This window comes from Hevea brasiliensis, chromosome 5 (assembly GCF_030052815.1).
Source record: "Hevea brasiliensis isolate MT/VB/25A 57/8 chromosome 5, ASM3005281v1, whole genome shotgun sequence".
Lineage (NCBI taxonomy): Eukaryota > Viridiplantae > Streptophyta > Magnoliopsida > Malpighiales > Euphorbiaceae > Hevea > Hevea brasiliensis.
In genome coordinates this window covers 19,209,743-19,281,831 of record NC_079497.1, presented here as the reverse complement: position 1 = coordinate 19,281,831, position 72,089 = coordinate 19,209,743, and the positions used below count along the sequence as shown (strand labels likewise).

The window sequence follows — 72,089 nt, the reverse complement described above, 5'->3', positions numbered from 1 at the left end:
CTAAAAATAGGCTCAGCCTTAGCGGTGAGATTGGAAATAAACCTTGATATGTAGTTCAATTTTCCCAAGAAACTGCGCTCCTCCCTTTCTGTTTTTGGGGATGGCATCTCTTGAATGGCTCGGACTTTGTCCGGATCAACTTCTATTCCCTTCTCGCTCACTATGAATCCCAACAATTTCCCAGATCTAGCTCTGAATATGCATTTGGCAGGGTTCAGTTTCAGCTAATATTTCTTGAGTCTCTCGAATACTTTCCTCATCACCTGCACATGGCTCTCCTCTCCCCGGGATTTGATGATCATATCATCCATGTACACCTCCACCTCCTTATGCATCATATCGTGGAATAATGTGACCATGGCGCGTTGGTAGGTGGCTCCAACATTCTTTAACCCGAAAGGCATGACCCGATAGCAAAATACCCCCCATTGGGTGATAAAAGCAGTTTTCTCCTTATCTCCCTCATCCATTGGGATTTGATTGTATCCCGATGCCCCATCGATACATGAACACCTGCCCAATCCCGCAGCATTGTCTACTAACACATCGATGTGAGGGAGGGGGAAATCATCTTTTAAGCTTGCCTTATTAAGATCCCTGTAGTCAACGTACACCCTAACTCTCCCGTCCTTCTTCATTACCGGGACAACGTTAGCTATCCATTGAGGATATTTGACTACTTCCAGGAACCCAGCATCATACCATTTCTTGACCTCATCCCTAACTTTGAGTAGCGTGTCCGGATTCATTCTTCTTAGCTTTTGCTTCACCGGGATTGTCCCCGGAATTAGGGGAATTCTGTGCGTTACTATCTGGGGGTCCAAACCAACCATATCGTCATAGCTCTAGGAAAACACGTCCAGGAATTCTTTGAGCAAACTGATCATATCTCCCAATTCCTCACTCTCCACAACCTTAAGTTCCCTTTTCACTTCTTCCGTGCTTAAGTTTATGGTGCGCGTTTCGTCTCCACAAGGCACTAAGGAAGGTTCATCCCTTTCATCCCTTTCTTCTGTGAGCTCTACCTCAGAATCACTTGAAGTAATGGCAGTTACGGGGATTTCAAAATTAACCAGAGGAAATTCTGAGTCTATTGAATTATTAGGTGCTAATTGATGAATGGTCCTGAATGAACGAAAATAGAATATATTATAAGGATGGAATTCAAGTGGAAAGAAAAAAAGAGAATTGGAAATAAATGCGCTATTAATTCATTAAGATTTATGAGATAAGAAAAGGGTCCATTTACAATGTTACACTTGCCACCATGGACAAAATGATCAAGTGTAGATAACCAAAGGTACTTTACTCGAAATTAAGTACAGGGATGTCCTCTGCCGTCCAATTGTCCAACTCTTGCCCCTCAGCTATTGGCGAGACCAGAGCCTCATACAAGGAATCCAAGTGGATGACATCAATAGATGGTTCATCAGGTGATTCTTCAACCTCTGCCGGATTTTCGATGACCGGTTTAGTGAAGATCTCTATGATCCTCGGGACTACTTTCATTCTCCCGATTTTCTGGTCAAATCTCTGATCCCGAAGTCTATTCCTCATCCAGAATCGTCCATCCATGAGGGCATCTTCCTCATATCCCAAACCGCAATGGCCCACCTTCTGGATAGCCAGTATAGGTTCAACTATTCCTTGTAATGTAGCGCCTAGGGCTTTGCCTTCTTCATATCCATTCCTTGACATTATCTTGGCTACCATAGCCATAGCCCCTTCATTTCTGGTTTCTTGTAATTCGAGGGCCTGGAAAGAGCTTTCCAACGACTCCTCAGCAGCTTCCACATAAGGAAGTGATTGTGGCTTAGTGACCAATATGGCTTCTTCCCCTCTCACCGTGATGATTTTGCCGTCCATGATGTACTTTATCTTCTGATGCAAAGTTGAAGGAATGGCATTTGCTGAATGGATCCACGGCCTCCCCAGCAACATAGTGTAGGCCGGTTTAATGTTTATCACCTGGAATGTGACATTGAAGGTGCATGCGCCAATTTGGAGTGGCAAGTCGATGTCTCCCAACACTTCTCTTCTTATACCGTCAAAGACTCTTACCACCATAGCACTCTGACGTATATTTGATTGGTCAACTGGCAGTCTAGCCAAGGTAGCACTAGGCAGTACGTTGAGTGCTGATCCATTATCAATAAGGACCTTGGCCACTATACAACCTTTGCATTTCACTGTCACATGGAGGGCTTTAGTGTGTGCCAAGCCTGCAGGATCTATCTCTTCTTCAGAAAAGGTAACAAAACTGGATGCCTGGATTTGTCCCACTATCTTCTCGAACTGCCCCGGTGTGATGTCGGGGTTCACAAAGGCCTGATCCAGGATTTTCTGCAAGGCTTGACGGTGCACTTCAGAGCTCAAAATCAGCGATAACAGTGAAATTTGGGTAGGTGTCTTCCTCAACTGTTCCACCACATCATACTCACTCTGCTTCATTATTTGGAGCAACAGCTCCTCCTCTTCTTTAGGCCCGGCGAGCTCTACTTCCGCCGTTTTCTCAATCTCCTCTTCTATACTCTTCTGTAATTCTCCCATTTTTACTTTCCCCTTCTTCTTTTCTTTCTCTTCATTCCCGTAACATCTCCCACTTCGAGTTATAAACTCGACTTCTTGCTCAGGTGGGGAGGATTTTGTGACAGCGACGGGCTGAGTATTAGGTTGGGGAGTAGTATTGCTGGTAGGTCCAGCGTAAGTCATTCTGAAGGCTCATGGGGAGTGAAGCACGGTTTTGGAGGTGCCGAAGGTGAAGCAAGATTAGGAGCCGACGTACTGCTTGATGCTCCTTGGGTGAAAACTTAGAAGTTATAATTCCAAGGTATGGCATGAGTATTGGTGACAGGAAGCTGGGCGGGGCTCGGATAATCGTTACTGGTGGTGAGGGCGTTGGGGCATTGGGGGCAGAGAAGGTTAATCTAGGATTGGGGGTAGAGGTATTCTGGCCAAACCTGGCGGTATTTACTTCGCCCTCCACTTTTGATCTCCTTTGGCACCTTAAAATTTTGAGGGACAGCAAGTTCTGGACCTCTTGCCTAATCCTCACGCCTTCTCACTCATGATCATTGCCGCCTCCATGGTAAGGACATCCTGCACTTTTCTCGATCCTCGATACCTGAGGGCAAAGGTAACCTTCCCTTATCGCCATGGCAAAAATTTCCTCAAAGTGGGGAATCAGCTCGTCTACCTCTGGTGTCGACCTCTCCTCGTCTGATTCTATCATGTTTACACCATTGCCTGTATTATGATTAGGCAGCGGGTTTGAGGTAACATTGGGGAGGGGACCGTTTCCCTCAATCTTCAACCACCCGTTCCGGATTAAAGCGTGCACTCTCCCTCTGAGTGCCTCGCAGTTGTCAGTTGAATGCCCTTGTGCCCCTCCATGATATTCACAACGGGCAGTGGCATCATACCACCTGGGGTATGGTGGCTGAATTGGGTCTAGGGGAATTGGTACTATCTGGTTTATACCGACGAAGTATCGATATATTTCAGGGGTGGATCAGGATTTCTTGGTGGTCTGGGGTTATTTTGAGGTGGTCTGGGTTGGGTAGGTGGAGGAGGAGGTCTAGGCTGGTAATTTGTAGGTGGTGGGTATTGTGGCGTGTGTGTGGATAATTTGGGAAAGGAGGTGGAATGTTTGCAACTGTTTGGCCATGAGGGGGAGGATATGGCCGGTAGCTATTTTGAGGAAGTGGGGAATAATTATTTTGCTGGGTGACGGAATGCACATCACCCTCCTTCCTTTTGCCAAAATCGCGCTTTTCGTAGAGATTCTCAACAATTCTCGCACTGCCCCATCCTTAAATTAGCTTCTATCCTCTCACCGGCTTGGATGATGTCAGAGAAGCTGTTGGAAGTGTCTCCAATCATCAAATTAAAGTAGGGAGCCTTCAATGTTTCGATGAACAGGGAGCATAGTTCGTTATCAGTTACTAGAGGATATACTTCTGCAGCCTTCTCCCTCCATCTTTGGGCATATTCCTTGAATCTTTCCCTGTCTCTTTGCACCAGGTTTTGAAGGTCTCTCCTTGTGGGGGCCACATCACAGTTAAATTTGTACTGCTTCAAAAATGCATCCGCTAAATCCTTTCAGGAGTGCAGTTTGCTCCTATCCAACTGAATACACCATCTCAGGGCTGCTCCCAAGAGGCTCTCGTGAAAGAAGTGGACGAGAAGTCTGTCATCTTCTGTCAAGGCAGACATTTTGATGATGTAGGTTGCCAGGTGAATGCGGGGGTCTGAATTCCCGGTGTACTTGTCGAAATTCGGGACTTTGAATTTGGGTGGCACCACCACGTCTGGCACCAATCTAAGTGACGCCAGATCGACTGAACCATACATGTTCAGTCCCTCTATTGCTCTCAGTTTTTCCTCTAGAGCAGACAGCTTTTCATTTTCCCTGGTCTTATTTTCTCCTCCTACTGCAAAAGATACTCCCCTAGCTGAGAAATGAGAGGTGGAGTGAACCGGAGGGATCAATATTGAAGGGTATGGGTCAGCATTTGAGATAGTCGGGTAATGGGAGAAAGGTGGGTCATTATTTATAGTAGCCGGATTGACAGTGATTGTCGGATCTGGGATAGGTGACTGAAAGGTGAAAGAAGTTGAAGCTTGATGGGGATCATTTGTTGTAGGTGGTGGAGGAGGTAGTGGTAGGTTGGGTTCTAAAGCTGATTTATTTTAGGACATCTCCCTCATTAGCCTCATGAGTTCTGAGACCTGGTCTTTCAGCTCGGATACTTGCCCTTGTAAGTTCTGTACTTGTTCCTGATCTTCCATTATCTTATTTGTTCGGGATCTTGTTAAGTACACTCGCTTGGGTTGAACCGTGTGCTTGGTTAGACTTGCCTTGTTTGAAGCAATGTTGATTTCCTATGGGGAAATAAATAAAAGCTTTTAGTGAATTTTGAATTTCGTAAAAAAAACTAAAGGTCCTGGTTCGGACAAAGGATACAGTGGCATTTGGGAGCCAAAACGAAATCTGCAGAAGGATGGTTGCATCAATTTTATCATGGCATCATTCGATAGTCTGACTGTGAATGACTGGATTGAATGCGCGTTTATGATACCCGTTCATATGGCATATCCAATTTTTCGCATAACCCTAGCGAGGGGGTTCCTACGGGAGTTATACTATTCATTCACAATTTTGCTAAACAATGGCCCAAAAAGTTTTCCATTAACTGAATATTTATACACAGCATTCTTTACATCGGCCTAGGCTCAGGGAGGCTTTTTATAATGAGATGACATTTTCTGAGATACTCGTATAACCTTTCTTCTTGTTTGGCAGGGTCGAATGTTTTCAGAGCATACTCGGATTCAGGAAGGAGTTCTTGTTTTCCCTGTGGTATCGTTCTCTCCAGATGGTCAACATTCTCTTTCAGCTCTTGATAGAGAGCAGCTTGTCTTTCTTTCTCCTTCCTTTCCTTAGCACATTCTTTCAGAATATCGTTGATGAGTAATGCCTGTTCCTTCAATTCGAGCTTCTTCTTTTTGTTCTCTTGTTTATACTCTTCTACGAGTATCTCTTGGTATTTCATTTTTTCCTGAAGCTTACTATTCTGCACTTCTACTTCTTTTACCAGAGCTTTTTTCCTTTTCCCATCGCGCTTCTTGCTCTTCGAACCCCATCTTTTCAGTTCTTGCCTCTTCCCTGAGTCTTCTCACTTTTCTTTTAAGGTTCTGCTGTTGGTCCTCTAACTGCTTTATTTGTTCTTGCAGTTGCAAGTTTTTGGTGTTTGCCTTCTGTAGTGAGTCAGCCAAATGATTATTAGCTTCTTCTGATAGGATGTTTCGGCGAGGGTCGCTGTCTTCGAATTCTGCAGTTAAGTGTTCTTGGTCCCTGTCAGCCCTCCATTTAAGATAATCGCCCGTGGCACTCGGGCCTTTAGGTGACCTTTCCATCAGAGTGATGTTTTCCCAAGATTTGCGAGCTATTTTCAACCCCTCCTCTTCCTTGAGCTCATGGTAGAAATGACCTTGGTGGTATTCTTCCGTATTGATTCTGAACTGTGTTGAGCCGAATTGTCTTACTACTAAGGCCGGAGTGTAACTTGTGTATCCAGTCACTCTAATTAGGGATACTGATTGATTGTTCCCCGTGCTGATCAGAATGGATTGACTTGACGTCCACAATTTCTTCCAAAAATAGTTATGGCTATCGAAGCTCAAAACCCGTTCTTGCCACTGCGGCTCATCCTTCGGGCTGATTACCAATCGGGTCATTTTCTCGATGAGAGGCTGGTCAAGATACCAAGTTAATCCCTTCGTCTCCACAGGACACATATGAATAATGATCCAGAGGTGCAACAACTGAGAACAATACTTAATGGACCCCTTGCCTTACTATCTACAGTAAGTGAGGGTTAAGAAAGTCTCGGCAAGTATTGCCGGTACTGGATTGACTTTCTGTTTCTCTACTGCCCAGAACATTTCCACAACACCACAGGTTATGATTCCGGAAGGTCCAGGGAACAAGATCAAGCCGTAAATTGCTAAAGTGAGCATTAATGAAGCTTGATCCCACTGTTGATCTTGGATGCATTGATCCAACCCTTTCTTGAGGTAAGTCCAATACCATCCATGCGTGTTTCCTTTGACGGTTTCTCTCGCCTTTGCTTCTTCTGGTGGGATCCCCAGCATATGTGCGAGCCGTTTCCAGGTCTGCCTATGTTCGAGGTGTAGGTAAATCCGATTCTGCGCTGCATAAGGGATTTCTAACAATGCTTGATATTCTTCCATAGTGGGAGCAGTATTGATGTCGTTGAAAGAGAACACTCCAAACTTAGGGTTCCAAACTGGCAACATGGCCTTTAGTGCCGGGACCTGGACCCTAACTCGCATCAAGGTTGCAATCCTCCCGTATTTCTTCTCAAATTGTGCTTTGACCTGATCGGGAAACAACTTCCAACCATTGGCCAGACCCTCGAAACTGTTCATCCTGACTTCAATCTTGCTTAGGTCCAATGGGGGTAATGAGCTAGTATCCCTTTGTGGGGGCACTGAGCTATGAGACGATTCGGGCCATGGTTTAGCATTTTGTTCTGATTTAAGAACTTCTTCTGCCGATTGACTCGAGGATGCCATGTTAAAAATGATGCTTATCCTTTTACAGACCTTATTTCGGTGATGCCTGCAGGAAAAACTTGTTAGCAGGATAAATTCAGGTAATCTTGAATTATACTATTGGCAGAGTGACACCTGCACATTTATCAAAGTAGGAAAATGTGTAGGTTTTCTTAACAGTATGATTCAAGATTACCCTTAAAAATAAGAAAAAAAATAAAATAAATAGAATAGGGTAAGAGTAAGTATGCCCCTTTTGTCTTAAAGTAAAGGAAAGTCCTAATACCGGCTGGGTGCTACCTAATCGGACAGTTCTATCTTACAAGGTAGCTTGCTACGGCTTCCAGCTATCGTAATAGTTTAGCTCAAGGTCTCATTTTTTAAAAGCTACAGGTTCCCAAATTGCCCCCACTGTAAACATTAGAGCCCCATTCTATCCCCCACGATACTGTCGGGAAAATTCCACGGGTATCACAGTGAATAGAACGAGTTTCAATTTGAGCAGAAGCCTTCACGGATACTAACGGGGTAAAACCCACGGGTACCGCTACATGATTCCCTCCTACTTTCCTAAAAGGGTAAGAAAGCCCAGGTATAGGGCTGAAGTGTGTGACGACATCGTGTGAGTGTTTAGTGTGTGAAGGGACACCTTTACCTCTTCCCAATTCAGGGGGATTTTCATTTTTCCCTTTTTCTTTTAAATGAAGAGTGCTGTGGAAAGTAAAATAAGCAAGACAAGCAAAATGGTTAGCAAGAATAAAAATAATTAACGTACAGAATTTTGCGGAGTGAGCCCACCTAACTATGATTTGATCGCAAAATTAAATCTACTTTTGGACCTCTAGACCGGGGTTAAGTTTTCAATGTCCCCAGTGGAGTCGCCAAGCTGTCACAAGGTGTTTAGCGATCGCCTGGACGAACACTCACCGAAGTGGGAAAAGTGAGGAGTCGCCACTTTAATTTTGAGGGAAATTAAAGAAAACCATTTGTGAAAGTAAATTAAAATGAAACCACTTCAAAAACAGAGATTCTAGGTTCGGGGTCCGTAAACGGGCGGGGAAGGTGTTAGGCACCCCACCTCGTCCCTCAACGAGGGTAAGGAGATTTAACTTCATGTTCTTTATAGTTAGGAGGGTTTGACTGGAAATGTTAATCCTTTTGACAAAAGGAATATTTGATTTTTCACTAATCCGGATTACCCAGATACATAAGTATATGAGACAACCTTAGTGAGTTGCTATTGCGTATTTGTTTTATTTTGGGGGGATCGTCTTACGTATTTGTTAAAATTTAATTTGGAAATCGGATAAGAACTCTCCTCCGATCTCTTTAAATTATTTATTAAGATTTTTAAATGATAACCGGATAAGAACCCTCCTCCGATCTCTTTTAAATATTTGTTAAAATTTTTAAGTGAGAACTGGATAAGAACTCTCCTCCGATCTCCTTTTAAATATTTATTAAAATTTTTAAGTGAGAACCGGATAAGAACTCTCCTCCGATCTCCTTTTAAATATTTATTAAAATTTTTAAGTGAGAACCGGATAAGAACTCTCCTCCGATCTCCTTTAAATATTTATTAAAATTTTAAGTGAGAATCGGATAAGAACTCTCCTCCAATCTCTTTTAAATATTTGTTAAAATTTTTAAGCGAGAACCGGATAAGAACTCTCCTCCGATCTCCTTTAAATATTTATTAAAATTTTTAAGTGAGAACCGGATAAGAACTCTCCTCCGATCTCCTTTAAATATTTATTAAAATTTTAAGTTGAGAAACGGATAAGGACTTTTTCGATCTCTTGAAACTTGAATACAGCTACCCGTCACGAAATCCTAGAACTGAGGGTTCTGGCATTTAAAGATGTCGGGGCTCGGAGTAAGGCTTCTTTTAACTCATTAGTACCTTGTAACTAGTCAGGGGATACCAAACCGAATTTTCTGACCTTCCTATGTGGTCGCCTTACCAGTACCTTTTGATACCCGATCTATTCCATTTATCTATCTTAAGGTTCAGTTTTACTCTGCCTTGTGACGTCTTACTCAATTGTCTTTTGCATTATTCTAGTGATTCGGCCTTACTATTTTCCTGACTTATTGTTCAGACCTTTCATTATTTTAAAGAGACCCTTAAGATACAGTTACCTACATTTTATCCGACCACTTATATGCTACTCGGGACTAGAAGACTTACGTTCAGGAATAACAAAGATTAACAAAAAGAATGGACTGGTCGACACGGAAGTAAACTCGAGAATGACCTTCTTCGTGTTCTTTAGCGTAATATAAACTTGGAGAAAATTATATATATATATATATAAAGAATAAAGGAAATACGTAAAATAAAAACGAGCACTTAATAAAAAAGCAATATGAGCACTCACCTGTGGGGAGTCGGATCTATGGAACTAAATATGGGATCACAGAATGTAATGGGGGCCGCGGGCTGGTAACCTGAAGACTAAGGTTCGCCTTGAAATGAAGAATACCTTGTTAAAATACAGTCCGATCAAAATTATAACCAAGTATGAATGAAGTTGAGCTTGGACAAAGGAAGTGGGAATAAAGATAACGAAGACAGAAAGTGAGAGTGTCACAGGATAATGAACGAACTGAAAATGGAGAGTTTCAGTATTCAGAAATCCTTTGCAAGAAAATACTTCAGAAAACTGGTTTCAAAAGTTTTTCTTATGAAAGCTTCAAAAATAGCAGAGTAACGAGTTGAATTAAGTTTCAGAGTCCTTCCGCTATCTTCACTATTTATCCTCTCCTTTGAACAGTTTTTCATGCAGGTATTTATAGGAACCGGGTGCTCCCCATGGAGGGTCAGGATCTGTTTTGAGGGAGATGGAGGGTTAAGATTTTGAAGGACATGATCTAAGGGCTCGGGAATTAAAGAGAATCAGAACGGACGACTGAGATCCCTTCCGGAGTATTTGTCCTTTTCTCTCTTCTAATCTGACGGCCCAAAATTTCTTGTTAAGAGCGATCTGAGGGCTAGGAGTGAAAGGCGCTGATCTTGTCGTTTTCTTCTTCGATTTGAGGGCTCCGAGCTCGTCCTTACAAGTAAGATCAACGGTGGAGATTAGGATGTACAGCGCTGTCCTGATGTACTCTGGCACATGTCAGTAATGCGGGCGATTCTGGGGCATGTGGTGGAGATTTCGTTTGCGATGCTTTAACTACCTCGGCCCTGATTATGACGATAATCAGCAGGAGCTGTCTTATTCTTTTTGCTATCCGACCTCCTTTCTTTTTCGATCTTCCTAACACGCTCTTTTCCGATCTTTCAGGCTGGTCTCCCTTCTACCGATCTTTACCACACCGGTCTTCCTTTTATCGGGTTCGGTCCAGTCAAAGCATTTATTTCCCTCAATTCTCAAGGTGTTCGCTTCGTTTTCTGCTTGCAATAAATGCTCAAATTTTCCTATATATACCTTCAACCGGGAAGCCCTACCTCATTTTTCCTGTTCTAGCTGCTCCGGCAATAATCTCGGACAAGATGACCGCTTTTAATCTTTTTCCGGTTGCCCTCTTTGTTCATTGCCTGAAAATTTACGATCTTGGTGATCGAAAAATCATGATGACCTTATCTGATGATAGTGAGAGAACTGGACTAATTAACCGATCTGGATCGAGGACCTCGATCGTGCCGATCTCAAATCGTTCGCCCGATATAATCGGCGAACTGATTTCGGGCGAGAAGACTGCTAATATTCCCCTCAACACCGGTGACTGCTCTTTGGCGTTCATCTGGCTCCTCTCCACACTGGGTGTTCCGACAGCGGCTCGGTTTCGAGCGGTAACTTTGATGACGACCTCTCTCATTCTCATGAGAGTCATAGTCCCCCCAGCTGGTCTCCTGGTCAAACACATCTTTTGACTCAGCCACGAGACTAGGCTTTGACTTAGGCCTTTTAGATAGGATGTTCCATCGATCTCTAAAGATCGCCCTTATGATGTAATCAGACCTTTAATGTAATCCGATCTCTAGAGATCGCCCAAATGATGTAATTAGACCTTTAATGTAATCCGATCTCCAGAGATCGCCCAAATGATGTAATTTGACCTTTTGGAAATAAAATTTATTTTGTCAATTATCACTTTATTATTATTGATTATTCTCCGATCTCTGGTGTGTTTATCCGATCTGGTTTCCAACTGAACAGCCCTCATCCGATCCGCACTTCCAAACATTTGCCTTAATTAGCCGATCTCTAACTAGCCTGTCTCTCCTTATGGAATTTTGGAATATTCGTGAGATGTGTCAGAATAGCTAGCGAGTCCCGCTAACCGATGCACTACCTAGAACATCGTGAGCATTAAATGCTCGAACGAGTATAAATAGGGGTGGGGGTTAGCCAGTTGCTCCCTTATGTCATTTTCAGTCTCTCGCGAACAACTTTAAAATTCTCTCGTTTCCTCAAGTTCTTTCGACACCGATCAGACTCCGGTAAGGGTTTTGATCCTTCTTTTAGTTTAAATTTCTTGTTTCCTTTGAAAATGAGCGGCGCCGAGGGTCAGAGAGCGGCAAGCCCCCCTTCCGTTCAGATCTCGTGGTCATCTGATGAAGTGGTGGTGGTCGGACCAAGCGTGCGACCTGAACCTTCTAGGGTCCCTGTTCCAGCTCGAGGGCAAGCAGCACCATCAAGGCCTGTACCTTCTTCAGGGAGGGAAAATCTTCCCATGGATGAGCTACCATCAGTTCTTCAAGAAACCGACCTACAATCGTTCAGCCAAGAATACAACATTCATCCTGATTCATTCGAACTCATCCGGTGTCACGGAGATATCCGAGCCGATCACTTCTTCGAAGGGAACGACATGATTATAGTATACGAAGAGCAATTGAAAGCTGGTCTACGGTTCCCTTTGGACGACTTCTTCAAGGAAGTTTTAAAATATCACCAAGTGTGCATCGCTCAAGTTCACTCAAACTCGTGGCAGATCTTAGTAGCCTTCCGAGGCCTATGCCGAGCTAAGGGACTCCGACCCACAGCTAAGGTATTCACCGAACTACATAGATTAACTCGTCGAAAGGACGACGAGTATTGGTTCTTCCAGGCGAAACCTCATTGTGGACTTTTTACCGACCTGCCTTCCTCCCTGAAGAATTGGAAGAACCGCTTCTTTATCCTGAGGAGTAAAATTCCGGACGGCTTTGAGGGCTTCCCTCGTAGCTGGCTGCACTAGGGCCCTGTGCTTCTGAAGCGCATCACCTTAAATAGAGAAGAGGGCCTGATGGTGATGGAGCTGAAAGATCAGGCGGGCAAAGAGAAGTTTTCTTGTCTGGATGCAGTGACTGCCAAACTGCATCATTGGACAATGGAGTTGATCACGGGCGAAGATCGCGGGCTTCAGCTCTCTGACCTCGACATCGGTATTTTCTATATCTCAGACCTTTGGACCTTAGCGATCTCACTGAACTCTTCTTTGTGCAGGTATGGCAAGCGGCGAAGCCTCCAAGGAGAGCCGAAAGCGAAAGAGAGAGGTCTCCCGGAAAGTGCGGGAGATGAAGCGATCCGAGCTGCTCCAGACGCCCAGCCATGAGCCCGAGGAAATACAAGGGGGCTCATCTCAACCTTCGGGGCCACCGATCCCCGAGGTAGAAGTGATCCGATCTCCTCCTCGCCAAGAAGAGCCGCCTCCAGCTCCTTCAGTTGCTTCAGGTGCGGAAGGGGGCCCTTCTCAACCTACCACACGGACCCTCTCCCGTGGTGCTCAAGTGCTGATCCATTCCTTGGAGAAGAACTGAACTGTTCGGGAGAATCTGGGTTTGGCTAAAGTCCTGGGTGCTTCTATTTGCCTTCGGGAGGATCGGGACAGGCTGTCTCCGGACAACCTTGATGATATCCTTACCCGATCCATGAGCCTGAACGTGGAGTGCTTGGTGAATCAGCACATCGTCCGGGAGAAGGCTCAACGCCTGGGTAAGGAGGTCGAGAAGATGGGTCATGAAGTAGCTTCCCTTCGATCCCAACTCTCATCCGCTCAGAACTACATATCTGAAATTGAGGGGCGGATGAAGTTCTACGAGGACAAGCTGGCCGAGCAAGCTCGTGTTCTAGCCAAGCGAGATCATGTTCTTGAAGAGATTCAGGTGCTCCAGGCTGGTGAAGTTGCTCAGCTCACTGAGGAGCTCAAAGAGAAAAGGAAGAGGCGGTGACAAGGGAAGCCGGCGCTTATGTGAATGCTCACAGGGATCTCCTAGCCGAGCTCAAAAATCGGTACCCCGAAGAGGACTTCTCTTAGATGGTAGATCTGGCTCCCCAGGACGAGGGTGAGGATAGCGAGGAGGAGGCTGAGGGCGAGAGAGAAAATGAGCAAAATGTAGATCAGGCTGGGGGTGATCCTCCAGCCGAATGACTTGTACAAACTTTAATATGAAATGAAACTCGCTTTTTGTTTAGTGAATGGGTGTGATCAGAAAATCTCTAAATTACTTAAGCACTTGATTGTCTGAGCATATTAAAACAACCTAAGTTGATTATTAATCTAAGTGTATAAGGTCAGAAAACACCATAAGCATGAGATCGGCAGGGAACCAACGCTAAACAGGACTTAATTTAAAATTGGAAATTTGGCTTGAGTACTTAAGATCAGGATCGCCATTAAACCGGATTGAAACCTTAACTTGATTATTCCTAAACTTTTAAAATGAAGATCTAGTCTTTGGTTCGATTAATGCGATGAGAGAGATCGGGAATGTAATTGACTATTCAGGATATTTGACAATTGGTTTGAGAGATCGGCAAGGCTTTAAGTGACATGGGGACTTAGTATTGGTTTGATTCCTTTTGAGGAGAGGTCGGAAATGTGATTGTTCGGTAAAGAGAGATCGGAAATGTAATTGGCTGGCAAAAGGAGACTTAGTGCTGAGGATCAATTTCGAAATTTATTGATTCTAGGGATCGGCCAAAATATGGTGTCGACAGTGGTGAATCAACAACAAATCAAATCTATGTACAAGACTCTCCAAAAAAACATATAAGAACCCTAAACCATTAGTTTTAAGTCCAAACAAAGCATAAAATAGAATTTTGGAGCCTTGAAAACAAATAAGAAAAGTTGCTATCAGAAGTAAATTTGGTTGCTGAAGTAAGAGACTTCGACTACCGAAGTCCTGACTTCATATGCATTAGCCCTGACTTCATATGCCTTCGATAGGGAGCATCTACTTCAGCTGTTGAAGTCCATAACAAAATTTGCCTTTTTGAATAGTAGCTACTTTGGCAATCAAAGTCTAGAATGCCAAAAAGAACTTTTGAGAAATAGAACCAACTCTGGCTGCCAAAATAATGGCTTTCAACAGCCAAACCTCGGAATTTCCAAAATTTCCAATTCAAATTCTCCCAAACATAAAGACCTAAACTAATACCAAGTCATGATCAAGACCCTAAAAACTTAATCTAAACCCATAATCACGCAATAAATTCAACAACTAACACTTACAAACATAAAAACTCAACATGCATTCACCAAAACCTTAAAGTTTATATAAAAAAAAGAACTCAAATTTCATCCAAACTTCTAACAACCAACTCAAACCCTATAACTCCAAAACTTAATCCATACACAAACCATACCTTACAACCTCTAAAGACTATAAGAAAAACACAAAAGGAAGAAACTTAAGTGCATATTACATGCACCATTAACGTTTCTCTTTCCAACCTTTAAAATGACATAAGTGAAAGGGATAATCGCCCCTATGCTTGCATGCAAAACAACTAACTCAACATATCTCCATCCAAAAACATATAAGAAAGCTATTTTAAAGATTATAAAGAAAAGTGGAGATACCTTTCTCCTTTGAGGTTGAAAAGAAAATGACAGAGGATGGAAACCAAAACAACCCTTGATGGTTGACTTTTCCTATGGATCTTCTAGCATCCAAGACTTGTAAAAATGCTAAGATTAGAAACATCTTGCTTCAATATGGAGAAAAACTTAACTTTTGCATGTAACAGTAAAAGGAGAAATGGAGAGATTTTTCTAAAATTTTAAAACCTTATTTTTTTTGTCTTTTCTTGGGAAAAAGCTTATTTATACCCTTTACTGTCGAAGGGACCTTCGGCTGTCGAAAGTCTTGCTTTGGGCTATCAAAGTCTAAACTACCCGAAAAGGATTTCAGCTGCAAAGGAACCTCTGGCTGCCAAAAACCAAACTTTCAGCTACTGAAGTCCATATTGCCTAAGAAAAACTTCACACTTTATTTTACAACCTAACACTTTACACCTAAGGCACATACCCTTGCATCCATCATCTGTGAAATCTTAAGTTTCACTAGAATTTCTGTTCAATAATAAAAAATCTAACACCAGAAAAGGGTGATGGAATTTGATCATTTGTCATCACTACTGTCATCTTTTCTCACTTTCTTGCCTTTGTTCATTTCCTAATCTTTTATGAACTTTTGGCTAAACCTTTTGATGCATCCCTTCCTTTTATAGTGATGGCATTTAAAATTTGCATATTTGTTTGACTTTCTTATGCTCTTCCTTCTAAGATTCAGACCCTCAACTGACTTCTTCCTCTAGAATTTGCAATTAAGATATCTGACAATAATGAAGAGGCTAAATTCTGTGATCTCTGTCTCATCTCTTTATTCCGAATTCCACTATTGATAGATTCTATATTTATTACACTATTTAGTACAAAATTTGTAAGTGACACCTTCAGAGTCTACCAAGAATTTGGTAAAAAAGCAAGCACCATAAGAGTGAGCACTTTATTGTCAAAATTTATGCCCATCCCTGATAATTGATCCATGATCCCTCGTATCTATTGAAGTGATCTGCTATACAGGAACCTTTCCAGTATTTTACTTACATCAACTTTGTTAAGTAAAATAATTTTTTGTTGCCAGTCTTTGAAGCATACGACTCCTTAAGTTTGTTCCACAATGTTCGAGCATGAGTCTCATTGAAAATGTGGTTCCACACATTATCTTCAATGAGCTGTTGGATGAAACTACGCACTTACTAATGCTCAAATGCCCATTCTTCATCTGTTTTGTCTTTGGGTTTATTTGTATTTGATATATAATATTTTTATAGAGTAAATTTTATAAATTCATATAAATATTTAGTCTCTTAATGATTTTTTTTATTTACATTTTATAGTTAATTAAGTTGATAGTGAGTTTATTTTATCTAATTGAAGTTCATCTATTTTATGTAAGAATTGATGAAAATTATATAGAAATTTAGTTTGGGCTAAAGATCTCACCCCCAGCCATGAGTTTCACATGGTAAGCTGTGAGATTGAAAAGTTTACATGGCTTCTTGTGAGATGGTAATAGGGCACCTGGGCAACCATGAGATTGCCTCCTACATGCATGAGATAGTCTTTTGAGGGCATTTTTCACCTAATAGATTTTTGACACCTTATGTAATGTGGGGAATAATCCAAAAGAGAGGGTTTTTGGAAATTTGAGCTAGAAAGAAGAGTAAGGGACGATTTTCTTGGAGGAAAAGGTGGATCCAAACACTCTAGTTTTTAATTTTGAGTTGGAGAAAGGCTTGGGAGGAAGAATTAGAGGAGATTGGAGCAAGGATTTCTCATCAAGTTTTTAAGCTTCTAGAGTTCTTTCTTCTCTTTTCTTTCCCTTAAATTTTGTTTAGAGATTAAATTGTTAGTGCTATGTTTAAATACAATTTTGTTAATGTTGTTTTTAGTTTTGACATTATGAGTGGTTAGATTTTTTTTTTTAGCTAAGGATATGATGTAGCTTGACCTAATTTAATATTTAGATTTTGATCTAATTTTTTCTACTTTACTAATAGTTATTATTTTTAAGTTTAATGCTTTTGAGTATCTTGGCCAAATGTTTAAATGATTTTAGAGTTATAATCTATGGTTATAAAGCATGATTATGAGTTTGATTTGATAACAACTATCATAGATTTCAATTAAGATTGAAAACTAAGATTGAGTCTATTAGGTTTTGTTGAAATAGTCTTTTTCTTAATGTTCTAACTAATTAAGAAATTTTCTATTAAGAAATAGGGGTTAATTCTTTAATTAGAAGGTTTGATGATGCCCGTAAGGGATTATTAAATGCTTTTTATTATTAACCCTTGCAAGAGTAGTTAAAATTGATTATTAGAAAAAATTGATTAAGATTAATTATTGGGTCAAGTGAAAACAATATCCCTATCCATTTTTATTTGAATTTAAACCCAAAGTTTTCATTACTTTTATTAGTTAATTTTCAATTTTAGTTAATTTTATCTTTAGTTCAATTTTAATTTCTTAAATTTAATCCAATTTGATAGTCTAGATATTAGTAAAATTAATATAAATTTTGATAATTAAAGATAATTCTCATGAGAATGATACTTTACTCACTATTTATTACTTATACAAATACGTGCACTTGCAAACAAATATCAAGCTTTTGGCATCGTTGTGACACCCCTTACCCGTGTACAGTATACCCGAGTAAGTAATGCCACACGGTGTACTGGCACACTCTAATATTCCTCAATTCATTTATATCATGCTTTTGAAGTTAATTTATGAAATATGATTTATTTTAACCATTTATCAAAAGCATTATTCATTTGAGGTTCCGAAGATTTTAAAGAAAATCCGGCGGAGTACCGGCTAAAAATGGAGAAAACAGTTCTTCGGAACCTGTTAAAAACACTTCTAATATTTGTATTTCATCATCTCAAACTCCAATATCCAAAATCTCAACAATATTTCTCAATTTCAATTTTCAATAATCTTTTCATTTCACAAACATCCATTTCTCATATACAAGCGATAAATACATGCTCAAATTTTGCATTCATAGTCATAACTTTTATTATTTACATGGACATCAAAATATATTACATGAGTTCAAATACATATGAAAAAGTAAAAATCTGCTACAAAATATCAAAATGACAAAATGACACCTAGTGCCCTACCAATGCACTGCAGGTAGTGAGGTGACACGGACACTGAGCAGAACTGCCGGATAGACTCACCCAGTCTGTGGTCTACTGGGCTCACGATCGGTATCTCCAGTACCTACGCGTGGCAAAAGCAACGCGCTAAGCAATAATGCTTAGTGGTGCAATAATAAAATAACAAGAAATAACAGATATAAATATGTATTGCATGTACATGTTTTGTTTGTCATGTATTTGTATATCCATTCATTTATTTCTTCTACATTGCTCATTTTCATTCATTTGGTTGCCCAAGTAACCTACACTAGACGATCGGATGGATAACGTAACCGCACCGGGTATCTAGTACCTCGCCGTCACACTATCGGTCGCATATGCATCACTCGGTGTGCAAATGTAAGCCTACCGAGTCAGAATAATCTCGTGCACAAGGCCAAGTCTCAATGCAAAGTCAGAATGGCTAAAAGCCATGAAATCACAGAATGGCATTTTTGCCATGTGCAGTACTGCTAACTGAACCCTATTGGCATGCCAAACTATCCAAACCAATCTTGTTAGGTATACTAGGGCATTTGAAACTTTTAAATTCTTCAATTTGTAAATTTCAATTTTTTTTGTGTCACTATTCATCATTGGTCAACAAAAATGTTGACTTTTAGAATAAAAATGTGTACATTGACTTTGGCACTCCCAACATACCACATTTGGTGTTTAAAACTTGTTGGCATTAAGTATTAATACCATTCCAAAGTGTAACTCAACACAAGCAGAATTTTCAGTTTTGGTGAGTCAACTTCACTGTTCCATTGGACACTGTTACTGTAGGAATTTGAAGAAATGTAAAACATGAAAGTTGTTCCTTATTTTGTCTAGTTGAATTTCCTTTTTTGAATCACTCCATTTGGAGTTTTTTAGCTCTAGATATAATCCAAAGACCCAAGCTGGCCGAATGTGCATTCTGCAGAAAATTACCATATCTACAGTGCATGAACAGTAACTAGAGTCACTTGGTTGGATGGGTTCTGGCCATAATTTGGGGTAGGTTCCTTCATGAAAGTTGTTTGTCTATGTCTTAACTTGTTGCTGTAAAAATTTCAGGTCAATTGACCAAATATACAGTGAGTTATGGCCAAATGAACAGTTGTTCATTTGGCCAATTCTGCAGAATCAGTTTCAGGGTTCCGGATTGGGACCAAGTTTTGGTCCTCTTGCTTTGGTCCTTTGGGCATGGTTTCTTCAGCAAAAATGTGCCATTATAAGCCTAGTTTCATGTCCAATTGGCCAAACTTCAATTGGACTAACACAGCCCAAGTTATGGCAGTGCAAAGGGACTGAATTTTCAGTCCCTATGCTGCTGTCCTAGGGCAGTTTATACCTTGACTTTGCCATACCATTTTTCAGTCCAAATTGTATTCAACATACCTCAAATGGTCACTTATGACCATTAGATTGTTCTTTAACAGTTTAGTAAGTCAAGTCAATTTTTCATGCCTCAAAACCCTAATATCCAATGCAATTTACCCATAAACCTCAACTAGCACCCTAGTTCAACATCTATATAGGTATATAGCTTAAACATAACCTCCAATTCATGCTAAGTCCATTAAAAACATCCAGAACCATTCCTCTATTAGGGCTGCCGAAATTCAAGTGTTCATACCCATAGGTTTTTTGTTCATTTAAACTACAAATCTTACTAAGTTCAAGTCCAAAATCATGGAAATAAAGAGTTTAATGGGTATAAGTGCACTAACCTTGTTTGGGCAGAATTTCCAAAGCCCTAAACTCCAATTTCTTTCTCCTTCTTGGCTGCCAAGAGCTTCTCCAAGTGATATGGTCAAGGTTTAATGAAAGGGGTTAGGGTTTAGTGGTGGAAACAAAGGAGAAATGGAGCTTTTGATGGCACATCAATGGAGGGAGAAGAAGAAGAATTTTCGGCTGGTGAAAGGGGAGAGGGATGGCTGCTGCATTTTGTGTTATTTTGGTCTTTATTTGCCTTTTTATTTGTTAGTCAATGGATGGTTAAATTTTGATTGGTCAAACTTTTCTTAATGACATCACCATGATATGTCATAATTAAGCTTTTTCTCCATTTTCTTTCCTTTCCTCCACTACCCATTTTCAATTTGATTTCTAGTAATGTTTATTCATATTTTATGTCATATTAATTATTTACTCAACTGGACAAGTCGGCCAAAAATCACCTCGGAAGGCGAAATGACCAAAATGCCCTCCGTTTGTCTTAACGGGTCAAAATCGTCTGTACCAATTGAAAAATTTTTCTAGGTATTTTCTTGGCATTCTAATGCCATGGGAACCTCAATTACCCTTCTCTGGAGTCCCAAAAATTATTTTATAATTTTTCCCCCGGGTCTAGGGCTCCTCGTTGCGAGAACCGCAACTTCCCTCCGATTACCCATCGCTTGGGCACCGGCTCGTTTTGCTTGGTTGTATTTTATTTCTAAAATTTTTACTAAGTGTTTCTTATTAATATTTGAGTTAATTATGGTTCCTGACTTTAGTTTAAATATTTTTCCGGACGTTTTAGCTGTCCGGACCGACACCGGTCACCGGAACAGTAGGATGTACGGAGTGGTTATCGGGAGGGTGTTACAATCGTTGCTGGGGATTGGCAATTTTAATATCAAAATAGTTGATTTTATTGGTAATCTAGGCATTTTTACTTTGTTGTTTTTAATTTTTATGTTTGCACTTTGGTTGTTTGTAGGTAGTTTATGAGAAGATTGATTGATTCATGTTCATTGCAAATTTGACCCTGAAATTGAGAGAACTTATAGAGCGAATAAAAGAAAAGTTAGAGAAAGGAAAAAGGCTAAAAAAAAAGCTAATATTGAAATGGGTTACATGAATCCAAGAGTGGCGATTAAGGAAGTGGTGGATGATGAGCAATATTACATTAGGCAGGGTTTAAGGCAACAAAGGAGGGTTTTGTAGGATTACATTAGGCCAATGGTGTTTGGTTCTACATTGAGCATTACAAGACCTCTGGTGCAAGCTAACAATTTTGATTTGAAGCCTGCTCTTACTCAGATGGTTCAGACTGCATGTCAATTTAGAGGGACTGTAAATAAGGATCCTAATGTTCATTTGGAGAGTTTTCTCATAATTTGTGACACATTGAAGTTTAATGGAGCATTAGAAGATGCCATTAGGTTGAGACTTTTCTCATCTCTCTAAGGGATAGAGCAAGAGCATGGTTGAATTCTTTGCCTGTTGGGTCTATTACTACATGGGAGGATTTGGTAGAAAAGTTGGTAATGTTCTTTCCTTTAGCCAAGACTATGAAGCTAAGAAATGATATCCAGATGTTTACTTAGATGGATATGGAGACACTTTATAAAGCTTGGGATAGATTCAAGGATTTGGTGAGAAGGTGTCCACACCATAGACTACCTAAGTGGTTATTGATTTAGAGTTTCTCCAATGGGTTAAATGGTCATAATAGAAGCAATGTAGACTCTGCAGTAGGAGGATCATTTTTGGGGAAGTCAATTAATGAAAGTTATGAGCTATTGGAATAGTTGGAAAATAATTACTATTAATGGCTTAATGAGAGGAACACAACAAGGAGAGCTACTACAGTTCATGAGGTTGACTCCATTACTGCAGTAAATGCTAAAATGGATTCTATTTCTAGAAGATTGGATTAGATGTCAGTAAATGTAGCTACTACTAGCACCAAGGCACCAGTTTGTGAGAATTGTGCTAGACCACATTCAACAAGGGACTGTTACATTAATGAGTCATTTTTTCAACCAGTGCAAGAGCAAGCTCAATATATAAGCAATCCTGAAAGGCAACAAAACAATCCATTTTCTAACACTTGCACCCTTATTTGGAAGAATCACCCCAAATTTTTAATGGGGAGGACAGCAGTAACAACAATAGCCTAGATATCAGAATAACACCACCTGGTTTTTCACAACCAGAAAAAAAAAAAAAACAAAGTTTGGAAATATGGCTAAGATAATTGAGAATTTTATGAATGAGACTAAGTTGAATTTTCAAAATCAGAGTCTGAAATTACAAAATCAGTAAGTTGCTATTAAGAACTTAAAGGTGCAAATAGGTAGCTTGCTATCTAGAAGGAATCAAGATAATTTTCCTAGCAACACAGAGACCAATCCTAAAAAGCAAGCTAAGGCTATTACTTTGAGGAGTGGGAAGCAACTAGAGAATCCTAAAAAGAAAGAAAAAGCAAAGGAAGTTGAAAAATAAGATGTTGAGCAAAAGGAAGAAGTACAATTGAAGGAAAAAGAGTCAGAGCCAGTAAAACCTTATAAGCCTCCTACACCATTCCCATAGAGACTTAAGCAACACTAAAAGGACAAAAAATTTATGAAATTCTTGGAGGTATAAACATACCTTTTGCAGAAGCATTGGTATAAATGCCAAGTAATGCTAAGTTTTTGAAGGATCTCTTGTCCAAGAAGAAAAGGCTAGAGGATCATAAAATAGTGATGCTAATAGAAGAATGTAGTGCAATTATCTAAAACAAGTTACCATCCAAGTTGAAGGATCCAGGGAGCTTCACTATCCCTTGCAATATTGGCAATGTGGAATTTACTAGAGCTTTATGTGATTTAGGTGCCAGTATTAATTTAATGCCTCTTTCTATTTTTAGGAAACTGAGGCTAAGAGATACAAAGCTAACTAGTGTTTCATTGCAACTGGCAGATAGATCAGTAACTTATCCTAAGGGCATTATTGAAGATGTTTTGGTCAAGGTGGATAAGTTTATCTTTCCAATGGACTTTGTGGTGTTAGATATGGAAGAGGATAGAAAAGTGCCATTGATTTTGGGGCACCCATTCCTTGCAATTGGTAAGGCACTCATGGATGTCCATAAAGGTAAACTTATGCTTAGAATGGGGCAAGAAGAGGTAACATTCAATGTTTGTCATTCTATTAAACATCCCATCGATAATGATGAATGTTATAAGATGAATATTATTGATGAATGTGTGTATGAGATGATTAATGTTGTGAAAATTGATGATAAGATTGCTTATATTGAGGAAGATTTGTGTTTGGATGCTATTCAAGATGTTGAGTGTGATTGTGTGCATGATATTAGATGTGAAGTTGTGAATAATGTTGAGATAGGATAAGAAAAAGTGGAAGAAAATTTTGTTCTCAATCTGGAATTGAAATTACTCCCAAGTCATCTTAGATATACATTATTAGGAGAAATTTCAACTTTTCCTGTGATTATTTATTCAAATTTGAATATTGAGCAAGAAAACAAACTTTTTGCATGTTTTAAAACAACATAGGACTGCTTTGGGATGGTCTATATCTAATATTAAGGGTATAAGTCCTAGTTTTTGTACGCATAAGATTTTAACAGAAGAAAATTATAAGCCTTCAATTGAAAATCAAAGTAGGTGAAATCCCAATGCAAACGAGGTAGTGAGAGCTGAGCTTATGAAATTGTTGGATGTTGGAATTATATATCATATATTTGATAGCAGTTAGGTGAGTCTAGTTTAGGTGGTTCCTAAGAAAGAGGGAATGACAATGGTGAAAAATGAGAAAAATGAATTAATTCCTACTAAAATTGTTGCGGGATGGCATGTTCGTATTGATTATAGGAAATTGAATAAAGCCACCCATGAGGATCTTTGTCTATTGCCATTCATAGATTCAATGCTTAAGAGATTTTCTGGTTATCATTTCTATTATTTTCTTGATGGATATTCTGGTTATTTTCAAATTTCTATTGCACTAGAGGATTAAGAAAAAAAATCACATTCACATGCCCCTATGGGACTTTTGCATATAGAAGGATGCCATTCGAGTTATGTAATGCACCCGCAACATTTCAGAGATGTACGATAACAATTTTTTCTGACATGTTTGAGAAATTTATTGAAATTTTTATGGATGATTTTTTCTATTTTTGGACCTTCTTTTGAACTTTGTTTGGCTAACCTTTCCTAAGTTTTGCAGAGATATAAAGAAACTAATCTAGTATTGAATTGGAAGAAATGTCATTTTATGATCCAAGAGGGGGTGATTTTAGGCCATAAAATTTCAGTAAGATGTATTTAAGTAGATAAAGCCAAGGTGGAATTAATTGAAATATTACCTCTACTAACATTGGTGAAAGGAGTAAGAAGTTTTCTTAGGCATGTGGGCTTCTATAGGAGATTTATAAAGGATTTTCTAAAATCACAAAGCCTCTTTGCAATTTGTTACCTAAGGATGCACCGTTTGAATTTACTGATGAAAGTTTAACTGCTTTTGACAGGCTAAAGAAAGAGTTAATTTTAGCTCCTATCATTACTGCACCGGATTGGAGTTTGCCATTTGAGCTAATGTGTGATTTAAGTGATTTTACAATTAGAGCAATACTGGGGCAAAGAAAGGAGAATAGACTTTATGTGGTGTATTATGCAAGTAGAACTCTCAATGATTCTCAGCTGAATTATGCCACAACAGAAAAAGAGATGCCAGTTATTGTTTTTGCTTTTGATAAATTTAGATCATATTTAATTGGGGCAAAAACTATAGTTTATACTGATCATTCTGCAATTAAGTACTTATTTCAGGAAAAAGAATGCTAAACCAAGACTAATTAGATGGGTACTTCTTTTGTAAGACTTTAACTTAGAAATTAGAGATAAGAAAGGAGCAAAAAATCTTGCAGCAGATCATTTGTCTCGATTTGAGGTGGGAGAGCAAGAAGAGAAATCTGAGGTACCCATAAATGAATCATTTTCTGATGAGCAATTAATGGTAATAATCTCATCTATCACTCTTTGGTATGCTGATTTTGTGAACTATTTAGCATGTGGGATACTTCCTCTTGATGTGAGTTATCAATAGAGAAAAATTTTTTTTGCATGATGTCAAATTTTATTTTTGGGAGGATCTTTACTTGTTTAAATATTGTTCAGATCAATTGATTAAGTGTGTTCCAAATAATGAAATAAATAGTGTGATTAATCATTGCCATTCATTAGAGTGTTGGGGTCATTTTGACTTACCAAAATAGTTGCTAAGATATTACAATCTAGTTTTTATTGGCAAAATATGTTTAAAGATGTTTATGCTTTTTTTGCTTCTTGTGACCGATGTCAAAGAACAGGTAATATTTCTAATAAGCATGAAATGCCTTTGACAAATATCTTAGAAGTTGAATTGTTTAATGTCTGGGGTTTAGATTTTATGGGTCACTTTCATGCTTCTTATTCTAATCGTTATATGTTGGTGGCAGTTGAGTATGCATTTAAATGGGTTAAAGCCATTGCTTTTCCAACGAATGACTCCAAAAGTGTATTGAGATTTTTAAAGAAATACATTTTTACGTACTTTTACAGATGGTGGTAAGCACTTTTGCAATAAATATTTGGACTCTTTGCTAACTAAATATTGTGTTACTCATCATATAGGTACACCATATCATCCTCAAACAAGTGGTCAAGTGGAGGTTTCTAACAAAGAGCTCAAAAGAATTTTGGAGACCATAGTGAAAGCTTCAAGGAAAGATTGGTGTACGAAATTAGATGATGCACTGTGGGCCTACAGGACTGCATATAAGACACCGATTGGAACATCTCCATATCGTCTGGTGTACGGTAAAGCTTGCCACTAAGCTGTAGAATTGGAGCATAGGGCCTATTGGACAATAAGGTTCTTGAATATGGATGCAAAAGTTGCTGGAGAAAAAATGTTACTTTAGTTAAATGAATTGGAAGAATTTCACCTCCATGCTTATGAGAATGCGAAAAATTATAAGGAGCAGACCAAGAGATGGCATGACAAGCATATTCTGAGAAGAGAATTTCATGTCGATTAGAAGGTTCTATTATACAATTCTCACCTACGGTTGTTTCCAGGAAAGCTTAAATCAAGATGGTCAGGACCTTTTGAGGTGGTTCAAGTATTTCCATATGGTGCAATGGAGGTAAAAAAAAATGGTGATAAAACCTTTATAGTGAATGGTTAGAGCTTGAAAGTGTACATGGAGATAGATTTTGAGCAAATGAAAATGGCTTGGTTGCTAGATTGAAGTGAAGAGAAAAATAGTCAAGCTAAAGACCTAAAATAAGCGCTCTTGGGAGGCAATCTAAGCAAAAAATTTTGATATCTTTTCCTTTTGTCATTTTTTTTTAAAGTTTTGTTCATATTTGGTTGCATTTAGTTTTAGTTTAATTTTAGTTGAATTGTTTTCCCAAATTTTGATTGGCATTGTCTTCTTTTGGTTTTAGTTATAGAAGAAGAAAAAGAAAAGAAGAATGCTTAGGGTTAACAAAAAAAAGAATGGAAGGTTAAGTTTGGTGGAAAAAAGGGAAAAGGTACGCATTGAAGGGGAGTGACCTTAATCTTTTATTGCCTTAATAAATTTCATTGTGTCCATAATTATGTCATTGAGAAGTAAATTCTTGATTTTAGTGTTATTGCAATTTGATGCATACTTGTGCTTAATGGATAGTTGTGAAGTTGAATTGTGTTATTTTGTTAGGCAAATGTGAAGATGCAATTTTGGTGTATGGTTTTATTTTAGTGTCATATTGCATTAGAGCCACATTTTGCATTGAAATGAAGTGAAGTAATTTTTTTAGCAGTAAACTTCATGGCTAGGTGGGAGTTAGTCATGGGAAGCAATGGAACTCATTGTCTAAGACTCATTGTCTAAAAAGGTTTGAAATTAATTTGTAAAGAAAAAAATTTTTTCATGAGAAATAGTAGAGGTTATGGCTTCATGTGAGTTTGCAAGAGATTTCATGGTTAGGCATGAGCTTTTCTATTCAAATGTGATTGAAATTGTTATATTTTTCTTCATGGGGTTGTAGAGGCCATGGCTGGATGTGAGAATGCTCCTAGGCACATGCTTGGCCATGAACCATTTCATTCCAAGCCATGAGATTCACATTTTTCATTTAATGCATGGCGTGTGTTTATGGGTAGTAGATCACATGGCTAGGTGTGAGAATCACCCTAGGGTGCATGGCCAGCCAGTTACCTCTCCATGCTTGGCCATGAGCAATTTTTCACTCCAAGCCATGCTTGTCCTCTTCCTTTTGCAATAGTTCTTTTATTTTCTTGTGTTTTCATTCGTCCATTTCACTTCACCTCAAGCCATGTGATTTTATTTTGTCTTATTATGCATACTTTTGGTCAATAACATCTTCTTTTCTGCTCAAGAACAACACACACTTTTCTTTCTTACTTCATACACATTTTCACTTTACTCCATTGTAGGTCCACTCTTGCACTTCCATATCTATGGCATAGGCTTCTTTGTTTAGCCATTGAGGACAATGTCTTTGACAAGTTTGAGGATAAATATTTTATTTTATTTTTATTATTTTGTTTTATTTTTGCACATAATTTTTTTTTGTTTTGTTTTATAAAATATGATTGTAATTTTGATTAAGAAATTTAGAAAAAAATAATTTTTGCCATTGTAGTTTTTAATTATTTTAATCTAAGTTCAAGAGTTAAATCTGTAGTTTAGTTATTTTAGATTTGTGATGTACTTAAATGAGATTCTATGCAATCAATGATTATATTTGTTTTGCCAACCTTGCATGTTTATTTTATTTTGTCTATGGAAATGAAGTGTGGATAATGTGTTTAGGAGATGAATTAAGCCAAAAAAAAATTTTTTTAATGTGAGAATTAATAAATTATTCTGAGTGGATCATGCTTTGATTTTAATTGATATTCCTTCTTTTGATGTATATAGTTATACATTAAAAAAAGAGAGAGCAGCAAAATAAAGTTGCACATCTACTCCATTAGTTCGAGTTATAAGTAACCAAGAACATTAATGAGCCTCATGTTTGTTTTTGAGTCAAATAGTAGCTTGGATTATGAGTATGCAAAGCACCTTAAATTTGTGATTGCTGAGTAACTGGGTGCCTTCATGACCAATATTGGTATTTGCATAAAAAGGCAAATGACGATATAAGGAAGAGTGCCAAAATGTTATTCATAAAAAATAGTGTAAATAAATAAAGAAATAAGGAGGGAATTGAAAATTAAGGTTTTGCATGTTTTGATTCATGATGATTGGTTGATTTTCATTTCTATTTTATTTTGTTTGTGCTTTTTAAATCTCCTAGGAATACTATCTCATTAATGGAAATATACTTATGAAATTACATGTCTAGTTGGAATGTAGAGTTTAATTGCTTTATTGAAATTTAAAGGAAGCAAAATGATTATTAATTATATAGAGTTTTATTTCAGTATGAACAGGTTGAAATGATTAAAATGTGGAATTTAATTTTTGAATTTTTTATTGAGATGATTAAATTATAGCATTTGGGTGGAATTATTCTTTTCTGATTAGATTTATTAAATTTGCAACCATATTTTGAAATATTTGGGGTTTATAAAATCTCTTATTTATGCTTTATATGTTTTTTTTTACTTGGGAACAAGCAAAATTTCAAGTTTTGAGGGTATTTCATATATAGTATTTTTATAGAGTAAATTTTATAAATTGATGTAAATATTTAGTCTCTTAATGATTTTTTTTTATTTATATTCTATAGTTAATTATGTTAGAAGTGAATTTATTTTATCTTATTGAAATTCATCTATTTTGTGCAAGAATTGGTAAAAATTGGAGAGAAGTTTAATTTGGGCTGAAGATCTCACCCTCAACCATGAGTTTCACATGGTTTGTTATGGGATTGAAGAGTTTACATGGCTTCTTGTGGGATGGTAATAGGGCGCATGGTCAGCCAAGAGATTACCTCCTACATGCATAGTTGGCCATGAGATGGTCTTTTGATGGTATTTTTCATCTAATAGATTTTTGACACCTCATAAAGTGTGGGGGAATAATCCAAAAGAGAGAGTTGTTGGAAATTTGAGCTAGAGAGAAGAGGAAGGGACCTTTTTCTTGGAGGAGAGGGGGATCCAAACACTCTAGTTTTTAATTTTGAGCTAGAGAAAGGCTTGGGAGGAAGAATTGAATGAGATTGGAGCAAGGATTTCTCATCAAGTTTTCAAACTTCTAGAGTTTTTTCTTCTCTTTTCTTTCCCTTAAATTTTGTTTGGAAATTAAATTGTTATTGCTATGTTTAAATACAATTTTGTTAATGTTGTTTTTAGTTTTGACATTATAAGTGGCTAGATTTTTTTTTTTTTTAGCTAGGAATTTGATGTAGCCTGACTTGATTTAATATCTAGATTTTGATCTAATTTTCTTTACTTTGTTAATAGTTGTTATTTTTTAGTTTAATGCTTTTGAGCATTTTGGCTAAATACTTGAATGATTTTAGATTTATAATCTATGGCTAGAAAACATGATTATGAGTTTGATTTAATAATAACTATCATAGATTTCAATTAAGAGTGAAAACTAAGATTGAGTCTATAAGATTTTGTTGAAATAGTCTTTTTCTTAATACTCTAATTAATTGAGTAATTCTCTATTAGGAAATAGGTGTTAATTCATTAATTAGAAAGTTTGATGATGCCCATAAGGGATTATTAAATGTTTTTTATTATTAACCCTTACAAGAGTAGTTAAAATTGATTATTATAAAAAAATTCATTAAAATTAATTATTGGGTCAAGTGAAATCAATATCTCTAGCCATTTTTATTTGAATTTAAACCCAAAGTTTTCATTACTTTTATTAGTTAATTTTTAATTTTAGTTAATTTCATATTTAGTTCAATTTTAATTTTTTAAATTTAATCTAATTTAATAGTCTAGATATTAGTAAAATTAACATAAATTTTGATAATTAAAGATAATTATCGTGAGAATAATACTTTACTCACTCTTTATGACTTAAACGAATTCGTGCACTTGCGGACAAGTATCAGTATTAAACATCAAAAAATGCAATTTCATCACAAACAAGAGATCCTTCATCTTGTTTCTCCAGATGTGGTAATTTGTACCATTTAAATTAATAATCTTGATTGTCTTTGCCTCCATCTTTGCAATACTCTAGGCAAAAACTGGCAGCTCTGATACCAATTGTTGGGATTAAAACTCTAATATCACTTGTTGGGTCAAAGTTTTGATACCATTTGCAGTGGAAATTAAATATCGCAATAATAATTAATAAAAATAACACACAAATTTAACGTGGTTCACCCTAAATTTTAGGCTATGTCCACGGGCCAAACTCCGAATAAATCTTCCACTATTACAAATAGTAAATACAAATAGAGTTTTAGAAATAAGAATAACCCAAAAATAGTGATACTCAAAGTGTTTCCCAAAAACCCACAATAATTTCCACATTATTTTTTTCATTTCCCTTTTTGGGAAACTTTCCTAAAGCCTCATACAAACTCTCTCTCAATTTCCTCAAAGCTACAAGTTTTGGATTACCCTTCAGGAATTTGAGCTGCTGAAGGTGGTTGAGTTATTACTCATTTAGAAGCAAAGGAATAAAAATTTAAATTAAATTTTCTATTCCAAACTACGTACCACCAATTTTCTAAACATCTAAAAATACATGTAATCTTGAATTGCGTATTACCAATTTGCATGCTATTGAACTTTGTGGTAGTTATAAACTTTCTTTTTTTTTTTTTTTTAAGAATTTGGCAGCCACAATTTCATAGTGGGTGCCCTCCACGAGGAAGGACCACTTCCCAACATTAACTTCATAATTAAATAAAAATAGTATAAAACAATAGACTTTTACATAAAAATATAAGCTATTAAAACCTTTCAAATTAATAAAATTATATACATTAATAATTAGGGATAACTGCCAATAATAAAAAAAAAAAAAAAAAAAAAAAACTTGAACTTTCAAAATTTTTGCAATTTTACTCTAAAATTTGACAATTGCCAATTAAATCCTAAACTTGAAAGGAGTTACAATTGTACCCTACCATTTGTTGCACTGTTAATAGGGCAACAATGTGCCACATAAGACGCCAACTCAATTCCATGTCAACTAGGGATAATTGCAAAAAAAAAATGAACTTTTCAAATTTTTGCAATTTTACCCCAAACTTTAAAAATTATCAATTAAACCCTAAACTTTGAAATGAGTTATAATTGCACTCTATTGTTTGTTGCACCGTTACAAAGGGGCAACGGCGTGCCATATAAGATGCCAGCTCAGCACCACGTCAATCACTACTAATTGATTTCCTAACCCCTAAATTACCCACTAAATCCTAGTGGACATTTGAAGTCACCTATATAGATCTTTCTATATATGGCTACCATATTACTATCTTGAAATGGTAAGAACCCAGCAAGAAGAACAAAGAGAATAACACCACAAGACCAGAGATCTACTTTAGGACCATTGTACACTTTCTTCCTAATAATCTCCGATGCAACATAGGTTGATGTGCCGTAGGTAGTGTGTAACAAATCATTTTTCTTCAAGTGCTCAAAGGAGGCACTAAGCCCAAAATCTATAACCTTAAAGTTGCCATCTTCATCAAGAAGAAGATTTTCTGGCTTCAAATCGCAATGATAAATACCGCAATTGTACAAAAATCGATAGCAAATATCAACTGCTAGAAATGACAGCAATTTCCCTCTTGATTTGCTCCATCATACAGACCTTAATCACCTTGTCTTTGCTGACCATCTTCATCGCCACGCTCTCTTTCTCATCTATAAATTGCAAGCGTGGTAGACCTTAGCTAAAGACCGAGCACGTATCCCCCATGGAACAAAGTCAAGTGACCATCTCTGTGCCTTTCTGCCATGGATATACGAAAGAGAGAGAGAGAGAGAGAGAGAGAGAGAGAGAGATTTGCTATAGAGACAAGATTTTATTCTAAAAGGATATGAGATAAGGAGGTGAAAGTAGTGAAACAAGAAATTCTGAGAAAAAGATTAAAAATGGGCGAGCTTGTGCAATCTTGTGGATTAGTAGTGGTTGACATGGAGCTAAGTTGGCATCCTAAGTGGCTTACCGTTAGCCCCTTTAACGATGTAATAAATAGTAGAGTGCAATTGCAACTCCTTTCAAAGTTTAGGGTTTAATTGGTAATTTTCAAAGTTTAGAGTAGAATTATAAAAATTCGGAAAGTTTAGGTTTTTTTGGCAATTATCCTTGGTTGACATGGCATTGAGCTAGCGTCTTACATGGCACACCATTACCCCATTAACGACACAAGAAACAAGAATGTATAATTACAACTATTTTCAAAGTTTAGGTTTAATCGATAGTTTTTAAAATTTAGGATCAAATTACAAAAATTTGGAAAATTCAGGTTTTTTTTTTATTTACAATTATTCTAATAATTAATATATAAATAAAAGAGTTAAAAATAATTAAATTAATGATTAAATTAAATTTTAGAGGGATTAATTATTATGTTGATAATTTCAATTTGCTTTATTCCATTGATAATCGAATTTCTTTGAAGATAATACATTATAATATTATATGAAATAACTTAAAATTGACACTTATTTTATATTTATGAAAGAAGACTATAATTAAATAAAAGCTAGGTTGCTATAATTTATTTTATCATCATTGATCGTTCAACATTCAACATTACTAGTTTGTCAGTTTGAAGCCATTGTTGACAATAGGTTATGTTGTCTCTCATCTCACTATTTGTGGTATTTAGGAGTGTATAATTGATCAATTTGATTTTAAATTAAACTGAACCATAAAAATAAATTATCTAAATTTTATAAAATAAAAATTAAATCAAATCGAAATATTAAAAAAATTAAATTAAATCAAATTGATTCAGTTTGTCATTTTGTCACCCTCACCCTCCCTATACCACAAGTTTGGCCTTCAAACTGCAATCTGCTTTGTGCTCTAACATTTAGAATATGGACTGCCCCTGCAGTTTGACGCTTGAACCATAAAAAACATACGGTCTGACCTTACACCGCAAAAACGTGCAGTTTGATGCCCAAACCACAATTTGGCCTTGCGGTGTAGCTTCTATACCGCAGTTTGCCCAAGCCTGACGAAACTTTGACTTCTTATTGAGGCTAAGATCAAACTTTGGCCATTATTGCACAAAGATCAGTTCAATTCATTTAGTTTATTTATTTTTTTACTAAATCAACCATATTGAATTAAAGAATGAAAATTGTTAAAAATAATAATCGAAACAAAACTAAGAAAACGAATTGAAAAATTGAAACAGATCAATTTAATTTAATTTTTCAGTTAAAAATGAAAACTACTCAATCCTAATTATATCTTACACTTAAAAAGGGTCAAGAAGCTTTAAGGCTTCATTTAACATTGAATTTCAGGATATAAAAAGGTACTTTTTAGAAAAAAAAAATATTTTAAATGTTATTAAAAAAATAATTTGAAAAAAGTTGTTTTATCATTTTTAATGTTTTTACCATGATTTTGAAACCTTAACCAATTCGATTGATCAAACTGTGAAAACTGTGAACAGATTCATTAAACAGTTTGATTCACTCTTAAAACCCACATATCACCAAAAAGGCAAAAACTTAGCATATCGATCAATTATTTGTCGACCAATTCAACTCGTTGCGAGTTTAATGGGTCGAGCAGGTTTTCATTATTATTTTTACATTCAGCCAATTTAATCAAATGACACTATTTTGTTAAACTTTCTTTCAAAAGACCAAAAAATATAGCTTAAGTTCTCTTTTTTTTATTTTTTTTGTCGTTTTGTTAAACCTTTATGTCCAAAAGATCAAAGGATGCAGCTTAAGTTCTTAGCCCTTTTCTTCTTTAATTTTGAGACTGTTATTACATTGTACTAACTTATTTTGAAATTAATTTATATCGTCAATTATATTAAATTTATTTTTTTAATTAAATATGATGTAAACCATAATTTGTAGAAATTTCTATTGAACGTGGTGATTTGTATTAGTTAATAACATTATTATATAGAATTTAATGCTGTGGTCCGATCCAACTTTAGTTATACATTAAACCCTTGATACTCTGTCTTTACTGATTTGTAAACCGATCTGATTCTGAAATCCATAGTTTTTATTAGGGGTGTACAATTTTAATTCGGTTCAAAGTCTGCTTAAGAGCTGAAACCGAACTGAAATTTCAGTATAATTTTATTTTAGTTCTTCATTATTTCAATTTTGATTCGATATAGTTCTTAGTTCTTCGGTACTGGTACTGTTCTCGATTCTTAAAATAATTTTATATAATTATTTTCTTAAAAAAATTCATATTTGATTTAACATTCAAGTTTTAAATTGAATTATTAATACATAATATATCATATAATATATATTTTACCTATTTTTAAATTGTACAATTCTTAACTATAAAGTGTATTTATAACTTAAAATTAAATATATTATATAATATAGTAGTATAAGTATATATAATATATATTTTAAATATTTATTAATTATATAATATTTAATTATAAGATACAAATATAATTATGAATTAATATATATAATAATATATTTATAATTAAGAAATATAAAATAATTTAATATATTTATAATTAAAATTATTAAAAAATATAAAAAAATAAAATATAATATTAAATTAAAATTTAATTAATTTATATATATATAATTAAATTTTTGAGAACCGTATATAATTCTAATTTTTATAACTACAACATCAATTTTTATACTCTCTTATTAATATATTCAAAAATTATTCTCAACAAAAATAATAGCATTGAAAAAAAAAAAAAACTGTAAATAGTTGTTTTACTCTCTCCCTCGTTCAAACCGTTTCACGATTTACTACTAGGTACAACTTGTCCCTTTCTGATTTGAGATACAATAATTATGCCTTAAATCTCTCTCTCTCTCTCTCTCTCTCTCTCTCTCTCTCTCCATCTTTGACTCCCCCACCACCCCCTCTTTTCTGTCTCATCAACTCGATCATCCAAGTCTCACAAACAAGAAGAAAATGCTTCAAAGACAAGGAAGAAAAGACAACCTTCGTATTATTGTAGATAATCCACGACGAAGACACCATTTTGGCGTACAATTACGGCAAATTAGCTCCTCCTTTCACCCTCATGAAAATTGTAATTGAGAAAAGCTGAATCAGGAAATTCCTATGCAATTTCGCTACAATTTCATGTAGATATATTGGGTACATTCCTTTAGGAAAAACTTTTGTAGAATAAGCAAGGATAGAAAATTTGCCGAAACTAGATGTAAATATCAGACATTGCAAAACTAGCAAAGAAAAGGAAAAGGTAAGGGAAGATTTTAGTTACCATATACTATGTCGACAAATTCTAGCAATCCATCGGGAGGCCTTCTGCAAAAGAATCTACTGGCGAGGGACATTAATGGACTACATTAGGACCTTGTAAGCTTAGGAATTTAAAATTAAAAAAAAAAAAAAAAAAACGCTGAAAGCTCACCTGTAATCATACTACATTAAAACCTTGATCTGGGATCCGATTATGCCCACTCCTCCGTCGGGCAGTGAAATCCTGAATCCAGAGAGGAGAATCATCTGCTATCTCCTTCATCTACATTCCCTTCATTTTCGTTTGAATCACCAAGCTATATTTGGCATTATTGAGGAGGTGCGATGGGTTGGGTTTGTAGGAGGGGGAAAGCAATATGTAGTGGGAGAACGGCATGCAGAAGAGGGATGAGTAGGGGTGGCCATGGTTCAGGAATTGTCGGTTCCGGTTCAAACCTGAACCAAATCGTCATGGGATAGTTTGGAAGACGGTTCCTGAACCGTCGGTTTTGGTTCGAACTTCTGTTTAAAATGATTAAAAGGATAGTTTAAAAAATGACAATTCAAAACGGTTTGGAGGACGGTTTAAAAGCGGTTTATGAGCAGTTTAAGAGCGACTTTAAGGAAAAAAATTAGAGAAAAAATTTATTGATTTGAAATTTAAGTTATATTTGTAAAAATATTTTAATTTTTCTTAGAAATCTTTCAATCAAAATAAAATAAGAAAAAAAATAATAAAAATAACTTATTTTTTAAAAAAAAATTAATAAACAAAGACTTGAACTTATTAAAAAATTAGAGATGAAATTAATTTAAAAAAAATTAGAAAAATGTGCATGAACTTAATTTTGCCTATGTATCCCTTTAGAATTTAGAAGAATCAAAATTTTCAGTTATAAGTTGAGAGAAGAGAGATTGAGGTGGTTTGATCATATGAAGCATAGACATAGGAAAGCTCCAGTTAGACAAGTGGAGCACATTGGGTTAGAGGATAGAAAGAAAATAATAGGTAGACCTAACTGACTTGGAGAAGAATAGTACGACATGCATTTCCGAGGATTTAACTAAAAATTATTTAAAGTGGTGAAAGAGAATCCATATAACCAATCCCAATAAATTTTTTGGATAAAAGGTTAGTTAAATTGAGTTCAGTTGAGTATTAAAAAATCATAAAAGAAAAAAAAATCAAAATAGAGGGTATTAGAAATTTTATTAAAAATATAAAATAATAATAAAATAATTGAGATAGTATTAAAAATTTCAGTGAGCATATAAAAAAATAAAGTGAGGGAATTGTGAAAGTACTGATAATTAAAAAGAGTGTAAAAAATAATTATTTAAAAAATTTGAGAGAAATTGAAAGAATATTAAGAATTAAAGAGAGTAGAGAATAATTGTGTAGAGAATTATATATATATATATATATATATATATATATATATATATATATATATAAATTAGGAGTGGAGTGAGTTATTTATTAAATTTTTTTAGTATTTAAATTACCGATTTCGTCCGGTTCAGAATTATCGGTTCAATCCGATTCAGAATCGCTGATTCACGGTTTCTAAAAATTATGAACCTGAACCAAACTGTAGAAAGACAATTTCGATCCGATTCAAAACTTGTTCTGATTTTGACCAATTTCAGTCTAATTTTGATCGAGCTGATTTCAATTCGATTCTGATTCAAAACCAGACCGTAGCCACCCCTAGGGATGAGAGGGGCAAGAGAAAAAGGCATGGGTGAACACGCAGGAAAGGCAATTTAGTCTTTTCAATTATTGACTAATGACTAAATTGAACGTAGAGACGACATGGTTGACGAAAGCAAAACTGAGAGAAGAAAATAATTAATAATATCAAAATATAAAGATTAATTTAGCCGTGAAAATACAACAGTTCTTTCCGCTGGCACTAGCAGAAAACTCTAAATTTGATAATTGATGTTTCATGATAACAATTTTGCTGCTCTACAGTGTTTCTACAGCTTAAGATTTGAGAACAAAAAAATGGGTGGTGCTTGCATCATAAATTTAAATCAAAAGAAGTACCCATGCCCTCACAAAGAGAGTGAGCTTGAAAACCAAGTCAGCACTCAAATTCGGTTAAGAAAAAAAAAAATTCAAGCAAACTGCTAAATTTTATTTGGCCTGAATTATACATATAACTTCTAACTTTAGTACAATCAGGTGTAAAACTTAATATTTTTCATTAACTCCTAGTAAAATGGAGGAAAAAAAACTCAACAAGAGGGGGAAAAAGAATACATCACGTATAGAGGAACAGTAAATTACATGATGATAACCAAAATAACCTCAACATATGTCCGGATTAAAGAACCCGGGAATAGAGCTACTTTGTTGTGCCCTTTGAAGATGAAGTTTCAATGCATAGTTGTTTAGCTGCAGTAGAACAACAATAAAACCATCAGTTCTCATCAAGCATTCAAGCATCCTCACCACCAAATCCACTCACAAATGAAAAGCTTATAAGAATGGTAACCTCCTGTAATATTATTTAGATTCTGGTTTTCTCATTGAACCAAAATGAGAAATCAGACCAACTAGGTTCCACAGGTAAAAGATAATAGCTTCCAGGCAATTACCTCTAAACTTCGGATTTGCTCTTGGTACTGATTTAACAAAAGCTTTAAGTTTTGCACTTCCCTTGTCTTCTCCTCTTGTTCCACATTACGTTCGTACTGGATGGCAACAGCTCTCTTCAAGATTTGGTTATCATTTAGTAAACTTTGAAGATGCTCCTTCATTGAAGCATCCTCTGGCTGTTTTATGGAGAAATAATCGATGTACCATATATTAATAAGCTATTTGGTAACCAGGAAAAAAAAAATTACAAGTGAAAATATGGATTACCAGTTCTGTTGCCCGGGACTGAGCAGTTATACTTCTTTCAAAAGCTTCTAAAACTTGAGCAGCACGTCTCCTAGCATCATCCAGATCTGCTGCTTTCATCATCTCCTGCACAAATTGATCCACCCACTTCGGGCCATCTACAACATTTTCATAATCACTGCTCGTTTTCAAATTTTCAACCTCTTCTTCTGACATTTGATGACCTGAAATATACAGGAAAGGAAAGCATGAGAAGATAGCCCAATCCAAAGCCAGAGATAGATTAACCATCAAAAACGCATAACTTGAATTAAACCTTGCAGATAAAAAATGCATTAGTTATTTAACAACTTACAAGTAGCAGTGCTTAAAGCAGGAACAGCATCACAATTTCCAATCGTAGCTGACTCAAAGCTCTGTGATTTATTTCTATCCACATCATCACCAAATGAAAATTTCATTAAAGTCTGAATTGCATCATCAATCTTATTGTTGTGGTTCCTGTAAACAGTTTTTACCAACTAAATAAAGAAAAAAGGGGAAAAAAATATAATTAGACAATTCAATATTACATGAACTGATTCTTCTTAAATATGAAACACAATCCAAGTTCATCATTCATAGTTTCATACTCTATTACTGAATTAGGATAAGAGTCCAATCAAGTCATTCATCTAACTACAAAAGGTTTCAGAAACAGCTAAAGTGAAAAAGTAAAAACAAATATTGTCAATTAAGTGTCACTACATAAAGCATCCAGAACAAGAAATCACATGAGACATGAAAACCAAGGATTAAAAAATAATAATAATAATTAAATGAATCCCAAGTATAATCAAATACTTAGATCAAACTTGGCAATTAGCCCCATTATTCTCAAGATTACATTAAATACGAAGTAAAGTGCAACAGTTCATAGCTTTCAAGAAAGATCAAGAATCGAGATAGAAATTAGAATTGACTATACAATTATAATAATTTGAGAATTCCATCAATTAAACAAATTACAAGAATGAAAAAGATAACTATTAAACATTGAAATGCACCTCAGGATCCAAAGCAGGGAACATTTGCAACAAAGTAAATACGGTGTCCTCGGATCCGGACCCAAATTCAGGGGATCGGGTAGGTGACCGAAAATTAGAACACCTGGATCTCTTAGCCGACGAAGATGAGGATCCGAAGATTTCCTCAAATCCCACCCGCTTCCCGCATACCCCTGCTGACATATTGAACTTAAACCCTGGGGTTTTGTTATTATTCTTATAGTAGCCCAAAAATCTCAACCAACAATCCACCAAAAAAGGGGAAAAATAATTAAGAAAAAAAACTGGGATCTAAAAATGGAATCCAGAAATTCAATCAAATTCTATTATTTTCTAAATCTAGGGCTTAACAGAGAAGTTGCAAGAGAATAGAAGATGAGAGGTGGGGCTGAAAATTATTTTATTTGCTGATATATAGAGAGATTTTAAAACTGTTCAAGTTCACTGTAACGGCAGAGGAAAGTGAATATCATTAGAGAAGTTGAATGAACCGAAGGCTATAATAGGGAAGGAAAAGAATCTAGGTGCTTTCAGCTTTGGGAAAGAGAAGTGTGGGACCCGCTTGAGCCTGAGATCATGCACATGGATTTCTATTTTCGAGCATGGATTGTGGAGATGCCCTTTTCTTCATCCTTATTCGGTTGGCAATTTTATAATCTATTCCCAGGCTAATTTTCATTCATTATTCTTCAACTCTAGAGATTGTATATTTGATATAATACAAAATTCCTTTGATCGATTTTTAATGGAAACTATAGTCAAAAGCTGATCTAGACATGTTAGATTGGCTTTAATACAATAAAAAAATTTTCTCTCTTGATACCCGGATTTAATATTTAATCTCTCTCGCGTCATCTCATTTCTTATAAGAGTAGATTGTAATATATGTTAAAAAAACTCTATTCAATTTACCTAGATATAAGGAAAATTTTATAAATTATTAGTTTTTTATCGTTAATTTTTAAGAGTCATATTAGTTATGATTGATGTATTGGTTCACAACGCTAACGATCATATTGGTTATTATTAGTTGTGTTGGTTATGATTAGTTGTGTTGGTTTATAATGCTAACGGCTATAAACTGTTTTCCTATCTTCTATATATATGATACAGGTTCTTTGGACTAGATAATTTTTCTTTTCTTCTTCCTTTTGTTTCTGCAATTTTTATTTCAAGAAATATTAATAAGAAAACCTTTAAGAATTGTTGCTTATAGGTTTTAGTTGATTTTGTTGTATCCTCGAAGTGATTTGCCATAACTCTACAACAATATATAAAAAAAGTGGTCTCACGCCTCAAAATCAACAATAGATTTATTTTTATTTAGAGTTTGTCCCGACTGTTAATAATAATAATAATAATAATAATAATAATAATAATAATAATAATATATTAGCTCTCACATGTCAATATATGTGAATGTGAGAAAGACTTTTTTTTTTTAAAGGACACGTTTTTTTCATAAGGAACCAACACATATTTTACCCAAAGACATATCCTTTTAAACAATTACAATATTTTAATGACACATCTTTTAAATTGAAATAGTGTCTGTTGGTGATATCTATTGGCGCCTATAAATATGTAGCATCCTTTATGTTTTAAGAATTTCTAAAATGTTATCTTCCTTCTCTTATTTGATATTGCTTCTCAATTTTCTCTATCATTTTTCTACACTGAGTTATTGTGATAGAAGAAATCAAATAGTGTAAATTTGATTTTTTATTAGGTATTGTATCATGGGAATAGAATTTCTATTCAACCTTTTGTACCTAGGGGGGAAATTATTATCTTAAAGATAATTTCCTGGAAATGCCTTGCCTATAAAAATCTTCCTTCAATTTATTTCTTCATTTTCCTTTTATTCCTTTATTTTTTTTTATATTTATGCAAATATTCTATGTCAAGTTAAATATTCTACAACACCAACATTCCTTTTTCTCTCTATCTTTCTTTTCATTAACACTCTCTTTATTCTCTCCTTCTTTACAATAATAATAACAAAATTCACTAAAATCAAATAGTCCAAACACTTCAAACCAAAAATAATTAATAACAATACCAAGAAATTGAATTTTCATCCACCATTCTTTAGCTTTAGAGATTGTATATTTGATACAATATAAAATTCCTTTGACCGGTTTTCAATGGGGACTCTAGCCAAAAGCTGATCTGGACATGTTAGACTGGCTTTAACATAACAAAAAATTTTCTGCTTCTTGATTCCTGGATTTAACATTTAATCTCTCTTGTCATCTCTTTCCCTTCTCTTTCTTTCTTTTCATTAACAGTTTCTCTATCCTCTCTTTCTTTACAACAATAACAACAAAATTTACTAGAATCAAATAGTCCAAACCCCTTAAATAAAAAATAATCAACAACAAAACAAAGAAATTGAATTTCAAAGAACTCAATTTGGGCATCTGTAGTTTTAACATTAGTTTAAACATCGAGGACATGCAGCCTTAAAAATATTTAAATTAATCAACGGGCTACACATTGTGGGAGTGTTAAACACACTGCTGCAACTATGCTTTAGGCACCTAAAGGCCTCACATGCACTCTTGTACACATCACCATCGCCCATACTTAGCTTTGCTGGCTACTATCTATTTAGATTTATTAAGCAACCCATCAAAGTGCACACACCCGACCCACCATTCTCTTTAATGACCACAAATTTTTTGAGTTCTCATGCACAAAAAGAAGTTGAAAGATTGTGAATTTGATCTTATAGATTAAGAGACAAGAAATTGATTACGGAAATCAAGGACTTTTGTTTGTATTGATAAGGGATTTGGAAATATGGATTCAAGTACGAGAGTGGTGGAGTCATGCTAGAAATTAAGCATGGTCGATACTGCAACCTCTAATGAAGACAAGGTAATGCTAATTTACAAATTGGAAGAGATTTACAAGCTCTTGCGATCTTCTTATATCAGTGTCATTTGGGTCTCTGTTTGGGTCTTTATTTCGATTGGAAAATGGCTTTGTGTGGGTCTCTATGAGGGTTCTTGAGCTCACATAGGCCTTTAGGTTAATGGTACCGTGTGATTAAAAAGCTATTTGCAAGTGTTGAAGTTAAGTGTCTAAACTAGAATTGACATGAGACAATGCTAGGCTAAAGGGGAAGCTTGACGAGGGAAATAGAGATGGGTCTGTGGTGCCAAATGAGTCTACTAGTGGTGAAGATGGGAAATTCTTAGTCATGGACAATAACAGCAATCATTAGACCTCTCGAGATCCATTTCCTTACAGTAATCTTAAAGTGCACCTTGTTAAAACCCCAAAGTGCACTAATTTAGGGATGATGTTTTCTGTGATATGAATCTGGGTCCTCTAGTAGGGATGATGGATTTATTGTAAGACATGATGATTTGTTCATCTACGTTTAGATTTGCTCCTCCTTTCTACTCCTTGTGTTTGAAATTTGGATTTTTTTATAATTTTTTTTATTTTATTGTTTTTCTTATTTCTGAGTTTGATTATGAGTGGAAGGTGAGAGTGGATCTATTTGTGAAGGATTTGAAGATGCTAGTCACTATTGACAATGAGTGGTGGTCATGTTTATAGCTGAAAAGGGAGAAGAGAGGAGGGGCAAGAGAGTGTTAAAGAGATATTTTTTTTTTATTATTAGAATATTACGTGTGGCAGAAAGAGAAACTTTTTTATTCTTTTTTATTCCACCTAAGTAAGTCCATGTCAGCATTTGATCCGAACTCTCATTGGAAAGTGGTCTAAGGGACTTTAGATAGTTTTAAATTGAAGTTTGAGTACTTTTGTAATACAAATTAAAGTCCAAGAACGATGCTGATACAGCCCTTAAAGTTTAAGGATGATGAGTGAAAATTATTCCCATTCCTAACATATCAAGAGCTATTTGAGATTTTTCCACAAAGATTAAGACAATGGTTGGATATCGCCATTTTTATTAAAAAAAATACTTATAATTGACTAAAATAATTTTATATTTAATAAAGATAAATAAAGATGACAAAAAAGAGATAAATGCATTAAGGATAATAATAGATAATGGTATAATTGAGAAAAAAAAAATTAATGTTTCCTCAATTTTTAAAAGGATAAATGAAGTGAGACAAAAAAAAAAAAAATTAAAACATCACTTGAAATAGGACAGAGGGAGTATTATTTGGGGTGCATTCAATATAAGTTCAAGCTCATATGAAAATGAAAACCATTAAATCACATGTATGAAGAATTAATTAATCTAATTAATCTAGATGCAAATATTTAATCTAATGGTTATTAAGCTCATTCTCATATGAGCTCAAGCTTGCTTACAATAGCTGCACCCTATTGTTTGCTCCCAATTCGATGGAATTTTCCATATTCCTATTGTGAATTTAAATTTTATCTATATATCCATTTATTTACTAAGGTGATTTAAGATTTAGTCCTGGTTATTGTCATTATTAATAAGTCCATCATGTGTTTTTAAAAACTCATTAAAAAGTCCTTAACTTTTACCTTCATTAACTTAATGGTCATTTTTTTTTTCAATTTTAATCAATTCCATCATTTACACATTCAGAAAAGATAAAATTGCCCTTATCTTTTAGGTTATACACATCCATAAGCTTTAGTCTCTTTCCCATTTCCTCCATAGTCGGCTATTCTTCAACAAATCTATTAAACCCATTTAAAAGAAATTATTCCTTTTTTATCCAATACATAAGACCTCAGCTTTACATTTTTGTAGCATTTTCAAAGAAATCCCACTCATTATCCTTTCTCATAATGATGCGATGAAAAGCTCCATTAATACTAGCCATGCTTAACAAGAGCCACAGACTGAGATGCCCTTTAAAATTTCTTGCTTTATTGGTTTCTGGTTTGGTGCCAATCAAAATGCTAGATGTTGTACAGAGATTTGAATATAAAAAAATTTTATTTTATATTAATGGGTACTTTGGAATTTAATTTTTATTGATAGGAATATTAGAGTTCTTCTATTTAGATATGAAAATAATTGAAATATTAATTTTTGTTTGGATATGAAAAATTAAAAAATGTGATTTGAAGTTGTACTTCTTCTTCCTTTTTCCTTCTTGTTAACCAAGGCATTTTTTGCTTCTTTATATCAATTGCAATAGACTTGATACGAGCTCTAGTGAGACGTTATATCAATACTACAATATTGTCTTTTAGATATAAATATCTTGAGACAAACAAGATATTTGTTATGTAGCACCTACCATTTCCTGATATCAGAATTTCTATCATAGATGAAATATTCTGGCAAATTCAAAGATTCCACCGATGAGGGAATGGTGATAGAAAGTGTGTGTGTGTGTGTGTCTATATATATATATATATATATATATATATATATATATATATATATATATATATATATATATATATATATATATATATGTCTATCTTTGTGTGTGTGATGTGTTCAAAATGTATTCAAAAATGAAAGTGTTTTAAAGGTTTTCATCCCTAAAAGTTTTTAAGTATTTCTTTGGGTAGAAGGAACTTTGGAAGCTGAAGTATGGGCTTTCGACAGTCGAAGTCCCTTTTACTGTTCAAATATCTTTTTGGACAGAATGGATTCTGGTAGCCGGAAGCGTGACCTTTGGCAATACAAATTCTCTTAACAGTGAGGGTATAAAAAGGCTAAATGCTTGAAGTTTGAACTCTCCCTTCTCTCTTGCTGAGCTATGGAGGTATGCGAAAGGCTCTCTGAGCAGATTTTCTTGGCCATTTCATTTTTTGAACTTTAATTCTTTTTCGAGGAAGTGTAGTTAAAGTGGATTGAAGTTAGGATTGCTAATTCACCTTCTTATCTAATTCAAGGAAAAGAGGTAAATTCTCCTTTCTCTTGATCTTTTAGAAGGATCTAAGTGTGATCTTATATGTTTAATTGTTTAGGGTTTTGCTTGTGGGGTTAGGAAGTTGTTTTTGATAGGGTAGAGAAAAAAATGAGGTTTGCATGTTGCTTAGAAGTATGCTCTTCATGTTGGGTCTTAATATTTGGATGCTAAATGAAGGATTGTTCTTGATTTTTGTCAAGTCTAAGTGTGTATAGACCTTGAATGGTTAGTTGCCTTAGTCAAACATAAGGATTTCTTGTTTATGTGATAATGGAAGTTTGTTTGAACCTTGAATCCTAGCTCTTAAGGGTTGTATGTGAGCTTTGAGCATGAATTCAAGTTGTTTTAGGCCTTACGAATGTGTTTATATGCTAGAATTGTGTTTTTGAGCTTTGTGGTATGTTTTGGAGGTTTTGGGAAGAGAAGTTCTACTGGTTTTCAACTTGGGAATTCTAGAAATTCTTAGGTTTTGCTGCCAAAAACCATTGTTTTGGCGCTGAAAATCATTATTTCGACAGTCGAAGCATATAATTTATCGAGAAAAAATCTAGAGAAATTCCAAGTTCAGCAATCGTAGTGGCTACTACCCAAAATGGGCACCAAATGTTCAAGGGTTCGGTAGCCAAAGTCCAAGACTCTGACAGTGAAACTTGGTTCTGTCAGCCTTAATTCTCCTTTAGTTCTAAGGTTCCAAAATATGATTTTACGGTTCATAAGGGCCTAGAATAAGATGTTTGCTATGTGTATAAAGTTCTAAAGCTTCGCATAACTCTTTGGGTTTTGATGTTTATAGGATTGGACTTGAGGGATTCAAAAAGTTAAGAAACTAAAATTAGCTACCGTTCATGTTAGGTGGTTGATAGACTAAAAGAGGTGAGTAATCTCAAACCTTAATAAATATAAATTCAGTAAATGTAATTCATGATCATGCATATGCATCATTTCATTGTTTATTAGGGTGTATGTATCTAGAACACGAATATATTACATCTTCCATAATTCTTATTGATGCTTGATGGACTTTAGATGACCCACTGGCCTCCCCTATGTCATGTTTATGATGTGATCATGTATGATCTAGGTAGTAAGAGCAGGTGAGGCTTAATAAGCCCATAGCACACTATTTTTAGGCAAAAGTACTGAGGAGCCTCTGTATGAGCTGAGCACTTTAGATCTGGGAGACCACTGGTGACAAGTCCATCCTATGTGAAATGTTTGTGAAGTGAAACTCATTTTGATGATACATTGCATATGTATGAAATGAATGATATAATTAAATATTATTGGTTAGTTTACTTACTGAGCTTATGAAGTTCACACCTTTCCCCTAACCCCAGGTGCAAGAATGCAAGAGTAGAAGAGTACTTTAGAGTTTAAGCAATAGGAGTAGCTAAAAAGTTTTTCTATGTATGTTATATGTTTAGTGGACATGTAATATGGACAGAATAGTTACTGTGTTGGTAATCAAGATTTTGAAAAATATTTTATCTTAAGTACAAGTGATGTAATTATATATGTCCTTATATGAGTATGTATGTATGGACTAATTACACTTTAGTGATTTTTATGTACGTACAGGTCCAAATTTTGAGCCAATTCTATGAAAACTAAGGTGTGATGGTTTGGAATATGCTTGGATTGTGAGATATAGGGATATGTTTATGTTTAATAGTTTTTAGGCTTGTTATAGGTTCCAGCAGCCTTAAGCTAATCCGATCCCTAGTGTCGGTAATGTCCTTGGTTTGGGTAGTTACAAAATTTGTATTAGAGCTCTAGGTTAGATGAGTGGACATAGATACTGGTAAAGGGATAGGATAAGCATGAAAAAGAAGTATGTTCACTAGCATAATTAGGGAAATACATATCCAGTAGGGATCAGTCCCTATTTGTTACATGCTGTATATTATATGTATGCTATGTTTGATGATGTGTTGTGTGTTCATGTGACTCCACATGAACTTTATGTGTGCTCATCACTTCTTATTTGCTTTTAAAAAATGCGAGATTCAAGGCAGTCCACTAGGTAAACTGATGCCCCACCCAAAAATGAGGGTATTGGAGCATTACTCGTTAACCCTATTGTTAGGGAGAGAATAGAAAAAAATGTAAGGGAAGAATCTTCAAGAGGCTCTAGAAGGTCTTTTGAGGTTAGTAGGGAAACCTCCAGTGCACCTAGAATGTCAGTAGATGCACGAAAGGTTTCTCATGTTCTTCCATAATAATATAAGAATCCTGAGTCTTCAGGCATGGGAAGAGTGGGAGAAAATAATTTTATTGAAGTAGGAGATGAGTCAAATTTTGTGTCCCCACTTCAACAAGGGTCAGATTATAGGGTTGTATATAGCTATCCATAATAGGGAAGTTTTGGAAAACTTGGGTTTGCAGGCTACCCCCTGTATCCCTCCTTCATGCCCTACCCACCTTACTTCCCACAGTTTAACCCATATCCCATTCGCCCATAGCTCTTCAACCTCCATGAGAACTCAAAACCCCATGGAGGGAGTTACAGGAGAGTAAGTATGACCACCACCTCCTATAGCCCCATTAGTTCCGATACAAGAGACTAGAACAAGTGGCAAAGGTTAGGTAAAGATGATAGACTACTTAAAGCTGGATGCACTTAAATACAAGGAGGAAGATGATCTGTTATACTTATCTAGTGATGATTGAGGACAGGTGTTTTCCAGCCGACCTTGTAGTTTTAGAATTGAAAGATTTTGATTTCATTCTAGGAATGGATTGGCTCTCAACCAACTATGCTACACTGGAATGTAGAAGCAAGATAGTAAAGTTTAGAAGATAGGATGGGTCAGTTGCAGTGTTTCAAGAAGATCAGGTAGCACTTATAAAGGGTATGATCTCTACCATGCAAGCTAGAAAGATGCTCTAAAAAGGGTGTAGAGGGTTTACAACACATGTTAAAGAAGTTGTAGAAAACAAAGGTGGATAAGAATCAGCTCTTGTGGCAAGAGAATTTCCAGATGTATTTCTAGAAGATTTACCTGGGTTGCCACTTGAGAGAGATAGATTTTGAAATTGATCTAATGACTGACACTAGACCTATATCTATCCCTTCTTACAGGATAGCTCTTGCCAAGCTGAAGGAGTTAAAAGAACAACTATAGGATTTAATGGATAAGGGATTTATCAGACCGAGAACTATAGACTCCTATTTTTATGACCTTGTGAACATGTGCATTGAGGCTGTGAGGAACCCAATGATGAAAAATAATATGACTATAAGATATATTTAGAAGTATTAAAAATAGATAATCATATGTATAGCATATTTTTTGGAGAAAATAATTTTAAAGAACAAAAAATGTTTAATTAAATTTAAATGAAATTTATTTTTTGTTTAAATTTAATTTTAAGAATTTGTTTTATTAAAAAACCTAATTAGACGTAATTGGGCTCTCTAAGGCCAATAAGGCCTAGAAGAGAATTTTGATTAAATAAATAAAAGCTTACAATTCTTTTTTATTTTCAAAAGGAAAATAAAAATTAAATAGAAAGTTTTTCTCTTTAAGACTCCTTAAATTTTTTTATTTATTGATTACATAAACTTTCTATATAATTTTTTGACCTAAACCCTATAAATGTCTCATAGAAAAGAAAAAACAAAGTTAGGGTGAGAGGGAGGGGAGAAGAGAATGACACAATACAAGAAAAAACTCTTACTCCATCTCTCCAATTTGGTAAGCTTTACCTATCTCTATCTCTTTGTCTTCTTCTTTTTTTCTTCTTTTTTCTTCAAAAAACTTTTATGATTTCTTTAAAGTATGTGCTCTAAATTATAAATATTAAAGAAATATGTCATACATCTATTCTTTCATATTTATGTACCCTTAGATAGTTTCACATGTTCATAACATTCATGTATTTGAGGGTGATAACAACTATTCCCATATTCTTGTTTCTATCATTTCATTTTTAATTAATTTTTGTATACTTATGTTTTTGTAAAAATTATATTTGTAATCTTTATAATATTTTGATAATTTTAGAGTCAAAAATCATAAAAAAAAAACTATTAAATTGAGTAAATTATGGCTATCCAAAATTAGAGTATCTGCATATTGTAATTTACAATGCAGTAGACTTTCAAGACTCATATCTCTCTCATTTCTTCATTTTTTTTTTCTACAATTCCTAGGTCTAAAATTAAATTCAAGATCTCATCTAACTTTTGCCATTAGTTTTATAAAAAATATTTTGTAGTTTAAGAGATATCACGGTTTTACAAAAGTAGTATAAATCTGTCACTATTAAAAGTTTCGATTTTTGTAAATTATTTGGTAATGATTTTGACCTGGTTATTAATTTTATAATTTAATATGTTGTATTGTCTTGCTCTTGTAATTGTTCTATAATTTTTATACTTATTTATATATTTTTAGAAATTCAAATACAAACACAGTGAATCTACCGGATCTGGAAATTTCATTTTATTTATTTCTTTTTGTGTTCAAGTTTTAAAGAGCATATTGATCTAATTTTAATGATGTATATGATGTGATATGGTATTATGAAGTATCAGAATTAGGTTAGATGAACTCATGACTATTATACAGTTTTAGTCCATTAAAAGACCATATTATAAGTGATTAAATTTTTAATTATAATGTTTATTTTATTTTGAAAAATAAATTGGTAAGTAGCCATAAGGTAAGTACCAAAAAGGGCAATAATTATGTGGAGCTTAGGGGACCTTAACAGGAATAAAATAGGGATAATTTGCCATACTAGAAGAGAATGTTCTTCTTTAGGGGTAGCTTGTCCCAATGGCAATTGTAATAATTAAAAGGTATGTACCCCTTAAACTTTCTTAAAATAAAAATTTTGTATGTAATATGTATTAATAATAGGATTACTTAGTAAATAATAAAATCAATTTTATTTGTATATTTAACCCACTTGTGTATGAAATTTAGTTAAATAAATATTAAGTAAATTAAAATTAAATCTTGTTTGTATAAAAAACTAACTTTGGCATGTAAATTAAATGTAATTAAATATTTGGTAAGAAATAATTTGATAGGATGTAATTGCTTTAGCCTTTATGTATTTGTTAGAATAAATCGCGACATGTACATAATTTATTTAATTTAATTATCTTTAGGAAACCTAGTAAATAAATAAAATAGGTTAATTAAAAACTTAGAGTTGTTTGTAAATTGAATTTGTTTGTAAATTAAATTGTTAACAATAAATTAATTTTAGTTATTCGGTAAATTTCACTTAATTTAATTTAACAACCCCATAGATAAGGAGTACTTATGCATAAAAATTATTTGTAAACAACAACTCCTGTTTGAATTATTTGTGTGTGTAGGTTTAGAAATTGCATTTTAGGTAAGAAGTTTGATAAAGAAATAATAAATAAGACTTTTAAAAACTTTAGTAGAAGATTGGCACTCGAATTAATGAGGTTAGACCAGGTAGAAGAGGTGCCTAACACCTTCTCCTTACGTACCCACTATCCTGAATCTAAACATTGGGCTATAGTGATGACAGTTGTGGAACCTCTATAATGAGTAAGTTGCTATCCATGACCCAAACGGAAAATTGAGTGCATTAATTAAGTCCCTTCGATTGTCCCTTTTAAAATTAATGCCTTAATCAGATGTCCCTTAGAAGAAACAATGAATATATCCCGGTTATTACCTAGGTGGTGACTCCTATTTATCTATGCCTTTGTGGCATAAATTCTCAGTACTGTGGTAGTGTTATGGGATGATGGTACTTACTAGTGGACTCAATTCTATTAAGAATGTATAAATTACATATCTAGAAAATGCTATCTAAGAAGGTGGTACTTAATTGAGACTGATGTAGCTCAACTATCTTTTCTGGGCATTACCTGGTGCATTTTATGTGATCTTAGGAGATGATCTTTCATCTCATGCCACATGACCCCAAACCCATAGTTTGGCGACTCCACTGGGGATTAATAGATAGTTACTCTAACGTGTTTCTACTTGTCTAATATTATTCTTTTATTAAACGTCTTTACATTGCACTACACTATCACACAGATCACACTTACCATTCTAGCCTTGCTAGTATCAACTAAGGAGGCATAGTTCCATTTGAGCTATGGAAAATTGGTGAATATTAACACCTCATGCCCATACCTTCGGGTATATAAAAGAGCCACAGCTTCGGCCGTTGTGCTTAATGGACAAGCTCTTGCATGGGTAGCCCTTTTTCCTACCAAATGAAGCCCATGAGCCCTAGCTTTTAGCCCTAGGTATGTTAGATTTATAGCCTTACTATACAAAATGTAAGTCTTAGTAGTAGTTGAAATGAACCTAGGCCTATGCGTAAATCTAATGTGTAACACCCCTATTTGTATAGCTTGGTATATTTTACTATTCCGGTGACCGGTGTCGGTCTGGACAATTAAGGGGATTAGAACCATACTTAAGACAACTAGATGAGCCATAAACACAAATAATTAGTAATTGTCAATTAGTTAAGTATAAATACGAAAAACAGAACATAAGAAGTTAAACAAGCCAAGAGTCACAATGATGGGTGACCTTCTCGGGAACGACTGCGAAGTCGATTTAAACTCAAATTTCGAACCGTAAAATGTGACGCCGCGGTCCTTAGGACTATTACAAACATGGTGGAAAAGAGAAAATTACAGAAAAAGGTTGTTAAGCCAGTCAAATAATTAGGTCAGGGAGCCGAAAGAAATATTGAATTATTTGCAAACCGGGATGAACCGGCGAGGGGCAATTTGGTCAATTAACCCCGAGAGCTGACTCCTAACCTAACTGTCAAATAAAATCGGAGAAAAAAAAATTTCGGGGTCGGGAATTAAATTAAAGAACTAATAGAAAAATAAATCGAAAAAAAAGAAAAATGAAAAAGTTAAAAAGCTAATACATCACTTTTATGACATCAAAATGATGTCAAAATTGATTTTTAATTTCCCACCATATTTGACCAAGTCACCCACACATAATAAGACATAAAAGACATAAAAATTAAAAAGAAAATGACCTTCTCCTACCTCAAGGAAATCGGCAGCCATCTCTCCCTAAGCTCACCATTCTTGTCCTCCATGAAAGCTTGAGTTCAAGCTTGTAAACACCCATTTGACCCTATCTTGCCCCAAATTCTCCCATAAAAACTTGTTTTAGTCACTTGAGAAGAAGATTGATCACCAAAGAAAAAAGAAAAGAAGAAGGAAATTAGAGAATTCAAATCCAAGTGGAGGTAAGCACCCTAATTTGAAAATTTGAGATTTATTAGTTATGCTTGTAGCTTAAAGTAACTTAGAAGTTAAAGAAATGAAATGAAATTAATTGTTGGAGGACCAAACCTAAATTTTGGCCAACATGGTGGGGAGTGTGATTTGCATGGTTTGATTGATTTGGATGGGAATATGAACCTCAAGTAGTTGAGTGATTATAGTTAAAGGCTTTGAATTAGCTAAATGCAAAGAATTTGTGAACTAGGGTTTTGGACACTTAGGGTTTAGAGACCAAAAATGTGAGAAATTAGTAAATGATGTCTTTGACCTAATTTAAAGGTAGAAATGGTCATTTGTGACCAAATGAAGTGTGTTAGAAGTGTTTTAACCAAAAGCAAATTCGGATTCAATGTGGTCATGCTGCTGGCAGCAGGACCAAGTTCCCTTTGAGGGACCAAAAATGAAAATTTACAAGTCTAATTGGTATGAGACCAATTGGGAATGAAATTAGACACTAAATGACACAATTTTCATTTAGGAACCATGCCCAAAAAGTGACCAAAACCTAGTGAATAAATTGACCAAATCCGAAAAATCTCAGTCTGCCCTGTACAAACTGACCAAATGAATAGTATTTGTTCATTTGGCCATAACTTGAGCTAGGCAGGTCTAAATGACCTGACATTTTACCAGTGGACAGATGAGATATAGACCTAAAACTTTCATGAAGAACACAAACCCAAATTATGCCATTAACCAAGTCATTTGACCACCCAAATTTGGTGACCTAAAACTGCTAGAACCAAAATTTGCCCAGAATTCTGGGTTAAGTCCAATCCAGCAGCCATGGTTCAAATGGCTATAACTTGAGCTACAAAACTCCAATTGGAGTGATTCAAAAAGGAGAATAAATTTAAGACAATAGGGAACATTTTCTATGAAGGAAGTTTTGTCAAATTCTAACAGAAAAATGACCAATGGAATAGTGTAACTTTAGACGCCAAAACTGAAAATTATCAAATTTGCCTAAAAGACTTAGAATTTGAGTAAACAACCAAAACCAACAAATTTAGTGACCAAAATGTGGTATGTGGGTGAAGTTGGAATTCCCATACCTATTAAGCCTTAGAAAGTCAACAAATTGACTTGAATAGTGTAGTGAATAGTAACCTCAAAACACAAAATTTAAAAAATGTCAAGTTTAGCACATTAGAGCTAGATATAAGTGAATTTAAATATATTTTTGGACTAATGATGAGTTATGACACTGAAATACTGTGAAACTGTGGGTTTCAGTTGAAAAGAACACCGGGAAGGAACTCAAGGAATCGAGTCAAGGCCAAGAGGCGACTCGTTTAAGGTTTGTGCACAACGTATAATTTTTGTAAATTATCTTCTGCATATTGTTTTGAATAATGTGAAATATTGAATTATGACATTCTATGATGCTTTTGATTTAAATTGTTGAAAGTTAATTGTGTATATTTGAAATGGCAATGTTTATCAAATTGTTAAGATAAGTTTTGAAACCACAGTGTCATGACCATATATTTGAACACCTCACTAGCATGACTAGTGGGGGTAATCAGTTTCGAATTTTGATTCCTTCTCTGGCTGAAGTGTTGAGGTGTGTGCTAGTAAAAGAAGAAATTGAATGGATATCCATATATTTGAGCTAGCTAGCCTTGTGATGTGACTTCTCCTTAGCCTTTGGCTATTGAGATTATATTTGTTTCGAATGGCATGATATAACTGTGGGTTTTATGAAATGTGTTTTGGCATTTCGGAATGAACTTGTTTGGATTAAAATCTCATAATTCATATTTTGTATTAAATTCTCATGTTCAGTCTAATTTTTGAATAAATGTGATTTAAATTTTGCATAAAGATTATTTTAGTATGTTGTGTACCACTGAGTCCTAGTACTCAGCGATAGCTGTTATTGCTGTCGCAGATTTAGAGACTAGAGAAGCAGCAGACTGAGCTGCTGAGGACAAGGGAGCTACCTGCTTGAAGCTATATCGGGTATATTTTATACCCTGATTGTAGAAATTTATTTTGATGTATGTAATGTACGTAATTGTATGGACATGTAAAATCGGTCTTGAGCAGCTTGTACAAAGTTTGTAATAAAATTTAGTTTGAATTTCTTTTAATGTAAATTTTTAGTATGATGTATATAGATTGTCTATCTTTAATGAAATATGAGTGAATGAAATTGATTGATAGTATTTTTATGTTTATTGGAATTTTTGAAACTTGAGAAATTGGTTGAGATTGATTGTGAATTTGTAGAAGTGGTTGAGAAAAATTATTGGAAGTGCTTTTTTTTAGGTATTTGAAGAACTGTTTTCTCAAAATACAGATGACACTCTGCCGAAATTTTTATAAAATTTGTGGAAAAATAAAATGGGCCAAAAATTTTAACTGGTTTTCAACTTTGAATAAATGATTTTAATACCAATTAGAAAATGCTCACCACTTATCAAAAGTAAGAAAAATGTTTAAAATCCCTTGTAGGGTACTTAATGAGTTATCGGTAGGTGAAGTTCGGTAGTTCATTAGGTATTCTACGGGATCATGTTATGCCTTACAGAGGGGTAAGGTGTGACATAATGTGTGTATAGGTCCAAGTTTTTTTTCAATTTTGGTTCAGGTTATGGTTTTGGTTCTTATTTTGGTCCGATTTATGTACTTCAGTTTTGGTTCTGTATTTTTAGGAATAAGTAAAGGTAAAAAAAAAAAAAATGGTCCATTTATGCATTGCATAGCCTCGAAACACACCAAAGAGACTTCCGATCAGGTCACCTAGGTTACGGAAGGGAAAAGACCAGTAAGGATTTCACTTTCACCAGTTATGATAGAAGACACTATGGCCATGTTTAAGAAAATGCTTGATGAAACCTTGAACACCAAGATGTTTGAGTTGGAAGAGAAAATAAGGTTATTGAGGTTCAGACTGTGTCTCGCACCCCAAGGAGATTTTCCCAATTCAACAAACCCTTGTCCAAAGTTTTTAAGCGACTCAAAGCTCGAGGTCTCCTGCAGCTCCTAACACTAGACTAACTCCAAATCCACTCCCACATAGCTATGATATCAACCAATACTGCCAATTTCACTGAACTCATAGTCATGACACTGATAGATGCTTCTGGCTTAAGCATGAAATCTAAGGTCTAATTGATGCTAAAAAGATAGCTAGCCTTGTGAATCGATCAAACACCTTTACCAACCCTATGCCCAACCTCAATATTCCACCCTCACTTGGCCTTTACATGATCTCCATCACCCTAAATAAGCCTGACGAAATTATTGAACCTCAGTCTATAATGGTTTATGGCATTTGTGATAATTCTAGCAATGATGAGGGTCTTTTGGATGTCTGGACTGATTCTAATAGGGAGGTAGTTGCATTGTAAATAGATGGTTCATCTCCACCAATGTATGGTTTTTAGATTGCTGGGATCTATGAAAATTGGATGGATTCAAAAATGGCTACTATGAAGAAGGGGATGAAATTTTTTCTTGGCATGGGCCTAGGAAAACATATAGATGGCCTAGTGACTTTTACTGAGATTAAGGGGTAGATCACGAGGTATGAGTTGAGCTATGAGCCAACTAAAGAGGAGGAGGAATCAAGTCCTCCTAAGTTTATGGAAGAGGGGTAATTACCTAGACAGATGATCAAAAGCTAGCAGGTGTAGAAGAGTTATAATAGAAAATTAGCATCACTGATCTGAATATTGCATAAAAGCCAAGCATCTAGAGCTATACTCCTAAGTTTAAGTTTGTCTTTTGTAATGAAAATAATGTTGATTTTTTTTATATCTCTGATGTACTAGATGTAGATTTTAAGGCAAAGATCATTAACATACTAATCCTTTTGCTTACTTGTTTGATGTTTTTTTTTAATGGGCATATGCATGGCATTTATAACCATTTAGAATCTATTTTTGTTAATGTATTAAAATCGATCTCTATTAATTTGGGTACCCTTTAAAACTCTAAAAAATAAAGTTAGTCGAAATCTAACTCAAAAAGAAAGAAATAGATTTGTAACTTTATTAATAAAGTACTAAGAAGTGTTTGCCTGGTCTTATAAGGATATATTTGAGATTGATCGGGATATAATACAACACAAGATCCCTAAGCATTAATAGTTATTAGGGCTAAGAAAGTAAAGGTAATTGGAGATTCGATGTTAACGGTCTCTTAGATTAAAGCTGAATAGGAATTGAAGGAAAGAAAATTGAGGCCATACTTAAAGTATGTAAAGAAACTATTAGCTAATTTTTAATAAGGTGACAATAAATCACATGCCTCGAGCTTAGAATCAGATGGATGATTCCTAAGCGATGCTACCGTCCCTATAGGAAAAGGTGTTCAAAAGTTGACTTAGTTAATTATCCTAATGAGGAGTAAAATTTCATGTTATGAAGGATTAGTAGTAGCATGGACCTAGAGGATGAAGGAAAATGGTATGTAGACATAAGGAGGTATTTGGAAGTGAGGGAATAGCCACAATTAGCCAACAAAAGAGATAGAGAAATAATTAGTAGATTAGCCACTCAGTTTACTTTGGCTAGGGGGCAACTCTATAAAAGGTTCTTTGAAGAACTCTTGCTCTTATGTGTTATAGAAAAATAGGCTGAGTAAATAATGAAAGAAGTACATGCGAGAATGTGTGGTCCCCACATGAATGGAAAGGTTTTGGCTTGAAAAATTCTAAGGTTGGGTTGCTACTAGTTTACCATGAAGACTGATTGTGCTAAGTTTGTTAAGAAATGCCATGAATGTCAAATCCATAAAAATTTGAAACATTTATCTCCAAGTGAGCTCTACTGTATGATCTTGCTGTGGCCATTTTTAGGTTGGGGCATATACATTATCAGGAAGATTTCTCTTACAACTTCTAATGGCTATAGATTTATAATCATGGCAATTGACTACTTTACTGAATGGGTTGAGGCTAAATCCTTTAAGGTAGTGAATGCTAAGCAGATGAGCAAGTTTGTACAGAAGAATTTGATATGCTGATTTGGGGGTACCCTACGAGATAGTCTCAGATAATGGCATGCAGTTTAAAAGTGATTTTCTAGAATTGATCACAGAGTTTAACATTAAGCATCATAAGTGTTCACCATATAGGCCGCAAATTAACAGAGCAATTGAAGTAGCAAATAAGAATATGAAAACTATTTTGAGGAAGATGGTTGAAACCTATAAAGATTGATTTGAGAAACTCCCTTATGCTCTTTGGGGTTATTTCACTACCACAAGAACATCCACGTGGGCAACCCCATTCTCTTTAATGTATGGGAGTGAAGCAGTGCTATCCATTGAGCTAGAAGTTGAATCTCTAAGAGTGATGCTTAAAGCTAAAGTCCCAAAAAAATGTATGGTGTAACACCCCAAATTTTTAAATGTATTATTTTGTGAGTAATATTGATATTTTACTCTCTGAGTTGAACGCTCACTCCTGTTCATTATTTTTCCAGGCTATAGGAGGATATTTGTTGTAGTTAACCTGCTTTTCTTCTTCGCAGGTCATTTATTAATATTTGTATAATTCTATTAACTCCTAGAATTTTCGCATGTATTAGAAATATTTATTTGATTTGGGTCTGTAATATAATTTGCCATGTTGGACCTGTAAACTTATTATATGCATGTATGTTGGATTGGATGAGAGAGCTGAGCTCCCATTTGACTTTATGTTATTATGAGTATGTGGAGGGTGAGCTGAGCTCCCCAATTGATTATATATTGTGTTTACAGGTCGGGTGAGTCAAAACCTCCCCATTGAAAGGTCCATTTTATGGCCGAACTCAGTCCAGTTGAATTCTTGAAATTAGGTCCAAATGAGCCTTAGAGTTGGGTCGAGGAATAGTTAGGCTTACTACAGGCCTCAGGGGCTTTAGGCTAGCCCAGGCCCTAGTGTCGGTCCGGCCCATAGGTTGGGTCGTGAAAAATGTGGTATCAGAGCTCAGGCTCTAGATTCATAGGGAAAAATTGTCTAAAGTGTTGAGAAGAGTCTAATAGGAGTCACATGCGGAAAATATGGTCCACATTCGTCTTGCATTGTCATCTTTGCTTCTAGTTTCTGCTTCATATATTGTGTGTAACTATGAGTCTATGGAGTTGTGTAATATGCAGTTTTGAAATTTTGTGGGCTAATGCTGCTGAATTTCAGGAAAATGCGAAGAAGCAGGAAAGTTGCCACTGCACCAGAACCAGATGTGCCTGACGAGGTATCGGCACAGGATGAGGCGCCTGCCCCAAGGAAGCGGGGTAGGAGGCTTAGAGCTGCTCAAGTAGAGAAGCAGCCACCACCAGTTCAAGAACAATCTTTTATGGCACAGGGTCCCATGGACCCAATGGCAACTAATCTAGCTGGGTTGCAGAGAACCATCGATATGATGGCACAGTATATGGTCCACCCTCCCCAACAGCAGCAGTCCACCACACCAAGGTGGGAACCTTACAAACAGATAATTAATTTCAAGAAATTGGTGCTGGGTACTTATGATGTGTCAGATGATGCTTATCGGTTTTTGGATTCCTGCAAACAGGCTGGGATGGAGTTGCAGTTGACTAATAGGAGGCTCATAGAGTGTGTGCAGCATGTCATGGGGTCAATGCCTAGACAATGGATGAATGACTAGACAATGGATGAATGACTACATATTACCTCGGATGGAAGGTTTGTCATGGACCCGGTTTATGGAGCTGTTTATCAACAAGTTTGTGCCAGAAAGTTTCAGAGACCAAAAGCAGTGGGCCTTTGAGGCCTGAAGGCAGAATGGCAAGTTTGTAGATGAATATGCTACATAATTTCTAAAACTGAGCAGTTATGCCCCTACAGTAGTGGCTACAGAAAGTATGAAGGTTAAAAGGTTCCTGAAGGGGCTGGACAGGAGGTATGCAAACCTGGCCATGATGTCTGATCAGTCTTTTGATGTGGTAGTTGATCAAGCCTGATAGATTGAGATTAGCTACACCGGAGATGACAGTGGAAGAGTAAAGAAAAATAGAGCAGAGGGTTTTTCAGGTGTTCCCCACATGGGTGCTCCGGATAACGAAGGCCAGAGTAATTACAGAGGAAGAAGTAGGAACAAGAGGAGTGGTTTTAGACACAAATCTTAAGGATTTAGACCAGGGTACGGATCCAGCAGTGGTTACAGTTTGGGATACAGCAGTTCTAGGTTTGGTTCAGGATCCTCCTTGGCACCTTACGCACAGTGTGGAAGAGGACATTCAGGACCTTGTCTGATGGGTTTAGAAGTATGTTTCAGGTGTGGCCAACCAAGTCACTTTGCTAGGGAATGTCCCGTGTTCAGCGAGCTACAGATGGGGTCACAAGGTTCTGTTGCAAATGTTCCTCGTCAGTTGTATCCTGGTGCTTCCAACATGGCAGGCAGTCAGTTCAGTGGCCAACAAGGCCGAGGACAAAGGGGACATGGATTTGTGGCAGATTATGAGGTAGAAGTCAATATCAGGGTTCTGCAACACAGGGTAGGGGTCAAGCTCGGGTTTTCACCCTGATCCACCAGGATGCTCAGGCTTCCAATGTAGTTGTGGCAGGTATTTTTCTAGTCTGTTCCTATAAGGCTCGTGTTTTAATAGATCCAGGCACTACGCACTCATTTGTCTCCCCAATGTTTGGCATGAGATTGGGTAGGAACCCTACAACTTTAGAATGTTCTTTGTCTGTAGCTACCCCGCTTAGTGATAACATAGATGTAGATATGGTTTTTCTGGGTAGCAGAGTAGTAATGGATGGAAATATCCTCCCAGCAGACTTGGTTCCTCTACCAGTTATGGATTTCGATGTAATTTTAGGAATGGATTGGTTGGAAACTCATTATGCCACTTTAGACTGAGGAACAAAAAGGTGTATTTTCATATACCTGGTGTGGAAGAATTTAGCTTTGATGGTGACAGGAGCGTGGCTCCATATAATTTAGTGTCAGCAATTAGTGTTAGAAAAATGTTGAGGCGTGGATGTCAAGGGTATTTGGCATTGGTGAGAGATACATCTGTAGAAGGTGTCAACATGGGAAATGTTCCTGTTGTCAGAGAATTCATGGATGTCTTCCCTGAAGAGCTTCCAGGGTTGCCACTAGGAAGGGAAATAGAGTTCTGCATTGATGTTGTACCGGGTATATACCCTATATCAATGCCTCCTTACAGGATGACACTAGCAGAATTGAAAGAGTTAAAGGAGTAACTACAGGAGCTTTTGGACAAGGGTTTTGTACGTTCGAGCACTTCACCCTGGGGTGCTCCTGTTTTATTTGTGAGAAAAAAAGATGGGTCCTTGAGGTTGTGTATTGATTATAGACAGCTGAACAAGGTAACTGTGAAGAACAAGTATCCACTTCCTCGGATCGATGATTTGTTTGATCAGCTCCAAAGGAGCTAGATTCTTTTCCAAGATAGACCTGCAATCAGGCTACCATCAGTTGAGAATCAGGAATGAGGATGTGTCTAACACAGCATTCAGGACAAGATATGGTCATTATGAGTTCTTGGTGATGTCTTTTGGACTCACTAATGCACCAGCAGCCTTCATGGACTTGATGAACAGAGTGTTCAGACCATTCGTGGACCGTTTTGTCATCGTATTCATAAATGATATTTTGGTATACTCTCAGACCGAGGAAGAACACGTGTGGCACTTAAGGATGGTGTTGTAGACTTTGAGGGAGTACCAGCTATATGCCAAATTTTCAAAATGTGAATTTTGGCTAGAAAGCATCTCATTCTTGGGACACGTGGTTTCTAGTGAAGGCATTCAAGTGGATCCCAAGAAAATTGAGGTCAGAATCGATTGGCTTAGGCCTACTGATCCTTCGAGGTGCGAAGTTTTCTAGGCCTAGCTGGCTACTATAGGCATTTTGTGTAGGATTTTTCCAGGGTAGCAGCTCCCCTAACTAAGTTAACTCGGAAGAATGTTCCATTCATTTGGACAGATGACTATGAGGAAAGTTTCCAGAAGCTTAAGGAGTGTCTAACCACCGCCCCTGTGTTGACACTACCAACGAGTAGTGAAGAATATACCGTGTACTGTAACACCTCCAGAGTTGGCTTAGGGTGTGTTTTGATGCAGAATGGAAAAGTAGTGGCTTATGCTTCAAGGCAGCTGAAGAGGCATGAGTAAAACTACCCCACCCATGATTTGGAAATGGCGGTTGTAGTCTTTGCACTAAAGATCTGGAGACACTACCTGTATAGTGAAGTGTGCGAGATATACACCGACCATAAGAGTTTGAAGTACATCTTCCAACAGAGAGATTTAAACTTGAGACAAAGGAGATGCATGGAACTTCTGAAGGACTATGATTGTACCATCCAATACCACCCTGGGAAGGCCAATGTAGTAGCAGATGCTTTGAGCATAAAATCTTCTGGCAGCTTGGCGTACATATCAGCGGAGAAGAGATCGTTGATTCAGGAAGTACATGAGTTGATGGATCAAGGTCTGATCTTAGATCTTTTAGATGAAGGGGTATTGTTGGCTCTTTTTTTAGTGAGACCAGACCTGCAAGACAGAGTTAGAGTTTCCCAACACAAAGACCAGCAATTGATGAAGATCATAGAAAGAGTACAGCAGGGTGAAGTTGGTGAGTTTGGATTTGCCAATGATGGCACTCTTATGCAAGGTTCCAGGATATGTGTGCCTAACGTGGACAATCTCAAAAATGAAATCATGTGAGAGGCACACTATACACTGTACAATGTACACCCAGGCTCCACCAAGATGTACCATGAAGTGAAAGATAGCAAACTTTGTATCCAAGTGCTTGACTTGTCAGAAGGTGAAGTTTGAACACCAGAGGCCATCAGGGAAGCTGCAAGAGCTCCCTATCCCAGACTGGAAGTGGGAAGTGATTTCTATGGATTATGCCTTATACTACATGGGGATATGATTTGATATGGGTGATTGTAGACCGTCTAACTAAATCAGCTCATTTCTTGCCTGTGAAGACCACATATTCTGTTGCACAGTACGCCCGACTCTATATTAAAGAAATAGTCAGATTGCATAGAGTTTCAGCTTCCATAATATCTGACAGAGGGCCCCAGTTCACTTCTCAATTTTAGAGAAAGTTGCAGGAGGCACTTGGCACACAGTTGAACTTTAGTACCTCTTTCCACCCTTAAACAGACGGGCAGTCCGAAAGGACAATCCAAACACTGGAAGACATGCTTCGCATGAGTGTTTTGGATTTTGGAAGTCAATGGGATGATCAGCTACCTTTGGTAGAGTTTGCCTACAACAACAGTTATCATTCCAGCATAGGGATGGCACCCTATGAGGCACTATATGGAAGAAAGTGTAGGTCTCCTCTGTGTTGGACGGAAATGGAAGAAGCGAAGGTGCATGATGTAGACCTAGTGCAGTACGCTTCAGAGATGGTTCCTTTAATCAGGGAACGATTGAAAACAGCTTTCAGTAGGCAGAAGAGTTATGCAGACCCCAGACAGAGGAATGTAGAGTTTGCAGTAGGCAACTACATATTCCTGAAGGTTTCTCTAATGAAGGGAGTCATGAGATTTGGAAAGAAGGGCAAGTTGGCACCTCAGTATATTGGACCTTTTGAGGTTATTGATAGGGTTGGAGCAGTTACCTACCGGTTGGAGTTAGCACCCAACCTTTCTCACGTTCATCCTGTATTTCACATCTCCATACTCAGGAAATACATACCTGATCCTTCTCATGTTTTACAGCCGGATGTAATAGAGCTGAAAGAAAACCTGACGTTTGAGGAGCAACCTGTAGCCATAGTGGACTACCAAGTGAGGCTGATAAGATCAAAACAGATCCCTATGGTTATGGTTTTTTGGAGGAGCCAGTCAGTGGAAAAGTGCACCTGGGAGTCAGAGCGGGACATGCATAACAAGTACCCTTATCTATTCAATGTGTAATTCTGTACTTTATTCTGCCTTGTGTAAAATTCGAGGATGAATTTTCTGTAAGGGGGGGAGAATGTAACACCCTAAATTTCTAAATTTATTATTTTGTGAGTAATATTGATATTTTACTCTTTGAGTTGAACGCTCACTCCTGTTCATTATTTTTCCAAGCTACAGGAGGATATTTGTTGTGGTTAACCTGCTTTTCTGCTTCGCAGGTCATTTATTAATATTTGTATAATTCTATTAACTCCTAGAATTTTCGCATGTGTTAGGAATATTTATTTGATTTGGGTCTGTAATATAATTTTCCATGTTGGACCTGTAAACTTATTATATGCATGTATGTTGGACTGGATGAGGGAGCTGAGCTCCCATTTGACTTTATGTTATTCTGAGTATGTGGAGGGTGAGCTAAGCTACCCAATTGATTATATATTTTGTTTATAGGTCGGGTGAGTCAAAAACTCCCTATTGAAAGGTCCATTTTATGGTCGGACTCTGTCCGGTTGAATTCTTGAAATTGGGCCTAAATGGGCCTTAGAGTTGGGTCGAGGAATAGTTAGGCTTACTACGGGCCTCGGGGGCTTTAGGCTAGCCCAGGTCCTAATGCCAGTCCGGCCCATAGGTTAGGTCATGACATATGGGCTTAGAAAAGATATGAGGAATTGGCTCTGCTTAATGTGAAAAGAATGAGGGCCTTATATCACATGCAATCTTATCAGAGGAAGATAGCCTAATCCTTTAACAAAAAGGTTAGGCCAAGAAAGATAAAAGAAAGTGATATGGTTTTCAAACAGGCCTAGCTCATTCCTTTTGATCCAAGAGGAAAATTCAAGCCAAATTAAGATGGTCCATATATTGTTAAAAAAGTCTTGCCAGGAGGTGCCATGAAAATATTAGACCTAGATGATGATGAGTTCTAGGAATCAGTTAACCTTGACAGGCTCAAAAGGCACTTTGAGTGACATAGGCCTGCTAGGCTAAAAACTCACAAAGGTTAGTATAGGCAAAAGTTAGGGTGAAGAAAAACTAACAAAAAGAAATAACAAAAAATAAATAAAAAAAAAAGAAGAAAAGAAAATTAATAAATGGAAAGTGAGAGAAGATTTGGGTAGAAAACCTAAAAGGGTCATTCAGAAGGTTATAATTTTATTTCTGACTTTAAAAAGTTAAAAATTTGACAAAACTAAATGTAAAAGGGGTAATGCTATACCCAAATTAATAAAGAAGGTTTTTATTGCATGATAATAAATGGATTCTATTTAGTTATGATTACAAATGCTCATCAAATAGTTAGGTAGTAGGACTGCATGTTTCAGTTCAATGTGAGTTTTCTTATCATGATAGAATAATCAATGGTAAATTTTCTGATAGCAGTTTGAGTTAAAAAAAAAAAAAGAAAAAAAGAAGAAAAAACTAAATTGAAAACCTAAAAAGAAGGTCTAGGCAAAAAATAAAGCTCGCTAAATTGAAAACCCAAAAAGGTAGCTTAGGCAAAAGTTAGAGCAAGCCCACTGAAATGAAAATTCGAAAGGGCATTTTAAAAAAAAAAGGTATAAAGAATAAAATACACAGAAGAGAAGAAGCAGAATGAATGAAGATAACGCATGGGCTTAAACATGGTCTTAGAATGACAAGCGATAGTAAGAAGGAAAAGGGACTTTAAAGAAAAATCAAAGAGAAATTGTATTTTAACCTAGAGGTAGTCTCTTGGTGTACATTTTTCAAATGTTTTGTAGGATTCTTATCTCCCCATTAAGTTTTCTAAAATACCACTATGAAAGCTTTGAAATTTTTTGAAAAAATCCCAAGTGATATTCATTCCTACTAAAGTTTTGGAAGATATTCCTTAGTAGAAATAAGCATGCATACATGAAAGATAGAAAGCACATAGATCACAGGTAGTTTTAAGATCCAGTCATCTCAATTTTCAAATCACATATAAGTTGTTTTTTCTGGAAAGTCCTTAGACTTTCTTTAGGGCGTATGTAATGCCCCAAATTTACAGACCGTATACAATATATTTTAGTAAGAAATTCAAATATTGAATATGGTACGTAAATTAGATTAAATGAAGGCTTAAATTAAAAGTTTTTAAAAGACACCTATGGACATTGTTGCAAAGTTAATGAAGTTTGGGGAAAATTTTGAAATTTTCCAACTTATGTTGACAGAGGCACCAGTGTTAACACAACCGGTATCTGGGAAAGACTTCGTGGTCTATAGTGATGCCTCCCATAATGGGTTAGGGTGTGTTTTGATGCAAGAGAGGAAAGTGGTTGCCTATGCTTCTAGACAAAAGAACTACCCTACTTATGATCTGGAGTTAGCAGCAATTATCTTCACATTGAAGATATGGAGGCACTACTTATATGGTGAAAAGTGTTATATATACACAGACCACAAAAGTATAAAATATTTGCCAACCTAGAAGGAGCTCAACCTTAGACAGAGGCGATGGATTGAGTTCCTGAAGGACTATAATTGTGTGATAGATTATCATCCTCGGAAGGCAAATGTAGTTGTTGATGCTTTCAGTAGAAAATCTATTGCAGCTTTGAGATGTTTGAATGCCCGCTTGTCCTTAGCTCATGATGGAGCTATCTTGGCTGCATTGCAAGTGAAGCCAAACCTGCTACAGCAGATACAGGATGGGCAGAAGATGGATGAGAAATTAAAGATTGCTATGGACAGAATTACAGAGGGGAAGGAAACTGAATATGAGGTGAAAGAGAGTGGGTGTTTGTACTACAAGGGAAGAATGTGTGTACCAGATGATGGGAAATTGAAGATAATCATTCTGAAAGAGGCACACAACAGTATTTATGCTATGCACCCAGGAAGTATTAAAATGTACCATGATCTGAAGCCTCATTACTGGTGGCCTGGTATAAAGAAGAATATAGTTGACTATGTAACTAGATGCTTGACATGTCAGCAGGTCAAGGCAGAACATCAAGTTCCATCAGGTTTGTTACAGCCTATAAGCATACTTGAATGGAATAGGAATGGGTCACCATAGATTTTGTTAGTGGTCTGCCTCTCACCCAGAAGAAACATGATGCAATATGGGTGATAGTAGATAGATTGACCAAATCAGCACATTTTCTACTAGTTAAAATTGATTACTCACTAGAGAAGCTAATAGAATTATATATCAGTGAGATAGTTAAACTACATGAAATTCCAATTTCCATTATATATGATAGAGACCTGAGGTTCACATCTAGATTTTGGAAGAAGTTGAAAGAATCCTTGGCCACACAACTCCATTTTAGCACGACTTTTCATCCTCAGACGGATGGACAGTCGAAACGGGTGATTCAGGTAAACTTTAAAACTCATTGAATTATTACAAATATTAAATTAAAATGATAGTAATAACATGAAGTATGTGATAGATGCTTGAGGATATGCTAAGGAGTTGTGTCATTGAGATTGAGGGAAGTTGTGACAGATATCTCCCACTAGCAGAATTTGCTTTCCATAATAGCTACTAAAGTAGCATTCAAATGGCTCCTTATGAGGCACTATATGGGAGGAACTATAGAACACCATTGTGTTTGACTGAACTGGGTAAAGATAAACTTGTGGGACCAAACCTGGTGAAATAAACTGAAGAAAAGGTGAAATTGATCAAAGCTAACTTGAAGGCTGCCTCAGATAGACAGAAGTCTTATACTGACTTGAGGAGAAAAGATATAGAATATGCAGTTGGAGATAAGGTATTTCTTAAAGTATCACCATGGAAGAAGGTATTAAGGTTTGGGAGAAAGGGTAAGTTAAGCCCTAGGTTCATTGGCCCATATGAAGTCATTGAGCGTGTGGGTCCAGTGGCCTATAAGCTAGCTTTACCACCAGAGCTGGACAAGATCCATAATGTGTTTCACGTGTCTATGCTGAGAAGATACCAATCATACCCTTCACATATCATATCAATGGAAGAAATTGAAATACAACCAGATTTGATATATGAAGAGGAACCAATAAGGATTCTGGCTCGGGAAGATTGAGAAATAAGCAGATTCCACTAGTGAAAGTGCTTTGGAGGCACCACAACCCCGAAGAAGCAACCTGGGAAAGTGAAGAGACAATAAGGCAATAGTTCTCTCAACTTTTTGTATCAGGTAAATTTTAAGGACGAAATTTTTGTTAGAGGGGAAGAGCTGTAACGCCCTCACTTTAGATAGTTCGTACATTCTACTGTTTTAGTGACTAATGTCTGTTCGGACAGCCAAATTGTCTGGAAATATATTTAAACTAGTGTGAGAAGTCATAAATAACCTGAATAATGATAAGAAAAATTAAGAAAAAATTGTAAAAAATGGAATGTAAGAAGTTAAATGAGCCGAAGCTACGGCGATGGGTAATCCTAACGGGAAGTGACTGTGAAGACAGTTAGAAACCCTAGACCCGTGGGAAACCCTGTGAAATAATTATTAGGATTTAAGTGAAGGATTTCTAAGGTTTAAATAATAATAGAATGCTAAGAAAATACAAGAAAAATTATGTAAATTGATATAGATAATTTTAACTAGGTAAACAAAACGAAGGGCATTTTGGTTATTTTACCTTCAGAGATGATTTTTAACCAATATGTCCATTTAAGTAGGTGAGATTTATGATATAATATGTGAATAAATATTGATAAAAATTTAATTAAAAATGAGTAAGAAAGAGAAGAAAAGAAAAATATAAACAATAAAATTAAATTACAATTATGACATCATGCACATGTCACAATGATGCAATTAAATTTTCTATCCAATTGAAATTAGACAAGCACTCATAAAAAAGATAAAAAGGGATAAAAACAAAGAAAAATCAGCTCATCTTCTTTCTCTTCTTCAAGTGGCCGAAACCCACTCTCACACCTCCATTGATTTTCCTTCATCAACCTTGCATATTCTTGATTTTTTTCACCGTAAAACTCATAACTTCCTTCATTAAAACTTGTCATCTAACCTTGGTAAGGTGTTTGGCTGCCAAGAATTGAAGAGAAAGTGGAGATTTAAAAACCTTGGGTGTAACACCCTCACTTTAGCTAGTCTGTGCATTCGACTGTTCCGGTGGCTAATGTCTGTCCGGACAGCTAGAATGACTGAAACTATATGTAAACTAGAGTGAAGAGTCATAAATAACTTAAATAATGATAAGAAAAAAATTAAGAAAAAATTTTAGAAATAAAATACAACAAAGTTAAATGAGCCAGTGCCTTGGTGATGGGTAACCTAACGGGAAGTTGTTATCTTTACAGCTAGTAGCCCTAAACCTGAGGAAAATTATGTGAAATAATTTTTGGGACTCTAGAGAAGAGTTGTGGCATCCTAGATAGCATTAAAATGCCAAGAAAAGGTTAGGAGAATTTTTAAGATCAGTACAGACAGTTTTGGCTCCTTAAGCCAAACGGAGGGCATTTTGGTCATTTCGCCTTCAGAGACGATTTTTAACCAACTTGTCCAATTAAGTAAGTGAATTATATGACATAAAATATGAATAAATATTGATAAAAATTTAATTAAAAATGAATGAAAGAAAAAAGAAAAGAAAATGGGAATTTAATGGAATTATGACATATGCATGTTGCACACATGATGTAATAAAAAGTTTTCACCCAATCTAAATTTGACAAACATGATTAAGGGATATTAAATGAGATAAAAACAAAGAAAAAACAACATCTTCTTCTTCACTTCCTCTAATGGTTGAAACCTCTTTTCTCTCCCTCCATAAAAATTTTCTTTCATCTCTTTCATTTCCCATGAATTCTCACTACTAAACCCTAGACACGTGTGTCAGATTTGATAGATTGACATGCTAATAGGGTATTGTTTTAGCAGTACTGTGTAAGGTTTTATGCCTATTTTTATGGTTTTATGCCCGTACTCATGGCTTTTATACTCGATTACTTGTTATTATAGCTTTTAGCCATACTGATATGTTATCATGACTTTTTAGCCATGCTGACTGCATACGTGATTGATGTACTGAGCTTACACGTCCCATGGTATGACGGATCGAGACACTGTGGTATCCAGTGCCAACGACCCGTTATCCAGTTTAATCAGCCTGTCATAGGTTACTTGGGCAGTGAAATTTATTAAGAATGATGTGAATTAAATGAATGAATAAGAAAGAAACTAGAATTAGTTTTAAAATTTTATTTACTATACAATGATTCAAAATACTTAGAAATAAATTAGTGAAATGATAAGAAGATTTGCAAAAGAAGTAGAATGTAAATTAATATTACAAATGCGTCTCTCATAATAAATTAAGACTAAATTTAATATTGTTAAATAATTGAATATTGTATATATTATTACTGTAAAGTTTATACACTAAACATTTTTAAAGAAGAACAAATTAGGATAATCGATAATTAATATTAATAATCTCATATGAAATTAAATTAATTCTTGAGCATCCAAATATTGCTTCGATTTTATCTTTATTGTATATATTATTTTCTTTGTTATATTATCGCATCACTAAGCAGCAATGCTTAGCGCGATGGATTTGTTTCCTTGCGCAGGTACTGAAGATAAAGCCCAGTTGATATTAGATTGGGATTTTGGAGTTCTGATCTGTAGAGTGTTCAAGGTTGTTACCTCCTCAGCAATGCATGTAGATAGGGCTCACATTTGTCATTTTATGTATTTTGTGTAATATAAATATTCCTTATGTTGTAATGTAACCTAGAAAATTGTAATTAATATTTATGAAATTGTAATTAATTTATATATCATGTAATTTGTGAATTTATGTAATTAGTTTGTACATTGTGTAATTAATGAAGATTTGAAAATTTTGATATATGAATTGAATATGGAATGAGTCGCAAGAGTTGAATGTGAAGTGATTATGATGAGCATGGATGAGATTTTTATTGTAAAATATTATTGAAAATTTCAAGCAGGTGAACAGTGAAATATGTCAAATGGTAATAAAATAGGGAAAACTCCGTCTGTTTCTCCTTAGAATATAATTTATTTTAAAATATAACGAGTTCAAAATTATTAAAGGAATAAAGTAAGATAAGATGGTGTGCTCCGGCACCGAGTGTGACATACCTTGCTCAGCTACACTGTAGACGGGTAAGGAGTGTTATATTTAGTGGTATCAGAGCACGGTTTAGGCGTTCCTAGGCATCGATAGATAGAATAAGATTGTGTGCATAACATGCATTGCATTCATATGAGTCGAGGTGACACTAATGCAGATATGTTTCTCTGGTAAGGTGAAGAAATAAGGAGGTAGCAGCTAGGTAAATTTCGAGGATGAAATTTTTGTTAGAGGGAAAGAATTGTAACACCCTCACTTTAGCTAGTCTGTGCATTCGACTGTTTCGATGACTAATGTCTGTCCGGACAAGTAGAATGACTGAAACTATATGTAAACTAGAGTGAGGAGTAATAAATAACTTAAATAATGATAAGAAAAAAATTAAGGAAAAATTTTAGAAATGAAATACAACAAAGTTAAATGAGCCGGTGCCCCGGTGATGGGTGACCTAACGAGAAGTTGCTGTCTTTACAGTTAGTAGCCCTAAACCCGAGGAAAATTCAGTGAAATAATTTTTGGGACTCCAAAGAAGAGTTACGGCATCCTAGGTAGCATTAGAATACCAAGAAAAGGTTAGGAGAATTTTTAAGATCGGTACAGATAGTTTTGGCTCCTTAAGCCAAACGGAGGGCATTTTGGTCATTTCGCCTTCAGAGATGATTTTTGACCAACTTTTCCAATTAAGTAAGTGAATTATATGACATAAAATATGAATAAATATTGATAAAAATTTAATTAAAAATGAATGGAAGAAAGAAGAAAAGAAAATGAGAATTTAATGGAATTATGACATATGCATGATGCACACGTGAAGTAATAAAAAGTTTTGACGCAATCTAAATTTGAAAAACATGATTAAGGGATATAAAATGAGATAAAAACAAAGAAAAAACAACATCTTCTTCTTAACTTCCTCTAATGGCGGAAACCTCTTCTCTCTCCCTCCATAAAAATTTTCTTTCATCTCTTCCATTTCCCACGAATTCTCACTACTAAACCCTAAATATCTTTTATTAAAACTTATCTATACCTCTTGGGAAAGTGTTTGGTCGCTAAGAAAAGCCAAGAAAGTGAAGGATTGAGAAGTGAGAAAAGCTCATTAAAAGGTTAGTGCTATAATCAAGTTATTTTCCTTCTTTAATCCTTGTTAGTGCAGTGAATTAAGTTAAATTTTTATAAAATTGAAAGAAGTTGATGAGAAATTGCAAGATCAATTTTCGGCAGCCAAGGGAGAGAGTTGAAATTTGTTGATTTAGTTGAATTAAATTTTCTTAGAAATGGTTTTTGATGAACATGTTTAAGTTAAATTTTGATTGGTGTGTGTTTGATGTAATGATAGATTATTATGGTTAGGGTTTGTGAAAAAAACTTAGGTTTTTGCTCATGTGTTGGTGAATGGAAGTCCTAATGGTCAATTAGTGACCATTTGGCTATATTTGATGAGGAATTGAAGTGATTTGTGCCAATAGAATTGAGGTTAGGTATGCTGCCTTAGGTGACCTGCAGGACTAAATGTGAGTCTAGCAAGTTTGGGCAGTTGTAACTTGAGAGGTGTAGATTCAATTGGTGCAAGACCAATTAGACATGAAACTAGACACATGATGGCACAACTTTGATGAAGAAACGTTACCTAGAAAACAAACTTAGAATACCCTAAAAATTAACCAAATCTGGATAACCAATTCTGGACCTGGTAAAAGTGACCAAATGAACAACATAACTCAGTGTGGAAATATCCAATTGACCTGAATTTTATATCAATGGAAAGCTTAGACAATTTAGAACAACCTTCATGTAGAACACAAACTCAAATTCTAGACTTAATCTAATGGAATTGTCTACCAAAGTCAGGACACCAAATCTGGTAGAACCAATTCTGCCCAGAATTCTGGGTACTGGTCAATCCGGCTAGTTATGGTAAAATAGCCATAATTTGAGCTACAAAACTCCCAATGGAGTGATTCAAAATGGGAATTAAAGAAGACACATAAAGGAATAATTTCATGAAGAAAGTTTTATAAATTTTTACTATAGCTAGGTTC

At 35.6% G+C, this 72,089-nt stretch overlaps 1 protein-coding gene, 1 long non-coding RNA gene and 1 other non-coding gene across 3 annotated transcripts; all 3 read right to left on the bottom strand.

Annotated features, from left to right (window-relative positions):
- Nucleotides 1-21,289: 21,289 nt before the first annotated feature.
- Nucleotides 21,290-21,396, bottom strand: LOC131180335 (small nucleolar RNA R71). The gene has a single exon (XR_009149111.1). It is a non-coding gene; the product is annotated as a small nucleolar RNA R71 (small nucleolar RNA).
- Nucleotides 21,397-34,586: 13,190 nt separating this feature from the next.
- LOC131180219 (uncharacterized) lies at nucleotides 34,587-35,528 on the bottom strand. The gene is made up of 2 exons (XR_009149027.1): nucleotides 35,285-35,528; nucleotides 34,587-35,190 (listed from the first exon to the last, which is right to left on the bottom strand). It is a non-coding gene; the product is annotated as an uncharacterized LOC131180219 (long non-coding RNA).
- Nucleotides 35,529-37,235: 1,707 nt separating this feature from the next.
- LOC110637896 (uncharacterized) lies at nucleotides 37,236-39,569 on the bottom strand. Its single transcript, XM_021788274.2, has 5 exons — nucleotides 39,013-39,569; nucleotides 38,322-38,487; nucleotides 37,988-38,190; nucleotides 37,720-37,896; nucleotides 37,236-37,516 (listed from the first exon to the last, which is right to left on the bottom strand). The coding sequence occupies exons 1-5, from the start codon at nucleotides 39,193-39,195 to the stop codon at nucleotides 37,430-37,432; spliced, it is 816 nt and encodes a 271-aa protein (XP_021643966.2). The 5' UTR covers nucleotides 39,196-39,569; the 3' UTR covers nucleotides 37,236-37,429.
- Between the last annotated feature and the right edge of the window lie 32,520 nt (nucleotides 39,570-72,089).

Bases quoted from the DNA above. Each gene is read 5' to 3' on its own strand.
- LOC110637896 (XM_021788274.2), bottom strand. From the start codon at position 39,195: ATGTCAGCAGGGGTATGCGGGAAGCGGGTGGGATTTGAGGAAATCTTC. The intron at 38,488-39,012 runs GTGCATTTCAAT...TTCTTTATTTAG, and splicing joins TCCCTGCTTTGGATCCTGAG to TTGGTAAAAACTGTTTACAG. The intron at 37,897-37,987 runs GTAATCCATATT...TCCATAAAACAG, and splicing joins AGTCCCGGGCAACAGAACTG to CCAGAGGATGCTTCAATGAA.